This window comes from Neopelma chrysocephalum, unplaced genomic scaffold (genome assembly GCF_003984885.1).
Source record: "Neopelma chrysocephalum unplaced genomic scaffold, ASM398488v2 Primary Assembly neopelma1_42, whole genome shotgun sequence".
Lineage (NCBI taxonomy): Eukaryota > Metazoa > Chordata > Aves > Passeriformes > Pipridae > Neopelma > Neopelma chrysocephalum.
Genome location: NW_020897700.1, coordinates 13987299 through 14059387, shown reverse-complemented (window position 1 = coordinate 14059387; position 72089 = coordinate 13987299). Strand labels below are relative to the sequence as shown.

Genomic DNA, 72089 nt, shown 5'->3' with positions numbered 1-72089 from the left:
ATTGTGTTGCACATCAAAGCAGGTCTCCAGCCTGCCCAGGGAAAACTGAAGAGAAATAGCATAGAGGCAGACCCACTCCAAGGAGCTGGGCTAGTTAGGAGGGCCTGGGTACCTGGTCCTCTTACCTTGCATGTAAGAAGTGCAGAGGTGGCTACAGCAGTTGGAGGCAGATGTATCCATTGCTTGGGGGTGGTACAGGCACCGGTGAGACCAGGCTTCTGACAGCCAGGGCTTCTTGCGCTCAATGTTTCCAGTTTGGAGAAATTGGAAGACAGTGGGGAAGATGCATCTGATGTTGTCAAACTTGGGCAGAGCCAGGTTGGGCAGAGCCAACTGAGGGGATAGGTCAAGGAGTGTGCTTCTTACTCATCCACTTTTCCAGCAAAACATTTTCTTGATGGGAGGAGTTGTTTAGGTCATAGGTTCTTGTTTGCCACTGACTTGTGATTTGTGCTAGCTTGGCTCCACTTACTATGTGCTGGTTTTTCCTTCTAACCATCTTGAAGCACTGGTTTTGAACAGAATCGAGTGGCATTTGTTTATCAGTTAATGATGAAGCAGTTAGAGAGCTGAGTCCCCCAGCCTTACAAACTCCTTTAAGCCAGATAGCACTCTGCTACTCTCTGAGTGCCTGTCAGATCTGTATGTGAGATGAGGTTGAATTTTTGTATTTGGAAAAGTCACATATCTTTCCTTCTGAAAGGGCCTACCCTTTTGGTCTCCTCAGCTTTCGGTGAACATAAGCTTGTGTTGCTGGAGACAGCCACCACATTATTTCCTCTATGTCCATTCCTGGGAGATCACTATCTCCTGTGTTTGGTGTGGCCCATGCTTGTCCTCCCATTCGCTGTAGCTGTTCTAGGGGGTAGCTCAGCTGGGAGATGTAGCCATTTCTTTGTGGACTGCAGGAAGTAGGAAGTAAGCAATTGAAGCAGTGGTTATCCTGCACAACTTCCTTCGTTTCAATGTTTCCTTGATGTCCCTTTTTTCCTTCCCCTTCTCCCACTCTTGCAATCAACATGTTGCCTGAGGAAGACAGCTGAGCTGGAAGGGCAAATTGCCTGTGCACCCATGGCACACAGCCTCTAGCTGACCATAAACTCTTGAAGACTGGCAAGAAACTACCTTCCAGCAGATCAGGCTGCCTTGCCTAGAGCTTGCAATGGCTGATCCTGGACCTTGCTTCCAGCATTAGATATGTAATGTGTGCTGAAACACTGCAAGTTTGGCAAACTTTCTGAACTGCCTGCACCCTGGTGGCTAATCTTGATGTCTTTGGTGCGTAGGAGAAAACAGCTAAGGTGTCTGGGAGAAGAAGAGCTGACTTCAAATTCCTGCTTTATCCAGCCTGGAGCAACATCTGAAATCCCAGTCTGTTATGTGAGTGTGTGGACTTTGTGAGGCCTTTCTCCAGCCTGTTTTCCAATAGTGCTTGCACCAGCTGCATGCAGAGCACTGGCACACTGATTTGAGCAGGGACTAAAACACAGGTCTTCTGGATGTGCAGTCTAGCTCTAGTTAAGCTATATAAACCTCCCTCATTTACCTGAGATTAAATTGTTATATACAGATGAAAGGGCATAAATGAAAAAATTAGTGATGTTGTTATTTTCTTTGACAATGCCTGCTGTAGATAAACTCTGAGATGCTAACCTTAGTGCTACAATGAGCAGGTTCTACTCCTATAAAACCATAGCATCTTTTAATAAGATACGTTCTTTTCTCTTAGAGCTGACAGAACTTTGATATTGCTAATAGTCTTATCTGAACAGCATAATCAGGGAGGCCTTGTAATCATGCTGTTAGAAGTCTAAGATAAGATTAAATTGTACATTTTGTGTAATTACAGTCCCTCCATCCACTAGGTGGAGCGTGATATGGGAATGGCTGAGAAGTTTTTCTGCCACACAATGTAAAGTAACGGCAGAGAAATAAAAGAAAAAAGAAAGTTTTTAAACAGTATTGAGCAAACCAGCTGTATTAATATGCCAGTCAACATAGATACATGAGGGGATATTCCATTTAGAAATTAGCTTGCTATATGTCTCATAAAGTAGAAAGGAAATTTTGATTACAAGAAATATCTTGTTTCAGTATGGTGATGTTACTCTTTTCTTTGTTTTTTAAAATTTCTAGACTCGAGTAGAATTAGATCTTGCCTGAATACTAATGAGAAAATACTAACTTTCTTTATTAGGATACATATCTTTAGCATGCTACACTAACTCAATTAAATCGTTTTCTGAAATACGAGCTGTATTTTAGTTTTAGTTGTATATGTTACCTGAGTTGTTACTTAAGTCACTAATCATATTATTCCCATTTGAAAGACTGCAATTCCAGGCTAGACCAGCACTTTTGAGTAGCATACCGTTTTTTGGGAAAGATGTGGACACCTGAAAGGCTTGCAGCTGATCTTGGTGAAGATGGAGAAATTGTATTGATGCCTTAAGCCCATAATGATTTTTTATTTTTCTACCTTATAAGTTTTATAGGTAATAGAAGTAGATTTTAGAAACAAACCCCTTTCTCCCTCCTCCCTGTAACACCCCTTAGTTTATACATTCCTTAATCCTCTCACCCCATTCCATACTCCCCATATCAACCCTATTCCCATATCCAGTAGAAGATGTTTTGTCTCTTGTCAAGGCAAGCCTGTCTTGTTTGGAGAACGCTTATATCTGGGCCTAAACCGCAGGACAGAGTCAAGGAACTGGGTGACTCTGCTCTCTGTACCCCGAAGATGAGGAAGAATGATGAAGAGGGGGTCCCAAAAAGCCCCCCGACCCAATTCCAGGAGATGGGCCAGGGGGTGGACCAGAGCAAAAGCCACGGGGAGGACACACTTGGGATTGGCCAGATATTGTTATAAATGTAACATCCCAGGCACAGCCTGGGGCACGTGTTGTGTAACATCTATTTGCCTTGGCAAAATTAAACCCTTTCTTATCTCACCCCAGCTAACGGCTCCTGAATTTTTCTTAGCACCAGCAGAGCAGGCATCATATAGTTCTGGGAACTCCTGACCTGCACCAGAGGTGCTAGGCTGCTGTGGGAGGAAGTGTTACAGAAGGGGATGGGCATTCCTACCTTGAAGCAGACAGCTGGGATCTAGTTTAAAGTACTTTATTTATTAATTTACTTTGGCCAGCATACATTCTTGCAGCAAGGAAACACTTCTTTTGGTACCTTGCTTTTTATCAGTCCTTTCAGAAATATCTTACTCTGAATTGTGTCCCAGAGCATTGTGGCTTATGTTTTGCTCTTGTTTCTCCTCCCTACCTTTTGAAATAACTCAAAATAATATAAAAAACATTAGGCATGAAGCTCATGAACTTTTCATGTTTTTTATTTGTACCTCATAATATCATGTAGTGCTAACTATTTCACTTCTGCATTTCCGAATTTGTTACTTTCCAGTTTTCTTGGTGCTTCCTTTTTCATTCCCTCAGGTGAACAGGAATGACCAATTAAATTTTATTTCTCCTTATCTTTTAAGATGTGGGCCTACAAAAGTAACTTATTGTACCTTTACTGTCACTCCTCTCTTTGCTTCTCCCAGAGGAGGAACAATTATCAGCTTGTTTGAGGACGACTTTCTCTGCAGTGATCCATTTTTGTCACTGATTTCTGGGGGAAATTCCTTCCTGAACTGTGTCCTAGGCACAGTCCATAAATGAAAAAAACCCCACTAATTATGTTGTCACTATAACATCATCTTATTTGACTGCATATATGATTCTTCTTGAAATTAACAGCATATCTTTTGTAGTTTCATTTCCTTTTCAAGGTTCTCCTGGCTTTGCAGTATATTCTTTTGTTGTAAAGGTCTCTCTCATGTCCTACATGTGTGTGGACAGTTTCTACATGCACTTGTAGTTGTCTTGAAAGTATGTTGTTCCAGCTCTTCAGTGATGTGTGCTGCAGAAAGTCTAGTTGTTGATGAGCTAAGGCAAGGGCAGATATGTCTGCATAAATTACTGGCAGCTGAGGAGAGGATGAAATCCACACCTCTTGTGGTCTGAAGGGAAAATTCCACAATGAAGTCACAAAAACGGGGTTCAAAAGGTTTGGCACCATTGTTTAAAAACTGCCAAGCTCTTTAGGATATGAAGGAATAAAAGGGCAGGTGTCCCCATCCCACATCCCAGCACAAAACTGTCCATGTGTAAGCTGAGGCTAACTGAGAACACTTCTTACAGATAAAAGAGTTCTGGTTCCTTTCTTTTTCTGCACCTCATACCACTTACCTGTCCCATGATTTCCTATACATTTCCTTCTAGCTACAGAAAACTGGAGACAGAATATTGCTTCAGAGGACACTGATGAGATGAGGCTCAAGGCTGGAAATTAAGTCGCTGAGCCAGACATAGAAGAGTTTCAGCTCTCTGTCAAAACCTAAGAGAGTTTTTGTCTTCAGACGGAAATATTGGATGACAAATGGATTAGTGGGGACACTGAATGAGCCAAAGGCCTAAGAACAGTTACCTTAATAATGTAAAATGCCTCAGACTCTTTAATTCTTTTCCTTTCTTACCAAATAATATTACTTATTTCAACTTTCTATTGTATGAAAGAATGATCATTTCTCTAATTGCCTTTGCTGACCTCGCCTGGCCTATAGCTCTCCAGCTGAATAAACTGAGACAGGGCAATAAAAAACAAATCTTCACCACTAATTAGCTTTTGAAACATCAGTGTGCTGCATGAACTGACTATCAGGCATTGTACCACCATGGAAACAATCTACAACTGCATGTCGTGAGTGTAAAATAGTATGAGCCACAGAATACAGTGCTGAATTGCACCTGAATGAAAAGATACTGGGAATGTTGCATGACCTTCAGCAAGATTCAGTGTTTATGTCAGTGAGAAAGATGAGCCAAATTATTCATGAGGCTGCAAGGGGGAGACAGGACATGTGATCTTGGAGCAGTTAAAGTTATGTTGATCTTGGGGAGAAAAATCAAGATGATTATGTTAATATTACCATTTATGTTACACTCTCACCAGAGTCAGAATTTTAGAAATGTGTCAAGCTTTGTGTGTTTTATACAACTGCAAAAATACAATAGGATTTTAGAGCATCAATCGATACTGGTTTTATTCTTTTTTGGTTTTGTATTTTTTATAAAGCAAATGCTTTCATAAACAAGGTGAATCAATAGGTGTGAATCATCAATAGGGTGGCTATAGGATGGGGGAAGCTTTTAGAGAATATAATTTAATCATGCACTAATATGTGAAAACAACAACAGACAAATTAAAACAAAAAGACAACAAACTATTAAGTATTTTATAAAATAAAAAGAAAAACCCGAAACAGTTTTCAGTGATGTGGTCTGAAGCTATGTTCTTTAGGGACACTGTACACTTATCAGAGGAAGCTGAGTATATTATTGCAGGAAATAATAGGAAATGTGACTTTGAAGATAGTGCTTATCATTAGGAGTGAGAATTCTGTTTTTCAGCGGGGTCTGCAGTTGAGCAGCACTGCTGAGCAGCACTGGTGCAATAAATGTCCTTACACAGAAGGTGTGCCAGGCTGGACCTTTTTAGTTTCAGAAGCCTGGTGTGTTGTGAGCCCATGCATTTTCTTATTAGATACAGATTTTGCTTTCATAAAAGAAAGCATGTAACCTCTTTTTTATGAATAAATATACTATTTCAACTAATGCTCAAAGTCCACAGTAGAACAGTGAAATTAAGTATGTGAGTAATTGTAGTGAGTCAAACCAAACCTGACACGCATCAAATGAGAAGTAGAAGTATTGGATGTCTGAAGTCTGAATATTTTCTGCTAAAGAAAACCATATAAAATGTAGAGTGGTATTTTTTCCTGCAGCCATTTCAGTTTACCTACAGTGTACAGAGGTTTGACATTAGCAGTTGTCCACGATAATCTCAGACAGTGTCGACACAAACAGAATGATCACATTTATATCTACTGCGTGGAAATCCAACTATGCTTCAAGGAGGATACAACCCCGTACAACCTTGGGACACCTACAAGGGAAGGGACTTGAGTCACTGTAAGTGAAAGAGAATGGGGCACATCTTACAGCTCTGGCTGGAAAAGTAGATTCAGAGAACTGTAGTTTTAAGCTGAAACCTCATCCATTGGCAGCCTGTTGTTATTAAGTCATACTGGGCTGAGCAGTTTGGTTCCTGGCAAGTAAAAAAACATTTCTGAGATCCCCAGGTGCACCGGGCTTTCCTCCTGGCTGTTTCTGTTGGGGGTCCCAATCTCAGAAGCTGTTCTCCACCTGCTGAGGTCATGATTTCTCAAATTGACAGAAGTGGTACAGAATTCCCTTTTTAGGCTGGTTATTTTTGCTCAGTCCCTGGAAAAAGGCAAACACTACACTGTCCAGCTGAATTGATTTTGGTCCTGAAAGCCACTTTTTTTGGTCATTTTCAGTAATATTTGCAAGAGATTTTTTGCTTTTCCCGTGACTATATTCTACAGCTGGCAACTCCAGTGGATTCTCACATTACATACTGTGTTTTCTGTTGTGTCAGTTCTGTGGTATAAACTGTTGTCTCAATAAAGCTCATTTTTAACAAAGTTCATTTTTAATACTATGTTGAGCTTTAAGATTTCACTACCTTAAAATTTACATTTCTGGGGTCACATTAGATCAGTTAATCCGACGTGTATTTTTTGCCTTTTCAGATATTTCAGTTCATCCTGCTAATTAAATATACTTGAACACTTGAACTTATACTTGAACCTTTATACAGGAGCCTTTTCAATTCAGACTTTCAGCTTTGCCACAATGTAACCCTGCCATCTACTGGAAAGTATTTAGTAATGATTTTTGTCTGTAAAATTGGGGTGGAGATGTCTACAAATTTTACCTACAGAAAAGGCCACCTCTACTCTGAAACGCACAGGCTGATTCCCTGTTGTTCAGGTTGTGGATCTGAAATGCACAGATGATGAGATACATGGAAAAGGATCAAAAGTAGTAAACGTACTTTTCTTTTCCCTCTCAGACAGTCAACGTTTTCTTCATCAAAAGTTTTCAAATCTCTCATCCTGCAGCTATCTTTTGAGTGGTGTCCCAGGACTGGGGAGGATGGTTGGGAAGTCCCCTGACCTCATGGCTCCCTGCATGGCTGGAAAGCTTGGGAGTTCAGTGGGCAGTCAGGGAGTGCACAGTTCCTTTGATGGCTCAGAGATTTGCACGTGTGCATCTGATTTCTAGTTGAGCGGGTATCTGGACCCTCAAGATCACAAGGTATTCATCTGGAAAGAAGAAAGAAGCAAGCATCTGGATAGAGTAGCTGTAATAGACCAGCTGCGCTGGAGGAGCTGTGCCTGTTCCTGTGTTTCCAAACTCTGCTTGCAGGTAATGTTGTGGAATAGTCTCTGGGGCTACTGCATCCAATTTTGTCCTCTTCTCTGTAAGTTACTAGTAGACTGGTGGCATCTGGAAATACTGGGTCTAGTAAAAGATGAAGGCTCCTCTTGGTTTTCAGGGTTCATGTTTTTCTTGCCTTGTTTATTTGTGTAGCTGAGAGGTGCAAAGGAGTTCTTGTAACCTGGTCAGGCATATACTGATGTCTGTGCCTCTGGGAGCATCTTGCCTCTGATAATAGTATCAGAGCTGATATCATTAATGATCATAGACCCACTCTATGTCGTGCTCTTCCTATACCCTCTTTGTGGATGAGTTTTTCTTAGTTGTTCCATAAGACTTTTTTTTTTCCTCCCAGAATTAAACCTATAGCCTTGTGTAAAAGTCAACCTAAAGATCAAGTGGAATTATCTCCTCTGAAAGAGAGAGAAAGAACCCCAAGCAAAACAGTAAAGCAAAATTTGCCCCATAAAAGAGTTGAAGGGATTCATAAATCATCTGGCATTGGTTTGTAAGGACTGGAAGCTATGTCCCTGTTTAGTGAGCTGCAATGCAGATATTCACAGCTAAAACTGTCCATACAGGGCTCTGTACCCCTTAACGCAATACGAGCAACTTCACCAGCTCAGATACAGCCAATATGTGTTGCACAATGTTCAATCCCAGAAAATAAACCCAACAGCAACTTCAGCTGTGCTGAGCAGGACACAGTGCTTGGTCAGACTCACATACATCTTGTCTGTGTCCCTGGATGCAGCTCCCTGCAGAAGGAGCTAGGTTAGATGTGCCAGCAATGCAGCTATACCTAATGACAACTGGCCTAGCAACCGTGGCAGCTCCCCATTAGCAAGCAGAAGTTTCTCCAGAACAATTTTTCAGTGGGAACAGCTTAGAAAATGAAGTATGTTAAGTATCTGCTTCAGTTTTGTTTTTAAGACTAGATTAAAGAGCAAGATACAACAGGTGAGTAATTTTAAAGATTATTGTATAATGGCAGAGATGTAGTAGAAGTCTCATTAGGGCTCTCTTTCCTGCACATAGTATTTTTCAAAAGAGATGATATTTCTTGATAGGAGACCTTTCTATTATGGAGGAAATTATGTAACTTTCTCTTTGATAGCAGAAAAGACCAAAATTTTTATCTACTTTCCATTAAAATTGTCATTTTACAACTCGCCTCCTCACAGAAAGACCTTGAATAGGGTTGGTTTTACTTCCAGATATCAAAAGAAAAAAGTAATTGGTACCAGTGTATTGTCTGGATGTTAATCATATTTCAGTTTTACCTTTGTTGAAAAAATGATTTACTCCCACCATATATTAGAAGGGAGGAGATTTGGCGCAATCATAGGCTTACTGTGATTCTATGTAATACTTTTAAGCTCAAAACCATTTTAGGTTATTTAGTCTTATGGAGGATTGTCTCCTACACTCTAATAGATGGCAGTTTCAGATGGCAAGATTTTAAACCCCCAGACATGGGATATCATTTATCTAGGAGTGAAGTGAGATGAGGTGCAGAAGGTACTGCGTCACAGATGGAACCGATGGGGTCGGGCTCCAGCCTTTGCAGAAGAATCTTTGCACTAGGCATAAACAGAGGTACTTTTACAGAGAGAGGCACAGGAACTGCTGTAGCTATTCATGACCAGAAGCCAAAAAAGAAGCATATTTTGAGTGACTGCCAGTGAAATAAGTACTAATTTTCTTCTCCAGTACTGAACTAGAACTGCTTGTCCTTAGGATGAAAGATGGGTGGGACAAGGTACTGTGATGTTGCTCTACCCTCCTGTGAACACCATGTCTCTTATGTGCAGTCAACCAAATGATGTCGGTTGGGTTGTTTTTTTCCTCCAGCTACAATACATTCTCTGCATATTACACTGAAGTATTTGTTGACCAAAAGTGGGACAATTTCAGTCGTGGCTAGATCCTAAAGGGAACCAAAAATATTTTGGTTTAGCTTCTCCTGTCACGTTGTGGTAGTGTATGCAGCATAATAGGAAAAATCTCTTCCATCTCCCCTGCATTTCACCTCCTAAAAGAGCAGCCACTGTCTACCCTATGCAGAACATATTATTTTTTTCCATACATACCTTCTTTTTTCTACTAATGGTTTTTAAGAGCTCATTAAAACTGATTCTTCCTTTTCACAGGACTGAGATATTTATGCATTATAAAAATTTTTTCTATAACAGAGGTTGATTTTACTGCCTACATTCATTGTTCCCAAGCCTGCTTTAATGAGACATTCCAGGAGAAATCTTAACAGATACTGACAGATTGCCTAGGAGAAAGTGGTATCATCTACTAGAATAAATGAAATTGCAATATACTGCCAAAATATTAATTTTTGCAGAGTTAAATAGGATAATTCTTGTTTGTGGAAAATTATCTATGTACTTTTCAGAACAGACAGATGTAAGAAATGTATTTGAAAAACAGGAAGAACAGAGCAGTGTCCAGTTGCCCAGCCTTCCACCAGTAACCCTTACTGCTCCAAAGGTGGGAATGGCTGTTGTGAATACATTGAGCATTTTTGGGAAAGGGTAACCACAATAACTCCAACTGGCAGAACAAACAGGGGGTATTTAGTATTTCTTATGCATTTTACAGAATTTTATTCTTTTAATTTCATTCCTGCCAAATACTCATCACCTTTAGCAGTTGTACTGACTGAGTTGTCCCTCCACTTTGAAAAGGAGAATGGTGTCAGTTCTCACTTACTGTGGAGATGCTCTGGAGGGAAGCAATGCAGAGGCAGGGGCAATACACCCTGAGGTGCTCTTTCCCCCATTCTTCATACACTTAAAGCCAGGAGTCATCTTAGATAAACCCAGCTGATGTGAGCTGTGGCCAGGCACCTCACAGGTCCAGTCTGGCACACATATTCAAGCAATCCACATCAGGTACTTGGTGGAAGATGTAGCTGTGCATTTCAAGGACATAGGCAATTTAAGATAATTGAAACATCAACAGGAACACGTGTCTTTCTCTTCACTGCACTTGATTTGTGGATAATTGGTTTCTCTTTGCATGATATATATATAGTTCATGAATTGATGACAAGCAGTTGTTGAAAGCATTTGCAGCTCTGGAAAAATAAAGTGCTTTCACTGTTCTTGTTTATTGTTTGATTAAAAATATGTCATTTTGCTTGAGGAGTTTATTTCTGGAGTCCAGAGAACAGCTTAACCACTTTAGGAGGCTAATTTATGAAACCACTGTAAAATATCATAGTCTATAGAGTAACTTGTGAACAACATGGCTCATAGAATCAAACAGTATTTAAGCATAAAAAGTGAAAGAACTATTTGATATTATACCTGATGTTTAAAAAAATAGATAAGAAATCAAGATGTATTACAAATAAACGGTTTCTTATTTTATTTGGAAAATATAAATTGGCGGTAAAATGAATTAGCTGTAAAATGTATTGATTTTAAAGTCCATGGAGACTTTTAAAATATAAAAATTACATGGTTATTCACTCAAATATCATTCATTCTCATAAAGCAAACTCCGTTCATCTAAGTGGGGATTTCCTATTATTTGTTTGATTTGTAAATAGTTTATGAAGACATTTTCAAAACTAAGCATTTTCTTTTCAAGTCCCTTCTTTGCTGTGAAAGAGATTTGACTTTGGTGACACTTCTTTATGGAATGTAAGGCCAATGCATCAGACTTGCTTAGGTCCTTTGTGGAAGTATGTAGAGGTGCTGCTGGGTGACTGCAGGCTACTCTCAGATTTTACATGGGGAATAAGAATTCATCATTTTGGGTCTACTCTCTCATTTCCAGATCTCAGAGTGCTACAAAATGGATATGAAGCCACTGGGTTTATGCAGCCACTTAAATGGTTACAAACCTTTTGGCTGACATGGTAGCGACACTGCCGAGCAGCCTGTGTTTCTTCTTGGGGTTCTTGGGCTGCTTGTAGATGAACATAAATGCACTTATTAAAAAGGAAACAAAATAACTGTGCTCTTTTGTCATTCTGAGAGCCAACAATAGTCTTAAGTTACTTGTCCAAGGGGCTGGATGCTCTGAACTCCTGGGCTCTCAGTAAGGTGCAGTGTATCCTTGAGCGAATTGCTTGAACTTTTTGCCCTGAACTACAGTTTATACACCTCTAACATGGGAGTAGTATATTCATGAGTAGGTTACAGGGATACTTTCAGGACATCATTGCTGGATGTTCTATTGTTTGCATGTACTGTGCAAAGTATTTTTATTTGGACTTATTGTGCAATTCTTGGTAGTTACTGAAGGTAAGATTGTTACCCTTTTTTCAATGTCCAAGTAAAATTAGAGCCACAGTTTCCATGCATCAATAAATGCAGGTTTCTAAAAGTTCCAGTTCACACAAGGGTTTTGTTTTGATCTCTTCATACAACTTATCTTTTAGTTCCTGATAATGTCCTAAAATCCTGATGTTGAAAATACAGGAAAAAGCAGATAAAACAAGTGTCCTAAAAGAAGAGAAGCTGGAGTTGACTTAATTCAAATACCAGCAACTAACATACTGAATGCTAATATCAAGCTGGAATACTGTGTTAGTAAGAAACTTTAGGCAACAGTGTCATGTCACATGTTAAAAGCCCCAGGCAAACATTCCATCTTGCTCCCCTCCATGCTGTTTCACTTGACTTTGAGCCTTTATTCTCTCAAGTCATTTGATTAGCATGGCATATAGGCTGATGTCTTAGGCTTCAGAATTTATACTGTAATGCAGCAATTTTTCAGTGTCTGAGATGACCCTGCTCTGAAATGAACCCAATAATCAGTCTGAGGGAGCAGGGGAGAAATGGTCAGCACTTCTACTTGCCTGGGACAGTCTCCAACATCTGTAATCAGCAAATACAACAGTATCTGTGAAAGGGGTCTGGTGAGATACACAAATCATATATGAGTGAGAGATAGATGGTTCAGCTCTGGAGAAAGACATATGGAAACACTGAAGTTTATCAGGAAAACTGCACTGATTTGTCATTTTGCATTTGCTCCCTTGTCTTGGGCAGATGCGTGATCTTGCTCAGTACTTTCTGAGCAACAGAGCTTGGTGCTTCAGACACCCAGTACTGGTTCTGTCCTACTCATCTCACCTGCACTGTGTGCTTTGCACTGAGACAGCTCAGAGAACTTTCCAATAATAATCTGTATAGGTCAAAGTTTCGAGGCACTAAAAATTATGAATTTACGACTATGGTAAATATGAATTTGACTGCTTACAAATGATGAGAATAACCATATATTAGTCAGGGGTTAAAGATGTGTGGCTTTCTGATGGGCCCATTTGGTAGAGAGAAAGCTGATTGTGTGCAGTTATCTTGCTTTTTTTGGTACTCAGGCTGATGTTGGTCAGTGTAGACAAATTCGTTGTCTGCCTGAGCTGACTGTGAATGTTGATGAATCCATTGCTACCACAGCTGGAACTGCTGAGATCTCCAGTGCCTTTACTCGGCTGATACTAACCACTTTGTTGTTGAACCTTCCCCACAAGGTGAGGGCCAGTAAATATTTTCAGAGTATTTCTATGACGGATGAAAGGAGGGCCTTGTTCATGTGTGCTGTAACAGCTGCCTGAACAGTCTTGAGATTTCAGTCCTGCCAAGCAGAGCTTCTAGCTTAGCCCTCAGAGATAGAAAGCCTTGCTAGAATGGTACCACTCCTGAGCTAAGGAGCCTTTGTGCACATCAGGACTCTAATGTTAGCTTCTTAATTGCTGCTGTCAAGGCAAACCACCTTTACTAATCGGGGGATGTGCTCCCTGTAGCTGTCATCTACTCAGTCAGGCTGTTTGGGTTCCCAGCATGTGGCTGCAGATCCCTTTGTGCAGCAAAGAGGCCTTGCTCCTAGAAGTGAATAATAATTATGATCTGCTCTGGATTTTGCTCACTAAGCTCCCAACTGTAAAATGAAGATTTTTATCTATGTGGTAGGCAGGTTGTGAAAATACCTACATTGTGTATTATCCAGCATTCCAATACTATACTAGTCTCCAACAAGCAGAAGTAATGCTGTTTATGATTTTTTTCAGGATACCACTTCTTAGGTCTTTGTGACTTCAAGTAGTTGCTGACATTCAGGATCACTTACCAGCTTTAGGCTTTTAAGAGAGTTTTTAATAGCTAGTTCACCACTATCTGGAATCTCTTTCCTCTCTCCTGGAATTACATTGATCCAGGCTCAAAGTGAACAGAATTGGCTATAATGTCATTACAAAGTCCAGTGTGATTATAGACTACCAATAACTAACAAAAAGTTTATCACAAGACCCTCTAGGTTGATAGGCAAAAGAGATCATGGCTAACAGGAGCTGAGAAAGAATATGACTTCTTCATTTAAATGAGTTAAATCCAGAGAGCAAATTTAGATTAAATTAATGCATTTGTGATGGATGTGCAAGCCAACTCCAGTGGGGAAATCAAACCAAAGTTGTTAATTGCATTTCAGTTGCCAGATTATTGCAGATCGGGTGTAAATATTTGACGATGTTGCAGTGCAACTGCTGCTAAGTATCAGTTTATATGCTTGGGCACTCATCAGTTGTTAAAAACAAACTATTTGCATGTGAAGGCAGACAAGTGTGATGAGGATTTGACACGATTCAGCAGGATGGAAATCAAGTATCTCAGTCATAAGTTTTGCTTTCTCTCACAACACTCTTATTTTTTTCCAACAAGGTTAGGTATAAGGGCTATTCCTTCTCCACCATCTGTGGAGATTATGCCTCCTTGTGTCAGAAGCTTAATATGAGCCTTATAGAGCTTCAGATAAGTAACTGCAACTGTTTGGGGCCAGATTCTGACAAATAGCCCATACAACTATTTACAGAAACAACTGAGGGGTTTTCTATTCTGTGGAAGTACCATTCCTGTTCAGCAATGGAGAAAGAGTTAGGCACCACTTTTGTTATTGTATGAATGTCTCTTGCCAATACTCTAGTGAAGGAGGATGTACTGCAGACCCAGAAAACTCCTCCAAAGTCCTTTCTGCTAATTGAAAAGTGTTCCACAGTGACTGTAGGATTGGGAATGTGTGTCTGGTTTTGTTCGGGAAAAAAAGTAAGTCAGTGGCTTGATAATGAGTATAATTGATGTTAGAATAAAAATTGAAGAGGGAAAGAAAACTAAGACCATTGCCAGGGTATTTCTTAGACTTCAGAACATCTGGGTTTTTCTCCACTCTAAGGGGTTGGTTTTTTTAGTTTCCTTTTGGGTTTTTTTGGAACAATGTTTGTAAATTGCATACGGTACACAAATAGTCTTAAAGAAAAAGAATTCAGTAAATTATTGTTGGGATTACAAGAACCAAGAAGCTCACACCATGTAAAAGTCTCTATAGTCTGTGTAAATGCATATTTCATACTTATACCTAAGGTGCAGGCCAGGTTTCACTGGGGCTCAAAGAAACTGGTGGAAATGCTGAGTTGGAGACAGCATTTTTGAATACAAGAGTGTGGTCACTCAGTTCTTTGTGGCTGATGGTGTTCTTATAATATTTTATTCATGCTTCTTCTAGCGTTTTACATTTTTTGGTATAGAAACTGTAAAACTCCTAAAAGTTGAAACCCTAGTCTTGCTAATCTTGCAATTGGTACCAGTCTTCAGATTGGTACAAAGGTTCATCCATCCTAGGCATTTATACATTCTGGGGAGACAAGTATTTCTCTTTGTGGACATTTGCTGTGTCCATCTCATTTAAGAGAATTGTATTATATTACATTCCCAGAGGAAACAGTGTGCAAATAATAGATCAGATCCAAATCATCATAGTAGCCCTGTGATTTCGTCTTCACAGCCCTTGAAATTTGTCTTCTGAAAGAAAACATCAATTGACTCACAGCATATTCAAACCATCAAAAATTCACAACATAGGCAAAACTACTTGCAGAATATTTTTTTCCCCTGAGTGGATAGTTTATACTCACCCCTCTCTCCATGGTTTCTTCCATGATCAGCTGTTGTATTTTGAAGGTTTCCTTAATTGTAATCCACAAAACCATTGCAGTGAAAGGGCAGTTCTTCTCTGCCAAGCCTGGCAAAAGAAAAGATATAAAATCAATGTTTTATTGACCCTGCAACTCTCTAACACTGTCAAAGTAGCTTCAAGATGGGCAAGATTTCATCTACAATACTGTGGGAAATTTACTTTTTTTTACAATATTTTTTTACAACCATGTTTTATGTGATGACCAAGCAATTCTCTCTTCTTCTAGGCCATGGGCTAGGTATCCTCTGTCAGTCAATCATAGTTCCAAATCAGTGATGTACACAGTTCAGCATAACTTAATCAATGCTTGTTTTAAATAAAATATTTTAAAATAATTTAAAAAGCTTACTTATCCTCCATTACTACCAGATGTGTACTGGCAGAAAAGATAGAGAAATGCAGGAATGCCGTCTTCATTTGCACTGGTAATGATCACACTAATTTGATCCTTTTTGGTGCAGTGTGGTACATTGCCTCTTTCCATCATTTCATTACATGATCAGCGCCTTTGTAGGCACATGATCGGTAGCAGTTTGCTTTGTATTTCACTGTGAAAGCTGTAGTTCTCTTGAAAAAATGCTCCTTGCAGACAGCCTATTTGTAGGTAGCATCTTTCAGTGGGAGGCCCACTAACTTCATCTGCTTTTCTCTGTTTTTACACAAGTGGTGGGCTGTAGGCTCATTGACAGTCAATTTTTTCATTATCAGCATATGCAGCTGTTTGAATACTAATTATTCCCTCATTCTTGTCCATTTTCTACTCATTGTCAAAGAAGCTAAAGTTTTTTGTGGAAAGTCCAAATTAGAGGTCAGTTTTGCATGATGATTATTGTTTAAATAAAACAGAAAGTATAACAAAACAACTTCCTGGGAACATACATGTCTTGTATAATTACCTTTGGGCAAAATTAGGCTGTGAAAGTAAATCTGAACTGCAGAGTTGTTTGATGCAGTTAGAAATCTTTTTAAAGTGTTTTAATATTTATAGTAGTTCTTAAAAAAGAAAGTCCAGCAGTTTTAGCAACACTTGCCTTGCATAGCTTATTTACCCCACAGTCAGAGGCTACCTTTACAATTTATCAGGTGAAAAAATATTTCCCTAAAGGAAACGCACCCACTGTAGTCTTTACTGTGCAGCTTGTATGAAAGCTTATAGGCTGCAAACCAGAAGACTATTACCTTAGCTGTGCGTTTGAGGCACTGCTTATCACACAATCCAACTCTAAGGCAAGCAGCTCTTGGCTCCAAGGCAGCAGAACAGGCACAAAACTTATTTCCCACACAAGCTGCAGGGAGTTGCGAGTTAATGGTGATTTTCTCTGCCCAAAACAGTAATCTGGATTTACAAAATAAAAAAAATCTAATTGTTTTATGCTTTATGCTTTATCTAAAGCCAAGACTTACCTAGGTAGAGGTGAATGTAGCAGAATGCAGTCACTTCCCATCACCAGTGACTCCAAAGTTTGGTTCCTTCAGCTGCTGCTCTCTCTGTGAGGCTCTCACTCTTGGCAGTGCTTAGAATATCTTTTACATCCTCACTAAGAAAGAGATTTCACCGCAACTGCCTCCAGTTGCTGGCCTCTGACAGACAGCAGGACAACCCTTGGCAGAGCTGAGGGTGATTTGCCTTCAGATCCCCGTGATGTTCCTGCAGCAGATGAATCGCCAGCTTTGTGAGCACTGCAGACTGATGGGTTCACATGCCTGGCTCTTGCCTGCACGCTGCTCTGAGCGCTTCTGGTACAACTGCAGGTATCACTTACAATCTTTGACAGCCTGAGTGATTTAGGCTCTCTGATCTTTGCCTCTCACCAGCTCACATTTTTCTGTGAGGAGCTCACTGAAGATGCACGTCAGGGTGTCCCTTTCAGGATGGGCTCCCAGCTGAAATTTCCCTAACTCCCATGTTCAGAAAGGTGTGAAAATTGTCCTGGAGTTCACCTGTGTGTAACCCTTAGTGTCTGCCTCTTCTTCAATGTCACTCTGTGCTTCTGTGCGGGAGTGAGTTTGTGCTCTAGGTGAAGAGGGGCTTCTCTGCCAGGCTAACTTCTGGTAGCCTGATGAGGTGTTACAGTGAGTGTGACCAGCAAGTTTAAATCCAGAGATGATTATGCTAATTTAAATCTTTTCTACGCAGTTTGACTCCATGTGTATGTAAGTGTACACATGCAGATTCTCATTTCCAAAGACAGGCAGAGGCTGCGTCACCTCTTTCCCTCATTTGATTATGTGGCTTGCTGCTGTTGCTAATGGATTACATTTGCAGCTATTACGAATTGCTCTTAGATATAATCTAGTCTTGTTAGATATAGAAAGAAAATAAAACAAAAGGCAATTTGTTATCAAATCATAATACTCTTGCCACATAAAACCTTTCTGATTATTACTTTTAAGTTAGTCAATAATGTGTTCTGATGCTATAATGTAAGTGGAAATGTGGCATCCAGAGTAATATGAGACAGTACACATGCATGGCAGACATTGTCTCATCTCTGTATCCCTACTGCAAGAAAAATAAGTTAATTTTCATAGTAATTCAAAGAAAAACTCTGATTCTTGTCAAGCTCTGAGCATTTTAACATGTTTGAAGTTCTCTTGGCACTGCTTCTGCCTTAATAAAAGACACAGTTTTCTGCAAGATAGGCAGATATGTAAGGCTGGTCCTCATAGCTCTATATTTGCTTCCAAGCTAGAGTTATGTGTCCTTCTGACAGTAAACAGATTTTGCATGGAATTAGAGTTTGTTTATATAAATTTAAAAAGTCATATAATAACTAACAGAGCCTGTTAAACTAAACTGAGAGTTGGTGTAAGCCACTGTCACTGGGAGATGAGCTCCAAGATGGGAGGGTGGATAGCATGGTAGGTAGAGGGTTTGACCTCCGGTGATAAAAGAAAAAAAGCAAAGCTTGAGTTCATAGCAGGTTACTGGAGAAGCTTTTCAGAGTTCAGGCATAAAGCACTGAGCTGTATTTATGTTGGGATCCTAAAGCAGTCTTTAGGTTATGATTAGCTTTGGCTGGGATGAAGGTTAGGAGTTAGACTCAGTAAAACTGATTTATGCAAATCTAAAAAGTTACCTGAACTCCACCATAATCCTACTTGTAATTTCTCTCTGGCCTACAAAAGATATGGGGCAAAACCATATTTGGGGAAAAGAAAGGGGAATGGCAAAGACAAAAGGAAAAGCAATGGCTGGACCTCGAGTTGGGGCTTGAATTCACAGAGCTCCAGGGCAAAGGAGAGTGTCTGCAACGGGAAAGAGGGCTGCTGGCCTGTGTTTTGGCTGACAAGTTGGGGGCAGTGTGAAAGGACGGAGGTTATATTGCGATATATGTTGAATTAATGCTAAGGTGATGACTTGTTTCAGATTGACTTAAGAAATTATGCCAAACTTGGTTTCTGAGCCACCTTTTGCTCTGGTGCTTAATTGCAAGGCTGGGGAAAAGATCAGTCTTAGTGTTGCGATTCAAGCTGGGATTTGCCTTTGCTAGGGCCAGTAAGTCTTGCTGACAAGTTGGCTGGCCAGCCAACAGAGCTGGCCAGACTATGTTGGGTGTCAGTGCCAGTTTGTGGTACTGTGATGTTTGTACATGTGGATCTGGATGGTGTCACTAGGTTAGGGGAAGCTTTTTCTAGGCTTGTGCTTAGAATTAGATTTTGCAAAACCAAGTGTGGAAAAACTCAGATGCAAGCCTGTTTTAACTCGTGAACTTTCTCTGCACAAATGTATAATTAAAAGTTAGCAATTATGGGTATTTTTCACGAGGCTGAAAAATTTCAGGTAAAATGCTCTTCAAATATAATTTTCTTCTTTGAATTTGCTTGGATCTGGACAAATATAACAGCAGCACAGATACTACCAATGTGCACTGAACACACTGACCTTTCAGCTATTTGCCTTTGTGTCAAGCATTGTATCCTTCTGGGCCACGGGGAATCCCAGGACGCTGGAAGCAAAAGTAAAAAAAAATCAATGCTCTTGATTTCAAAAAACAGCAGAGATATAAGTCAGTCACAGAGACGTCATTCCTTACTACCCTCCCTGTCATGTTCAGCCATAATTTAATTGGAAATCGATTTTAAGTGCTGTCCTAGATGGGGCTTCTTCTGACTATGTTTTTCCAAAGTCCTTTGATTTTTTTTTCATGGAAGCTTTAAAAAAAGAACAAAGTTGGTGGCTGACTAGTGGTAACTGATGAGTTAATTGAATGCCTGGTATTGGGGGGAAGCAAAAAAATGCAGCTAACTATTGCCCAGTCACTGGAGAAACTGTCCAGCCTGCTGGCATCTGGTGATAGAGCTGCACAACCCCTGGGCAATAGCTGTTTCTAATAGTGTTATCTAAAATTAAAATAAAAGACCATGTAAAATTCTGTTGTAAAATACACACATGTGTTTTATAAGTGTAAGTTATGGTAGACTTTGCTCTGTAAACAGCACTCTGATTACATGGCAAAGGAGGGTCTCATGGCTGAATCAGAGAACTGGAAGTCAAAAGGTCTAGGTTTCCACTTTTACCACAGACTTGCTCAGGAACTTTGGATGAGTTGTTATTTTTGTGTCTCAATGTTCCAAACTATAGAGTAAAAATATTGACAATTTGAGATAAATTTATTATTTTTTGTAAAGAGGATCTTAGAATAAAATGCTTTTCCTGAGTCTGCCAACATCCATCTGGGCTGGTGAGCTCTGGCACAGGATAGTTCACTTTCTTACCAGAAAACAGGTACTTTTCTCTACTTTTGCCCTGATGTTGTGCAGAAATATAAGGAAAAAGCATGGAAAACCAAAATGTATAATCTGAAGCAGTTTATAACCTGCTGTAGTTTTGTTTCTGTTAGATAGATAGAATCTGTTAGATAGATTTCATCATGTTTTGGGAAGTCAATAAGTCACTGCACTTGTAATGAGTGGATCTTTGTGCATTAAATTATTGTCTCCTATTATGTCATATGCACATCATGTGAAGGAGCTCTGCCTTAATTTGCTTTATCATTAATCATTACAAGTAAAAATTAAGGAAGAAGTTAAGGAAGATTTATCATGCACATGGAGTGTAAGGCTTTATTGATAAACTGCGGGATGATGCCTGTTAAATGTTTGCCTTTGCTAAGTCATATAAAGCCAGCTTGCCAAGGACAAGCTCCAAAGGAATCACAAATCTACAGATTTGTTTTTTTAAAGTGTAATCAGTCAGAGGCCACTCTGTGGTCACTCATAGGTGAATCGACAAAGAACAGCACTTGATTCCTCAAGGACTTGTAAAAGAGAAGAACTATCAAAATCAGCCACACTACTTTGAAGCACTGCAAAGAGCATAATGCTCAAGGAGAGAAGGAAGGTGTTCTCAGATCTGTGTGATGAAGCCCTGCTTCTCCACTGATCTCAATTATGGAACTAGAGGCTTGGTTTATACAGCACGTGAGATTCTGGCTTTAAAACAAATTTTCATCAAAGACTATTGAAGACTTGAGACTCTTTGCTTGTTTGAATACTACAGAAATCATGAATATCTTCTGGAAGTTGGTAATATGAGAATACATTTTTGAGTTGTGCTTGTCCTGCAGAGATGATTTTGAAAAAAATTAAACCTGACCACTTACCATCAGTGTTCATAGAGAGAAAAGATAGTTTCTTAGGCTTTTAATATTCTTTTCAAAATTGCCTACATGGCACAAAAATGGCTTGAATGGCTTTTCTGGGATAGTTTAAGGAGGCAACCTTCTTGACTTTGCATCTTTGTGGAGGGTCAGGTGAAGCATTGAAGAACCTCACTATGCTGAGCTAATGTTTGTGGGAACAGAGCTCCAGGGAAAATGAGTTTTAAGGCATGTTCAGTAATGAGTATATGGAAATTCTTCTTCTCCAGCTACCTTGGCCAACTTTACCTTCTAGCATCTTTGAAAAAGGGCATGGTGCATTCACCATCCCTTATGGTACTGTCAAGTGCACTGCTGGAGCTACAGGAAACCCTCAAGGTGACCACTGTGTTAACCAGCAGAATTGTCAAGCCAGCCTGATAATCAACACCCACTACTTTTCTCTGCACAGGTCCATGCAGCAGTTGTACTTTCCAGACATGAGCACTAGTGAGTTTAATCAGCTCTTGAGTTTGAAGACCAGTGACAAGTGGTGTTCCTCAAGGGTTGGTGTTGCAAGTGGTGCTGTTTACATCTTTGTTAGTGACATGGACAGTGGGATTGAGTGCACCCTTGGAAAGTTTGATGACACCAAGCTGAGTGGTGCAGCTGACACAGTGGAGGGAAGGGATGTCATCCAGAGGGACTGTTGCATCCAGGTCTAGGGCCCACGACATAAGAAGGATGTGGACAGGATGGAGCAAGTCCAGAGGAGGGCCACAAAGCTGATCAGAGGTTGGAGCACCTCTCCTATGGAGACAAGTTGAGAGAGTTTTGGCTGTTCAAAACTGGAGAAGAGAGAGCTCTGGAGAGAACCTATAGCAGCTTTCCAGCTGCTATAGCAGCTCCTGAGGAGGGATGAAGAGGGGTTTTTTACAAGGACATGGAATGATAAGCCAAGGGATAACAGCTTTAAATTGAAAGAGAGTAGATTTATATTACATATTAGGAAGAAATTCTTTACTGTAAGGGTGGTGAGTTGCTGGCACAGGTTGTTCAGAGATGTTGTGGCTGCCCCATCCCAGGAAATGTTGAAGACCAGGTTGGATGGGGCTCTAAGTAACCTGGTCTAGTGGACCGTGTTCCTGCCCATGGCAGGGGGTGGAACTAGACGGTCTTGAGGATCTCCTCAAACCCAAACCATTCAATGATATTGTTGCCTTAAGAGACTGCTGAAAAAGAGACTCCAGGCCAAATTAGGGTATAAGATAAGAAAGCAGAAAGCTTTAATGAGCCACCGGGCTCCAGGAATAGAACCATTGCGCGCGCGCGCTTTCGACTCGGATGTTACAATTTTATAATGATGTCCATCCAATCCCTGTTCGTCCACCCCCTGGCTCTGCCCCGTTCTGCCCCCCGGCACACCCCTTTGGGAATTGAGTCTGGGGGAGTTTGGGACCCCTCTTTCTTCATCTTCCTCTTCATCAAAGCATGTGCAGCCCTTGGAGGCCTTCCAAAGTTCTGGGTCTGAAGGCTGTTGTCCGTGTTTACAATGCTTGGGGCAGGCATTAAGGTGCTTTTTGCAAATCTACATTGAAAAGAAGACTAAACAACTAATGGACTTAATGGAATTTTGAGGGACTGACAGGAAATGGGGAACAGTGTTGGGTAAATGTGTAAACTACTGTGCTAAAAGGTGAGGGATATAATGTAGCTACTTTAAAAATCTATAAAAATTAAAAAATCAAAAACTCTAAGGCAACAATATATATGATTGTATATGTTTCACTCTTGCATTGGCATAAGTGGGTTTTGTGGGCTCAAATTTGACCAGTGGTGAATGACAGCCTGGGTGGCCTCTAAGTGCCAAAATATATTTAAAGCAAAGGATTCTGTCAATATGTATTACTATTTGCATGTTTAACTGGGGCAGATGAAAATACATTGTTCATTGTGGAAGAAAAATAGTTCATGACAAGAATACTAAAAACCAGAAGCAAGTACTTACCTATTCCTACTGAAGAATATAATTTGGGTCACCCTCCATAAGGAAATCAAAGCCTTACAATCAAAAAAGAAAATGTGTTTAAAAAGTAGCTATATTCTACATTTTCTTTATTTCACTGAAGCATACTGACAGTATGTGATCGTAACAGTGCAACAAGAACCAGTGGAATTAAATTATATTTCTCCTGGAGCTGTTTTGTTCCTCTTACCACACAGTCACTAGGGAAACTGAGGAATTGTTATGAGCCAGGCAAACTGGAAGGTTTTCAAATGGCTTGACATGCAGAAGCAATATTTTTCTCTCTGAGTTATATTCAGGTTATATTCCCCTGTAGGAGGGACAGAAAATAAACTGAAGTCTGGTCAAAAGTACATTACAAATTTGTCATTGACAAAAGGTGCCTTTCATTTACACAAACTTATCACTGTAAGTTTTCTGTGACTCAGCAAACTGCGGGGTTTGGCTCTCAGAATTAAATAGTCTCTTGTGGCACAATGCCAGAGTCCAGTGTGCTTACACTTAGTATTATCAGAAACTGAAAGTCAATAAAATTTATAGAAGCAGAATTTTCCAGGCTGACCATGACCTTGCTGTAGAAAGTTGTACATTCAGCAGTGCCAGCTACAGCCTCTTATTGTTCAGAGGTTGAGTCTTCACTGTGGTTTGTATCTAGACTACTTTTTGTACAGGAGGAAAGACATGGATTTTCATGTCTTATGATATGGTGCAATTTAAACTAGATTATACATTATAAAACCACTGTGTACTGAATTGGTCTCTCCATCTTGCTTTATCAAGAAATGCAAGGCAACAGCTCTCCATAAGAACTGCAAAAAGGGATAATTTTCAGTTCTGCTGAGGAAGTAAGAAAAAACTTTAGGGTGCAGAAATCTGGCTTATTTTTCTGGACATCCTGTACATTGCTTTCTAACTAATGGAATAAGTTCCAGTACTTTATTATGAGTCCAGTCCTTAAGTTCATGAAGTCATTTGTTAAATTTTCTGAAAATATTTTTGAGAATTGAAACTGGAATTTAAATTCATATTCATTTGTTACACAGCTTAGAGAGTATATATCTTTTCACTTCAGTCTAATGAAACAGACCCTGCATGGCCTCACTTTGGGCTTTATGTCATTGACTATGGCTCACTGATGAGGTTTCCAAAGCTTCCCACCACCTGGATGCTCTGTGCTCTCACTGTTCTGTTCTTTTTCTTTCTCAATAGGATGATTCCTCTCTTGTTAATAGGATGATTGCTCCTTTGTTTTCAATAAACCCGATATGTTGCTCACAAATCAATTGGCAAAAAACATCATATCTGTTTCTGCTGTAGAAACACTGCTGGTGTTTCTGGTCTATGGGTGCTAGTGTTCTCCTCTATGTTTTGGAACCTTCCCCATAAGGAATTTAATTATGTTTTCTTTTTCCCTGATTACCTTCACTCTTATCTCAATCATTTTTTCTGGCTGCTTCACCTGTCTGTATAAACTAGATAGCAACATAATCCTTGGGCTGGCAACAGTGATATATGCTGATAAAGGATGACTTATTTTGTAAATATTGAACTTGGGTCCTGAAATGCATTGTGGTTAAAAACCGTGCTGTTAGATATTGACAGATGATACTTGCCATCAAAAATCAGACAAAGATGAGAATTAAAAAAAGCGGCACCTGCTTGTAAGTTCACTTGAAAAGGCCCTGAAATAAAGTGGTCCTTCAAGTAGGTCAGTGCATAATTTCAGTGAATAATAAAACCAATTAATACACATGTGCAAAGCTGCCTTCCTGAAGTCATAGCTGTTGCAGCAATTGGCTTATTACCCCTCAAACCAAAGCAAACCAGACCTGGTTTGATACTGTCTGGTGGAGAAAATAAATCTTATTTTGCTGATAAGATTGAGTAGAAAAATAGGGCCCCAGAACACAAAATAAATATAAACACCTTCTACTGAAAAACATTATCAGATGCACCAGTTCACTCAGGGCAGATCATATTCAGCAGCACTATGCCATGTTTATTCTTACTTTGTCTTTTATGTACCTATGCTGGGTTCAGCAATGGAAAATCAAAATTCTATATAGAAATACAAACCCATCATTTACGTGCATGCTTCAGGAAGCCTCAATTTCATGTCTGAAGATTTGGGATAATGGTACCCAGCAAAGCAGCATCATTATTACTGCTTAATAATTTGAATGCTGCTTTCTCAGTTAGTGATCTTGTCTACATTTTGAGAGGCAGGACAGTAGTTCTATGGGGTAAGCTCTACATAAATATTATCACCTGGAGACTTGTAAAATATTGTACCTTTCTGCTTCTTCACTGGACTGATGAATGACACCCTAGTTTGAGACCACTCATTGCTTTCTACCCCATTTTATCTTTTTATATGAACACCCCAAGGTTCTACATATTCATGCTCTTCTAACACAGGTGGTGTGGACCTTAATGCTGATAAGACAACATAAAAAGCTTTTCTCCATTAAAATTTGCCTTTACTGGCAAAATATTGTTTCCACATGCCCTGCTTTTGACAGCACTGTAACCTTGCTCCTGTTTAATCTCATGCAAGAAAGCAGAGCTGGAATGCATGAAAAGGAAAAGCACATTGATACTTATCTGTGTGAAAGTGCCAAGATATACTCTGAGATCTGCATTCATGGAACTGTGCTAATAATCAGAGCATTGGGATCAGTTAAAAGGCCTGATTTTATTTTTAATAAATATCAGCTAAGTAGAAAAGTGAACTCTTTAGGCTTGCTATAAAAAGGTACCTTTAGTTGCAAAGATGACTGGTTGAGCGTATGAGCTTAACAATGTGACTGGAATACAGTTGCACCTGAGAGAAGGATATTACGGACTGCTGGGAACCACAGCTGTCTGCACACTGTGGAGTTATTTCCTCATCACTATTCTGGAGCACTGCTTATCCAGGAGGAAAAGTAGCAGATATATCAGGCCCTCAGCATCCACTAACAGAAATATTGGTGCATAAGATATGAAGGGAAAAATAAAGTTATAAACGAGTTAGTCATATGGACACCAAACCTACCATTATTATCTGTTTTCATTAATGAAGAAAACAAAAAAAATTTCATTAATTTCTAAAAACTTCCATTAGGCTGTCACTAACACAGAACTCTAACAGGAGCTCCAGCATGACATGAAACAATAAGAATGTAATGTCATCAAAAGAACATTGGAAGACAAGATTCTTCTTACAGAGATTTTGGTAGCTAAAATATAACCCTCTGTACTGAAGTGAGCCAGTGGCTACAGAAGGAAAAAATAAACTTTAGAAATACAATTTATATGGCCCAATTTTAGACATCAGCTATAGAGAAGATTAATTGTATTGACTAATGTGAATAATTCAGATGAAGATATGTACCTTGTGGCCTTCATAAATTGGCATTTGTGTAGATGAGTTTCCAGAGCCACGTTTTGTAAATAAGTCACTTTAAAAAGCTTTGTAAATATTAAAAACCCCTCATAATTATAGTTATGAGGGTACTATATTGATGGTTTTTCCTGATTTCCTGCCCTATGCTTCAAAAAGAATTGAAATGAAAACACCATAGGACCAGTTCTTGCAACAGCTCTAATCAGGGAAGCTTGAGCTCCTTTAGCTCCTAGTGTTGAGCTGCTGATGGTAAACTAGAGGCCTGTGAGAGAGGAATGCTGTTGATGCCATTCCTTGTAGAACAGTGAGGGGGAGGGTGTGTGAAGTGAGAACAGGAGTATTGTTTGCGTGTGGCCTAGTGTGCCTTTGGCACCTTTGAGGGGCTTGAAAGAGAAAAGAGCTTTGTTAAAGAGAGAAGTGAAGCAGAGTATTGGCTGTGGCAGGTGTGGGTATGCACAGGCTGTGCTGGAGTGGTTTAAAAGGGAGAGGAGTGGGACTGATGATTGTGCAGTGTCCAGTAGGTGATGTCGAGAAGGGAAGGGAAGGGAAGGGAAGGGAAGGGAAGGGAAGGGAAGGGAGAAGGGAAGGTTTTTTAGGAGGTGCTTATGAGGGGATCTACAAATGACAGGCACTGTGATTCAGTGACAATGCTGATGCTCTGCCATGGCCATGGCAAGACTTTTAGAGCAAATGCCACATCAAAATCAGTCTGCTTAAGAACATGAGAACCACTGTGGCAAATTAGAAGGCATGTAGTATCCAGCTGCCTTATTTAACACAGGATGACCTCAAATGCATCTCACTTTCTGCATTCATAAATGTGCAGCAAGGGAGGCTGTTCAGGAGACTGTCTTCTCTGTGTCCTTGGTGGAAGGAGATGGGGCAATTGCCTTCAGTGTAGCTAGAGTGACTCAGAGCAATGGAGCCTAAAGAAAGGCTTATGACCTAAAAAGCTTGAACTTACCTAGCAGTGAACTGACTCAATGCCTCTGTATGAATTGAGGATTGCTCTACACTTTGACCCTAGAATTTAATTCTCACTGTCATTAACTTCCTATGCAATAATATGTCTTAACTGAACAGGCCTTGCTGAAAACAGAGACAAGCTAACATAAACATCTAATATTGCCATATTAGCTTAGAACAATTTTTTTTGTCCAGTATAGTGTCTCTGCCAGTGGCCAAGGCAAGAGCATAAAAAATGACGAAATATTTAGTGATTCTTTGAGCTCCTTTCCCATTCAGGCAATCACTGGATTAGGAACTCCTGGTATGGAGCACACAGATAATTGTGTTTAATAGTCTTTTATGGATCTGTTTCCAATCATTGTGTTTAATCCCTTTTTCAGATCCAATTGTATATTTGGACAAAGTCCTGTGTAATGTTATGGTGCATGTAACAGTTTTCCTTTTCCATCAGCATCTGCTGGTTAAATCCCTCTACTTTTTCTGCTATGACAACAGTGCACAACTACTCCCTGTGACTTTTGCCTGTGCTGTTGCTGGTTTTATAAATCTGTCTTGCATACCTTCAACCTCTTTTCAAGCTGCAGCATCTGGTCCATTTTGTACATCCTTTAGGGAAACTGTTTCATATCCTTGTATGCTTTTGAATGCTGTGATGTGGGGTGCATATATGAAAGAGTTCTGATTTTCTGAATTAAGAGTGCTGTGTAAGAGCAAGAGAACAGGTTTTGTTGCAGGTTGTGCAGCTCATTCATCACAGTGCATTGTATCTTCTGTGGTCTGCGAAGCTGTTACTGGTAGCAAGCTGTGACAACTATTAAATGCCAAGTTTGGAGGCAGAGACGTTAGCGAATCTGTTAGAAGAATTGTATTATAGCCTGAGTAACAAACAGAATAAGCAGTATTTTCTATGAGATTCTTCAAAGTATCAGTAGTTACATAGTAAAATATGATTGTTTTAGCCTGATGTTTATCATTCTTAATATACAATTTTATACAAATTTTAGAGAAATATTTTTGTCCCTTGATAAAGAAGCCCATTTCACAATCAGAAAATGTGGTTAGAACTGTGAATGAGTATTAGAACCATGTCTAACAGAGCAAGTCTCTCTCGACAATTTGTGTGGCTTTGGGGAAGATTTCTTCTTGTCTGTCGTATCTAGACTTTTCTTATATGCTTTGTCCTACTCTCCTTCTCTGCTGTAGGACTTTTTTCCAGTGTTATCCTTCTCACTTCGTCTTGAGTATCACCAGTACTTTAAACAGTGGAAGTCAGAGCTAGCTATTAAACTGTTTGTAAATATCTTTTCAACTGTTATTAGACCTCAGAGGCAACATGAGGGTGTACATGTGCATTGCAACATTTTGTTTAGGAAGCTCACAAGAACATTGCAAACATTTTCTCTTGTCCTTATAATTCTAAATCATGAAACTTTTTATGTGGGATTTACCAACAGCATGTAATGGTGTTAGGAATTTTAGTTCCATTTTAAAAACTAACTTGGTCACTCAGGAGTCTAATATACAAAAATAATCAGTAGGACTTCACCTTCCTAAATGCTTTACTCACTCTGAAAATCAGTTTTACTTTTAGAACGAGTTAGGGGATTGAACAAACTTTACTCCATCCCACGTTCATGGTTTTGGTACTACAGCTAAGGAATTCCAAATCAGTTTTCTGAATGCCACTTTTACAAAATGGCCCACGGCCTAAACTGTCAGGATGCAAAACAGATGGATCCAATGGCCTTTTAAAATAAAATGCTCCTGACATCAGATGTCTATGTTGTTTATGATAATATGATAATTGAAAAAGGCTAAAATGTGAGTTCCTTATTTTTGACACCAGACAGCAAAGGTTGATGTGCCAGTACAGAAGCTATTTCCATTGGTGTGTTTCCCACGCGCTATTTTACCTACTTTACAAAATCTTCTTGTCTAAAAGGGAAATGTCTTTTCCTTGATTAGGATAGGTTTTGAGGAGACTTCCAGAGTCTTTTGAAAACTCATTAATTAGGAGTGCAGCTCCAGACTTTTGAAACATCCTTTTTATCCCTTACTTTTTGGCTTTAGGGAAATAGCTGAATTAATACAAGTGACATAACTGGAGAGAATGCCACGTAATGAAGGGCTCTTTAATCAATAGATTATTCTAGTGGGTTTTCCATCATTGCAAGCCTTAAAACCAAGATAGGATATCTTTCTCAGAGGTAATGAAAATGTATGTCCTTCCTTATAAAGCTGATGATTATTTCCTCTGGCTTTGAAACTCACGAGTCCCTGGGATTCTTGTTCATAGTAAACAGCACTTGCAAACATGACTGATATTCAGAGAGTTCAGTCCCTGAGTCATCTGTGCATGTTGCTTTCTAAAAGCCCTCTCTGCACATCTGTTGTGTGGGAACTTACATCTGTGGGTTATTGCAGAATTGCTAGGGAGGAAAATAAATGTTGCCATAAAAGATTGCTATTGTAATATGCTTGATAAAAGTACCATTGCTGAATAACCTAATTCATCTTGAGAGTAAAAGTAAGGAGTTCCTAAAGGTATCCAGAAGGAAAGTTTAAACAGAATAACACAAATTAGTCAGTTTTCTGATAAATACAACTAGTTCCTAATTTATATGACCTTTATAAGTAAGAATAACAGGAAAAATTATTATGCCAGTTAGGAAGCAGAAAGAAACAACATGTTTTTTCCCTTGGTCTGTTCAGCCTGGAGGAGACTGAGGGGAGACCTCGTTGCAGTCTACAATTTCCTTGTGAGGGGAAGAAGAGGGGCAGACACTGATCTCTATTGAGCCACACAGACGCTCCACTGGTGACAGGCTGTTGGTGATGTGCACAGAAAAGATTGAATTTCCTATTTGCTAGCACATCAGGACACCAGGAGGATTTTATGTCTGGCCTCTCAAGCTGGATCTGCCTTTTAATTTAGTCACACATCCAAGCCATCTCTGCACTTTGCAGCTTCTTGAGCAGCATATCTAAGATCAATTCTTTGCTTACTTCCCAGATTACTGCAGGTTTCAGGCAAATCCACAGGAGAGGGGCTGCCACAGGCAGACAAGGTATTTCAGTGGATGAGCTTGGCCCCTCCACGGAGTCAGGCTGGGTTTGGGCAGCCAGGACCCATGGAATGACAAAGTGTGGGGAGAGCCCACAGTCCCAAATCTGCTCTCAGGGTGCCAACACTGTCTTTGCAGACAAACTTTTCCCATTTTACGCTGTTTGATGGTGCTAACGTGCAGAGCCTCTTGTGCAGTGCTGTTTAACAGGAAGTTTTCACATCTCAACTCAATTTCTTAATCACGTGTAGAAATTTTGAAAGCTCTGATGTTGCTATCAGTAAGGCAATTTTTATCTGGGGCTCAGTTTAGAAAATCATTTTATGCAACAATTAATGGATGTGTCTGTTTAGTTAAAATAATATATTTTTATAGAGGAAAAGTGTAAACATCATTTAAGATTGATTTTAGTTCTCACATTAATGCTATTTTCATTGTCAAATACTTTCGTCATATTGTCATTCAGCCAAACCTGAATTAGAAAAACATAATCAAAATATTATTAAGCAAGATTTATACTGGTGATGTGTTGAATAATATACCTCTTAATTTTCAGAGATCTAAATGTTAATTTAGTTAAATGTAAACAAAATGCCATTCCATTTGCAGCACATTAGGTGGTTTTGCTATCAGCTAATTTAATTTAGAGAGAGTTTGTTTTCCCCCCTGATTGTGATGAAGCATCTACAATTAAATTAATATTTTGAACAATGCAAATTGAACAATGGCAGTGAAATCCTATATGCACGTGCTGTTTCCCTGAACCTCTTAACGCACAGTTTCTGGTCTCCTGGGAGAGAGAATTCGCTGTGATTAAATGTTCCTGGAGGAAGCCATTCAGAGACAAAAGGAAGAGTGGGCAACAGGTTCAGATACAAAGAAATGATGTGGCAAATGAAAGTTTTGGCTTTGCCTTTCTGTTTCATCCATCCAAGACCAAGAAACCTCTCTCATTCATAGCTGGGTTTAAGCCATCTGATGCAAGTGACACCATTTACCTTTGGGGAAGAGAGGATACAGAGCAGTGAAAGGGCTTGGTGCAGTAAGCACATCCTCTGATGTCCCAGTAATGGGCAGTTGTGGAAGAGGCTGCAGCAGTGCTGTAGAGCTGTCTGACATGGGCAGTTTCCCACAGGTTGGGTCTCCAGACTTATTTCTGAGTTGTCATTTAGCTGCCCCTTGTCTTGTACCTACACTTTGGTTCCACGGGATTTTCACACTTTTGGCAGACAAAAAACACGTAGAAATTCTGGGCGAATAGCTACTGTGCATGAGCCAAACAATTCTGCTGTACAAGGGACATAAATCTCAACCCATGCTACGCACATCATGTGCACGTGTTGTTCCACACATCGAGACTCACACAACACTTCTGCTTTGTGAATTTTACAGGTGCATCAAGGGGGAACAGTTTTTCCATAGGTTTATGGAATTATTAATGGTAGCAACTTCAACATAATTCTATTTATTATGCATAAAACACATTTACAAATTCTAGGTTCACACAGGTCAATGATCTGAAGGAAAATATCCCCCTTTACTTTCAAACAAGTGCCCTTCAGCACAGCTGTGATTAATGAATAATTGAGGAAAAAAAGATTTTTATGTGGAATTCACTAGAAGAGAGAACGTATGTGTGTATTCAAACAGACAGTTTTTATGTTGAACTGTGAGCATGTAGAGAATTATTTCATCTAACTGAATGTCAGTCCTTGAGCATCAGTGGTGGTGTCTAAGAATTTGTAGAGTTATTGTTGAAAACAGTTGGTTTAGTTTTGGGGCACTGTCCCCTAAATTATGAATGCAAGTTCCATTTTAAGCTTCATCCTTTAAAAATTGTTTCTGTATGGAACCTTGTATTTTAAAATCTTGTAACCTACAGATCCACAGTACTTTCAGTCCTGCTGTTGCAATCTGGATTTTGGTCCACTGGGGCAAATATGTAAAAGAACTCCATTGAGTTGTACTGGTGCATGTCCTAATCCATCTTGTTTTCTTTATTATTCAATAACAGTTCTGAACAGCCCACTCTAGGCTGTGTGTTACACAGGAACAGAACAATTGCAGCGTTCGAACTGTAATAATTCTGAATGAAAAATGCAAAGAAGGATACGTTTTCATTCTTCTAACATTGCTCCCAGGAATGCAATGCTGTACCTCACTTTTCTCATAGTGATTATGGAAGCTATTGTGTAACCCTGCAAAGCTCAGATGTTACCATGGGAGAAGAATAAGGGTCTTGCTGACTCGTTTTTGTGAATGAGTATCCCAGAAATACATTAACAAATCTGACTACAGCTAGAAGATTCCCTATAGCTGAACAGAATTTGGAGAATACCTTCAAAATTATATTTTCTTTTTATTTTCAACTTATATTAAATCAGATCTGGATTGATATAACAAGTGAATATACTGTGAAATGTTCTGGAAAAAATTAACATGCAGGTATTTCTGTTCCTTGATTTACATGGAACTTTGAACTTTCTCTGCATTTGGTTAATAATGAACTTAAAATATTTTCTTGCAGTTTCACCCAAGCATTAACAGAGGTAAAATACCATTGGCCTGTCCCAGGATTTTGGGTCATGTTTATTGTATGCTGGAATTTCTATGCCCCCTACTCAGTTACTTACGCTCTCTGTTTAGAAACACATCTGACCGATTAACCAAGAGCTGTTCTATTAGCACATCTACATGCCTTTGCAAACAAGAGATTTTCTAACACAGGTACAGAGTAATTATTCACAGACTGAGGTAAAAGCCAGCAATCAGAAAACCTTTTACAAACTAGAGAATGAGCTGCAAAGCCCATGCAAACTGCAAGGGACCTCAGGCCATACAGTTTTATTTGTAATCATAACCTAATTTTGCTGGATCAGTTTCTTTTTTTTTTAACATCCTTATATCTGTCAAAAGTTTTATCTGTCAAAACTTTAGTAAAATTAAATACCAAATCTCAAATCCTCAAAACCAGATGCCATACAGTAGGACAAGAAGGAAAGTGACACACAAAACAATTTCAATGTAAGATGTTGGAGGAATGTATCAGTTGAGATTAAGTAACAGTGGCTAAGACCACCTCAAGTGCAACTTCCTAAGTAACTGATTTCTCTGTTTCCCAACCCAAATGGAATATAAAAGTCAGAACAAAAATTTATTCAAATCTAACAAAACCATAGATTTGACAGGAAATAGAACAATTTGGTTTTGAGTATTTTAAATTTTTCTGAATTGTAATATATTTAGTAATGAAATGCCTTGTCAAAATAAATTAGGCAAATTGTTTTTCACTTCCATTTTTTGTCTTTTTTTTAGCTGAAGATATCTAAGGAAACATCTACAGTATTGTGCTTGCTTATAAAGTGTTCTGATGAAATCCAAATGTTAATAAATATTTTCTGGAGATGATTTTAATTGCTGCAAGAGCTCTAGTTAGCTTTTTCACAAAGATTCTTTTATAAGGTCAGCCAGTCTCTTGAAGGCCTGCAATGACAAAAATGTGTTTCATATTTACATTTAGCATTACATAAACAGACAACACATCAAACCTGTAAAGCTACTAAAACTGCCCTAACAATACACAAACAATAAAAAGGCAATAGAAATGCTTATCTTTACAAAACTTCACAACTGAATGAAATTATAACTACAAATATTGAACTGTTTCAAGCATCTGAATTAAATGAGTATTAAATCTGCACCAATAGATGTCTCCTATCTTTCTTCCCACTGATTTTACAGATAGAGCCAATAACATAAAAAATGCTCCTAAAACACATACAAAAGTAATTAATGAGAAATAAAATAAAACATATATGTAAACTGTATGAAAGAAAAACAATATTCTTTCTTACAAAAGATTGACAACACCCACATAAAAGAAAACAGGTAATTCAGTCTCAGAATCTTGGGAATGGACAGTCTGGAAAATAAAAGATACGTGATGCCTGCTAATGCTTAAGGAAACAGCAGTACTTACTACTTACTCTGACTTCAGTAAAGCATTTATAAATAATGTCTGGGACATTTAAGTGTGAGACTCTGCATGTATAAGACACACAGAGAAATTTTAAGTGGTCCTAAAAATTTGGTACCTTTAATGTCATCTGGATGAGTATCTTGCTTAAGAAACAGCTAATACTGCTTCAGAAGCACTGCTTAATCACCTAAGGACTAAAAACCTACAGTAACATTCAAGAAAACATATAAGAAGTATGTAAAAATAAGGGAGCATTATTGTGTGAGAAACTGTCTTGCTAAGAATGTAAAAAAAAAAAAATATAAATCTCACTTACCAGATCCATCTGAGTAGGAGAAGACAGAGAGAAGGAGGCTCTGACATAAGAACTCGGCTCTGAACTATTGATATTAAATGCTCCTCCAGGAACCAGTAATACCTAAGAAAAATTGATTAGCCACACAGTTATTACCACTTCTGCATTTTTAAAACACTACATTAAATTAAATTTGAGAAGGCCCAGTGCTTGAACATTCATATCAGATCATGGCATAATATATTTCTTCTCTTCAAAATGAGGAGACAAAAATATGCAACCTGTGATCAGACTTTTCACAACAAAATCAAAGGGTCTTGGGTTTTGGTTACCAAGGCTGGTGGGTTACTGGGTCAGACATATCATCACAATTGTTTAGAAGCACCAGTGAGGTAGGGTGTAGTTTACTCAGTACACAGTGGTTATAAATTGTAGAAATAAAACCATAATTAATTTCTCTTATTAAAATGATTTAGTAAACAGCCATCATACATGTAGCTACATATATATGGGCAACAAAGATGGTGAAGGGCCTTGAGGGGAAGCCGTATGAGGAGTGGCTGAGGTCACTTGGTCTGTTCAGCCTGGAGAAGAGGAGAATGAGGGGAGACCTCACTCCAGTTACAACTTCTTGTGAGGGGAAGAGGAGGGGCAGGCACTGATCTCTTCTCTGTCGTGACCAGTGACAGGACCCAAGGGAATGGCCTGAAGTGGTGTCAGGGGAGGTTTAAGTTGGATATTAGAAAAAGGGTCTTCACCCAGAAGGTGGTTGGGTGCTGGAACAGGCTCCCCAGGGAAGTGGTCGCAGCACCAAGCCTGACAGAGATTAAGAAGCATTTGGACAATACTCTCAGGGACATGATGTGACTCCTGGGGATGGTCCTGTGCAGGGCCAAAAGTTGGACTCAATGATCCTTGTGGGTCTCTTTCAACTTAGAATATTCTATGATTCTGTCACTAATATTATATATACATATATATATATCTGTTGTATACAGGACTTATTGTACTAAATGTTATAACAGTTTAAATTTAAGTAAATGGATTCAATATCAACATCTGAAAACAGACATGAATGTATTTTGTTAATAAGTAACTATGCCACAATGCCTGACTTGCAAACTCAATAGTGATGCATTACAAGTTCCCCTGCTTTTTTATGTGTGCATGTATGTGTGGATAGACATAGATATTTTATCTTTCCCACTTTTCATTTTAAGATCATAAGCCATTAAATCTTAGGTCATACTTCTTTCTGCAAAGCTTTTTCCATTATCAGCTGCTGTGTATCAGAAATACCCTTAATTTTGATCCATAAGAACATGCCAGCAGAAGGAGGGTACCATTCAGCCAAGCCTGGAGAGAGAAAGAGAGAGAGAGAGAGAGAATGGAATCAAGGAAGAAACTTATGCCCCAACTTTAACAGATACATAGTTTCAGTGATATTGGGGATTTTTTGTTCCAATGAACTCAAAGGGAATGCAGGCCACCGAGCCAGGCTGCCACTTGCCAAATTTAAAGTACTCCTACCCGTAAGGGCCTACTGCACTTGTTCTGGTAACCTCAATACATTTTGTGAAAGTGATTCCTCTGAATTATAGATATCCCAAACATTAGCAAACTATATTTGTTGATTACTTTCAGATCAAGTGAACAATCTAAAATAATTTTTCTGTTGCAGTTTCTCTTAATATGGCACAAAAGTGTTTTAAGTTACAATTAATATTGATTTTGTCCCAAAGAAAAGGAGAGCCTAGGAGTTATGAGGAGATGGGAGGCCTAGAGAGGATTTATCTGCAGACTTACTGTATACCTTTTGTTTACTTAGAATGCTTTATGTGGTTTTGGACATATTTTTTAAAGAACTATTTATTTGACTTAACATCTTCTTCTCCAGTTCTTCCTCAATGTATTTTACCATTACATATCTACAAAATAAAGGTCTGTCTTCCATAATATTACAGCTTCTATTATTAGAAAACATGAAGACCCTGCAGTCTTTTACAAGAGTGTATTCTCACAATATACTTTACAGTATCCTGTGCTGTTAGCCAAGTTTTGGAACTTGGGGAATTGAGACAAAGGGAGCCTATGTAGGCCAACAACCCATGGTTGTTCAGAGCAATGTAGAAAAATATATAAATCACCCAGAATTAGCAGGAGTAAATACATTAATGACTGTGTGGTGCCCAAGTACCCATGTCCCATGGAAGTACCACCTAGGGTAGGTGGGCAGTTCTTAAGCAGTTATCACTGATTCCACTTAGACTGACTAAAGGCAGTGAGCGACTAACCGGGACTGTATTGTTGTTGATCAAATTCTTTCTGTGCTCTATGGTTAACCACAAAAGGGGACACCTGAAATTGACTGATGTTAAAAAAAATATCATCACTGCTGCCATAGCAATTGTTTGTATCTTCTTTTAAATTAAGGTCTTTATTTCAGCGATTTTTTAAAGACAGAGATTTTAAATAGAAAAAGTATAAGAACATAATGAAGTGAAATACATGCTCTTTTAAAAACTGCTTTACACCGTAATGTGGTGAGCTTTTTTCCCATCTCCTTGTCACACTAGAAAAGCATAAAAACAACAGCAATAAATAATTTGTCCTAAGCTTAATATTTAATGTCATTGATTTCCTTATAGTGCTTATCTGTCACTTCAGTCAAGAGATGAACTTAAGTGATTTTTCTTGAGCACAAAGATGATAAATAGTTGAAAAAAAATTTAAGTAATTATCTCTGTTGCACTCTGACCTTTTAACCACTTGTCAGCAGCAACGAGCATTGCATCCCGCTGGGTCCTGTAGAAATCCACCACTCTGAAAGCAAATTATCAATTGAAAGTCAGAACACACAGTGTTTCAGAGTCCATTTGTTTCCAAAGGCAAAACCAAAACTTTTCTACTTGAACAACCTAAGTGCACATTTAATAGAAATATAAGCATATCCTAGATGGGCACAACACAGTATACTGTGTGTATAAAACTTTGTATATGTATGAGAGAAGCCTTCAATGCTACAGCACACCTCCAACAAAGAACTGATCAACCAGACAGAAGCAGCCCTGTGTGGCTGCTTCTTAAGCTTTACATATATATCATGGAAAGGTGTTATATATTATACTATTCTATCTATTATAACAGTAGATACGAGTCCTGCTAGCAATATTTACTGCACAAAACACAGATACTGAAGAAAATTAAGGACTTAAACATATGCATAAGCACAGTCTCAATGTTTGTGCATTTGTGTTGAATTTGTGTAACAGCTACATGTGGAAATGGCATTTGACAAGGTAAAAAGCAAATCATATGATAAACCTGCCATAATTATTTGACAACTTTCCCATTTCTAAACTTTTGAACCTATTTGACAGCTTCCCCTATTCTAGACTTTTGAACCTATGTCCTTTACACTTCAAATACAACTTTCAAGTAATTCAATCATTTACTGGAGAAAATGACCTTAACCCAAATTTCAACATGGATAAGTCATGTGCAGTGGCTTTTGTTGATATAAAATAATGCAGCTGTGCAACGGAAGACACAAGAGAAATGCCTGATACAGAGTTCATAAATCAGATGCAAATGTGTTCCCATCTCTGAAAACATCCTTAGAAATTTGCATAATTTCACATTTGTATTTTTAAAATAAAATACAAATTTTATTTGCATAATTTTACATTTTGTTTTTAGATAAAATACAGATTTTTCTCTGAACCAATAGCTTTGATTTCTGGCTGTATTTTATTACACCTGAAAGACAAACTCCAGTATCAATAGCTTTGGAACTCAACTATACCTATTGCTACATTATGTATGAAATGGTAAATCTCCCTTGTGCAGTTTTTACCAAAATCGCAAATTCCATTGAAAGCTTTTTACCTTTGTGTTACTATTTTACTTCCATGTTGGAATGAAATGATAAGAATTAGTAAGACAATGCTGCCCCAAAAATGTAGCTGCTCCATACAACAGGCCAGCTCCTACTCAAAAGCATGATCTAACAACTCAGCTTTGTACTAATGAAATCACCTGGAGGAGACTCCAGTCAGCTGTCAGGCCTCATCAATATCACCTGACAACTGCCTTTAAAAGGTTTTAAAGCATTGAAGCTACCTTACTGCAATCCTATTTTCCTTAGTTCAAGAGGAAGAACAACCTTCTGGCCTGAGAAAGGCTGCTTTTTGGCCCACAAGAAGGTAAGTGCAGAGATGTATTTGGGATTTATTTTTTTTTGGAACTGCTGAAAGTTGAGCTAAAGTGTGATTTAAGTTTCACTGTGAAACTTACCTTTATGTTCCTAATTCTTAAAGCAAGGCAATGCTAGGGCTGGTGTGACAGTTTTTGTTTGTTTTTTTTTAAGTACTGGTGTTTACAGTATGAACATCAAGCAGGTGCTCAGAGGACAGAAGTGGCTGTTACAGTGATATATAAGAACTTTCTGCATGCTTTGCACACATTCCTGTTGCAGGCCTTTACAGAGTATAGCACACTCCCACTGAAGTAGGAAGGTTGTGGTTCTAATGATATCTAAGTATAGCACCTAAAATGAGGTACTGATATTCAAAAGAAACTATGCTCCTCCTGCATAATAAATGAAAAAAAAAGCTTATCAGTCAGTATTTAGGAAATGCCTTGCTGAGTTAAACTGTAGCCCAGTACTCTGTCTCCAAGAGTGGTGAAGAAGGCAATGTTTGGTGTGTGTAGATGAACTTCACTGCTCTCTGGAGGTTTTTCGAACAGTATCCACAATTGTGAGATCAAGGATGTTAGAAGGTGAATCCCTGCTGCCATAGTGAGGCAAGAGCTCCCTTTATAGAAGCTGATTCTTTCTCAATAAATTCTGTGCTCAGTGATCTTAGCATTTACTTTAGCAGGGATGAAAACTTTATTCACTGACTTGAAGCTTCCAGGATCCTTTCAAGTTCTCTTCAGATGGGAGCTGCATAATGCCTGTGCCAGTGGACTGGCAGATCATTTGCCTGTAGTGGGAGGAGACATGCCCTGACCTGCATGTCTGCAACTTCACACTGAGTTTCTTCAGGGCTCTAGTGTGAACTTGACAGTCTTGGTGATCTGCCTTATCTATTTGGCCTAATACTGATATACGTCCTTTGACTTGTTTACTGCAAAAAATGTTTGTTGTAGGTAACAAGTAGCAGAATAACAGATGATGGCATTCAGCATGACATGACCCTACCTGTCAATATGCTCCAAGAAACCCTTTTGTCCCCATTGCTGAAGCAGCTGTGATACCATAATCTAAAGAAATAAAACATATCATCAATACCATGTTTTAAACAGGACTCTTCCACAATCATCAAAAAATACATAGCCAGATGCACTATTCAAAATTCCTCAGGCATGACATTGCATGTGGTGTCTCTTAGAGCCCTTTATAGACAGAGGTGCCAACAGCAACAAGTCATTACAGTTCATGACTGGTGTCTCCAAGGATCACGGTTGCATTTGGAAGTTGGGGTGGGAGGAGGGAAAAATGGATGGAAAGCTAAATATGGTAATCAGGGAGAAAGAGGAGGGCAATGTATATTGCTTTACCTTCCTGTCCATATCAGCCTCTCCACTTAAATAGTGCCTCTGTGATGAAATAATGGAGCTGGAAGATGGAAGCCATATTTAGTTGTGTTCAATGTCTCCTTTCCTTATCACTAACCATAAGGGGCTGTAGTTGGCAGCCTGCTTTGTAATGTCTTTGTGGGCTGCCAGTATTGTTCTAATTGCAAAGCAGAATGAAAAAAAAATGAGTGCTTCTTCCAAGGTATGCTTTACACTGAGGTTTTCCAAATGAAGCTACTAGGAAGAGATATAAAGTATTTCAAATTTAGATTCTTGCAATCTGAGGGTTAAGGGATATTAGCTGTGCTATCCATGCACTGAGACAACCTTCTGCCTCTGGTTCTAAGTTCTATGGTGGTCTCTCTTCCTTTAGCAGAATTCACAATGAATGTGCATAAAGAAAACTGCAAAAGTGCAGAGCAACTGTGAAAGTGCAAAGGTATTCACTAATGGAATATATACTTGGAATGTATTGTCTTTTCTAAATATAATGCAGTTGGCAGTTTGGTACTTGCCTGTGTGAAAGTGCTGGTGTGCATTGTTGAAACCTGAATATGTAGAACAACTCTGTCGATAAGAGGCTTGGGACCTGTCAGAAAGCCTATTCTTAACCTAGAAAACAAAATAGAAAAAAGTTACTACAGAAACGCAATGTGCTAATACTTTGTGTGAGTCTGTCATGGTTTGAAAGCCTCCAAAAATCCGATTTCTAAGCTCCCCCACAATTTCCCTCAAAGTGAAAGAGAAGTTTTCAGACAGGCACAGCTCAGCATGGGGAATTATATCAAAATTTATTATTAACAGAATAAAAACTATAGAAACTAAAAAGCAAATAAATGCACCATATTAATACAATTCCTACCAGGCCTGAGGGCCCTCCCACATCAGTTCAGAAGAAAAACCTTCAGGGCGGTAGCTAAAGTCTCTGTCATTGGGGTATCGGGGAAGGGGTCTTTTGCACCCCCACCAGGTCCTTGGCCTCTGCTGAGGTCTCCTCCTGGACTGCAAGGGAACACTTGCTGCATCAGGTCTTCATCATGAGTTACAGGGAGTCAGCTTTTGAGTCCTTTCTCCCTGGTTCATGAAGGTTCCTCCCAGGAAGTAATATTCAGGGACTTCTCCACTTTGAGTCCACTCTTCCACCCCAGGTTGCAGAGTTTCTGGGTTTTTGCTCAGTCTTTTATACCCCAAATAGTTTCACCAAAGTCCTTACCCAGAAAAAGCCTGCTTGGTTTGGCTTCTCTCTGTTTCAGCTGCAGCATCAGCTCGACTTGCCACATAGCAAGGGGGGGCATCCCCCGCATTCCCCGTCCTTCGGTTTCAGCTGCCCTCGTCCAAACCTAATGTAGGGCACCTCCGAGCCCCTCAGCCCGTCTCTCTGTTTTTATTTCAGTCTCAGCTTAGGGTCACCTCCTCCCCTGCCATGGAGGGGGAAAGGTGGTAGCAAGACTGCTTCAGGCTCTCTCCTCTGCCTGGAATTCTTCCAGCTCTGCATGATTGCAGCTGCTTCTTCAGCTCCGGGCCACCCCTTGACCTGTCTCTGGCTTGGCTCCAATGCCATGCCTGCCTGCCAGGGGGGCTAGCTCCAACCCCCTGGCTGGCCTCTAAAGTCCACGCCACCGCCTCTCCTGGGTAGTGGGGGGAAAAAACCCCTAGCCTTTGGCCACAGGCACCCAGTCCAGTTATAATACTGTTCTGGGCTCCTCGCAGCCCAGCTGGGGGGGGAAGAGCGCCTGGCCCCCCACAAGGGGCCCGTAGGCCTCTCTCCTCTGCCTCACCTCATGGCTTCGATTCTCTCTCTCTACCAACAACTTCCTCCCAGCTGTTGTAATATGCTAATTTCACAGGGGCAAAAAACAGCTCCAATTGGCCCCTCATCAGAAACTCACCTGGGACCAACCACTTCCAGCCCCGCCCCCGGGGGAGGGGGAGCAGGTCAAACCATGACAGAGTTGTATGTAGGAAACCATGTAACCATTTCTTTGATACTGTAAGGATCTCTTACGCATTTAAGTTTCTCTGTATCTTAATACTGCCCTAAGCCCCAGGCTTATGCAATTTAGAAGCTGAGTATCAAAGTTATGGAATAAAAACAAATAAGGGGTTTTGATGCTTACAGTAGCTTCTTAAATATGAGACTTCTGGACATATTCTGTGTTTGTAAGCTTTCCTCTGCAACCATAAAGATTACATAAATCAAAGGGAAGGAAAGAGGTTCTCACACATTGAAAAATCATGAATGCTCAGGCTTTATGACAACAGATGAGAAGTGGCAAATGGCTTTACTCTTTCACTCCCTTTCAGTACTGCAGAAGAAATGAAATTTAGATTGATAAACTAGATTATTATTTACGCTTCAATTCTTACTACCCATCTTTACAGACTGGCTGAAGTTTTTCTTTGAAGAAAAATCGAACCAGTAAGTTCATATGTGTCTTTGGCAAAGATAAAATTGCATCATGCCATTTTATAGTGTCACTTCTGAAAGTGTAATCACACTTAGCATCATGTTGTCTCCTCACGTTCTCAAGGATGAGGTTAAGAAAGTTAAAAATCAAATATTTCAACTAGTGTGAAATGGAAAACAGCCAATTTAGTTTTTTCAGGCAGGTGGAAACAACCTGAAAGAACTGTAGGGCTAGATATAAGTATAACCCTATGAATAGCTTGTGAAGAATGATGCCATCGTTTCTTTTTCCTATTGCAAGTTCAGTGAGTCTAGAGGAATGGTAAGAGATAGAAAGAGAAATGGAAAAAGAAGAGAGAAAAGCTCCTAGGAGTTCCGGGAACATAGCTGGAATCCAGCATCTGTCTTTCTGCCTAGATGGTCTGCAAGAATGGGTTGCCTGGGGACCGGGGCTTAAGTATCAGTATCAGAAGAGAAACAGAACCTGGAGTTAAATGACTGCCAAGAGATTACATGAAAAGTGAGCAGACTGTGAAAAGCTGTGGATTTAGAAGTTAATTCCACAAGTGGATAGTTATTAGATGAAAAACCACTATGACATGTCTGATCATCTTGTATAAAGACTTGTGCCTTAACTGAATAGGCAATGCTATAAGCAGTCTGCAGTTGGCCTTACCCAGATGAGAGAATTTTAGAGAAAGAGTCGGTCCTGATAACTCGGCCATCCACATCCATTGAGAGAAAAGTTGGAGCCCATGGCTTGGAATAAAAATAAAAAATAAAATTCAAGGTGCTAGTAAGGACTAAGATGGAATTATTTTCCTTACCATGAAGACACAGTTCATTTCTAAAAGAAATATTTTGATAATAAATATTTTACAGATGTGTATTCCAAGGAAAATATTACAGTAACTTGCTGACAAGTGATTGTTTAGGCTAGCTGTCTGAGATGTGATTTCAATATTCTACGAAAGTCTTCAAGAAATCAGCCTTGTTATTTTTTGATGCTTACTTAGCCCACTGTTCAGCATACAAGTGCTCAGTTCAAGTTTTGGTATGATGCAATAAGGAGTGAGAAATAATGATTTTTCTGCCAAGATTTCTTTGTGGAGTAAACAGGTACTGTGACTTCTAAAATGGAGCCCTGTAGCTTTTTGCTTTGCTTTATTAAAAACTGAAATCAGAAGATATGACCAAATTGTGATGATCTGAGTTCAGCATACTTTTTACTTATCAAGAATTCTGCTTTTACACCTTCTCCCCTACACTTTCTAACAAAGCTACACAATAGTATTCAATGAATACTATTCAGTGAAACTGTTTTATTGCCTCATCCCATAAAAATGTATTTCAAAATAGAAAATACTGAACTTTAGCTTCTATCAATGTTTTACTGCTTTATAAGTTCACTTCAGAAGTTAGGTACTTTTGCAGACTGTGCAACTGCAGATTCACATGTGAAATCTGGGGAAAATTTACATGAAGAAGGGAAGCTACCTATCCAGTACCACTTTCTCTGGTACCTGGGAGAACTCTCTTGGGTTTTCCAAAAGGCAAAGGGGTAGAAATAGGGTACAGCAGATGGGAGTTGGAAGTCTTCTGCTGAATGAAAGAAGAGACTGGTCTGAAAGGACCACTAAGAGGCTGCAATTTTCAGTGCTGCTTCAGTGACACACTTGCTTTTTTTCTGACTTCTGAAGGAAATTCTATCCTGTATGAGGCTTGAGGAATTTGAACCGCTGATTAACAGGACATAAAATGTCACAAAGGGGACAATGACTGAAAGGGGAAATGACTGTGAGGCCTACAACTACCTTGGTAGGACATGAAGAAGGAGCGTCCATGGCTCAAACCTTAGTTCTCTCCTGGACCAGAAAATAAGGTGTTACTAAGGATTATGGAAGACAAATTACCTTCTCAAACTGAAGAAAGTAGTAAGGATCATCTTCTATTATGAGGAAATCATATTTTCTTGCAAGCTACAGAAACGAATAAAAAGTAAAGATCTGTTATAAGATAAAGACACTGTAAATTCATTCTGGTTTTGGTTTGGTTTTTGTTCCTTTTTTTTTTTTTTTTTTTACCAGGATCATATTATGCTCCTATTGATTGGTCATTCATTATATACAAGGCCCCATCATGAGAAGCTTTCAAGTGCCGACTTTAGACATGAAGCAATTATAAGAGTAAACACAGTATCTGTAGTACAAGGACCCATGTAAGTAACTGGAGCTCTGTTCCATGTAGCAAATTGTGCAGGCAGCTTGCAGGAAGTCCAGTTAGAAGCCCACATCAAAAGGGTAACAGCCATCAATGAGCTACTATTGAAAAACAATGTATCTAATGCATAGTCCACCTCTGGAGAGTTGTCATGAAAGAGCTTCTTCTAGAAACAAGTTCTAGGAGGAATGTCTACTGGACCAATAATGGGCCCAAATACCACATGAGTATCCTCAACTGAAATGAGACTGACATTTATCCATTTCTACCTACAAGGTTCACAAGGCCCCAGCTACATACCTGGTAAATCTCCTTCTTGCGCTCTGTGCTCAGAGAGTTGCCGGTTGGGTTGCACCCATTTGGAATAGTGTACAGGAATTTGGGAAGGTGATGGCTATGATTTTTTACATCTTCTGAGCTCCAAGTAGACAGAATTTCTTTTAAAGCTTTTGGAATAATGCCATGTTGGTCACTAGGAACGTTAATTATATTACAACCCAAGGGTCTCAGCTGTTGATAGAAGGAACAAAACTGTCACAATCATGTAATGCAAAGGTCTTCCTTTTGTCATTGGTGTTGTAAAATATCATCAATACAAAGACTGTCTTTCTGATTTTAGAGCTACCTCAAACTCCATTTGCTCATGAGTCAAAAGAAAGTTTGCCTGAATTTCCTGTAAAGCTTGTCAAACTTTCCACATTACTCTTTATTTGCCCTATTAAGCAAACTGAGAAGAAATGGGTAACTCTGATGTTCAATTGCAGCTTTTCTCTAGGAAATCACATGTGGTTTTTCAAGCAGAAAGGGATTTTGTGAATTTGAACTGTGTCCTCATGCTCTCACTGCAGACAGTTAAGTTCATAGTACCTTGCTTCCTACTGACAACTTATGCTCTACTTCAGTGGAAGTGCCAGAACTATAAGCTATCCTTCACTGACAAAGGGCAAACAATATGTTCTCAGTAGATATATTCAGCAATACAAAGGAGAAAGAAATGATGCTACTGCAATGACATATTGACAGCAGCATGAAAAAATATAGGTAAAATACCAATGAAAAAGCTTGCTGTCTATCCTCTGTGGAATTTCAATTTGTACCATGTAGTGCTCTGCATTTTTAAGTAAAAATGCAAGCTGCTGCATTGTCAAAATACATTTCTAACAAAGTACAGCTGATTAGACAACATATAGTTAAATTTAGCACAGCAAACAATAACAGAATTTCTTTTAATGCAAGGGGAGACTACACTGAAATTGTGGTGTATTATTTATTCTAAGCCTTCTTACAGCTTTTAAATGTTTTGAGCTGACATTTAATTTTATACTGATTAAGTTACTTGTCAGAAGGAAACTTAGTTACTTTTGTATAGTTCTGACTAATTCACTTCTTCATAGTCATATATGGATGTTTCAGGCCTATTCCAATCTTACACTAGTTATAGTTATGGTATAATCTGACAATGAAATACTTCTGGTGAACGTGCTAATATGTTAAAACACCCACTTGTTACAAATTTGCTTCAATTCAACTAGGTCCTGATGTCATTTCTTTCCAACCCAATCAAATGTGACCTTGAATGAACCTTGAATGAACTCAGATTTGGAAGAGGAATTTGGAATAGTTTTTATAGAACTTTCAGTAGAAAACCCTCTATGAATTAATATTTATAAATATTTAGAGTTGAACTCTAAAATCTTGATTCTTAGATACTTTTTCTATGGTAAATGTGAACAATCTGTATAAGACTGCAGATCAGGTACTAAATTGCAGTTTAGTTCAAATGTAACATTTACAGTGTTTTGTAGCTAATGAATACTTACAGCTGCTAGTGTCCCAGGGTATGTGGGTGCATCCAAAAGGATGTTGTCTCCAGGATTAATGAGCATTTCAAATACCTGCAAAAGAAAAGTCTATTTTAGAAATATTGCTACATTCTTGTACACGTGCTTATACTTCTGACTACTTAGTGGGACTAAAAATCTTGATTAGATATTAGTAATTCTCTAACCATTTAATTATCCTGTCTGTGAGAAAAGCAATGAACAGATGAAAAATCTGCTTTACAGCCAAATTAAGCTAGGTAATCAGCTAGAGAATACCAATTTGACATGGAAAGACAGTGCTCTGAAGCACTGTTTCTATTGTATAAGTTACAGAAAGGATCAAATAAACAGTGAGAGTGGACTATAAAGGGTAATTATTTCAGGAAGTTAAAAAAAACCAGGAAGTAAAAAGAAAACATATTTAGAACAGAATATAGTAAAGCAAATAACGCATCTATGTATTTATTACTGCACCACTTGAATAACATGGAATGTTACATATTTTCTGACAGGCTCTTTGGTTACTGGAACATTTATGCAGTCCCAACAGACTTGAATGCCACACCAATTTCATTTCAGTTACGTTATCTTGTATTGATAATACTGTCAGACATTCATTTAACAAAGTACCCTGCATATAGTTACAGAGTGGCACTTAATGCTGAATACAAATGAACTGATGCGGGAATAAACATCTCTCTGAATGAAATGCTTTTAATATATGAAGCTTTTGGTCATACTTTACACAAGCCTTCCTGGCTGCCAGTTGTGACACACACTTCCATTTGTCCTTGCTCAGGACTGTAATCGGCTGTGGGGGGATTATGTAGGCTCCGCTGGAAATCTTTTAGCCAAGACAACAGCTCTGGAATCCTGAAACATGAATAAGAAGGTGCATCTAACATCTTATACAGGCCAAAGCTAGGCTACTCCTCTAAATCACTGCCAAATCTAGCACACAGTCCCGAATCTGACCTCAACTGTCACACAGATACACTTAGATGTGATTTTTATAACTGCTTTATCAAATTATGCAAATGAGATGGGCATCTGTGGTCCATACACCAAATTATCATACTGAAGTCTTGGCAGAAATTATTTGCCAAGGATGAAACAAGGTGGAGGTTGAACAGTATCCACTCCTAGAAGTGATCATTCTGTACTCAAATTTGGCAATTTCACAAAGCTCTCAATGCTGCAGATTAAAAGAATTTCTGAAACAGATTTTTTTTAAAAGTCTTTAAAACCCGTAGGATCTTCACAAATGGTTGGGTTCATTTAAATATTAAGAAAAGTCTTAACTGATTAATGCCCTGTGTGACTCTGTAGGTACTCAAGTATTTTTTCAAACCTGTCCCAAGCCTGACTTAGTGCTGTCTGCTGGGGAGTTCATGTGAGCACTAAGTAATGTAGCAGTATGCAATTTTTTTACCAAAGTTTTGTACCAAAAATGACACAACTACAAATACCTCCACTACCAGAAGTTGTACATACTGACTTTAATATATGGTGCCAAATGAAAAGAACATAAATACTCCAGAATATGGAAACTACATATTGTAATGCAGTATCTTTTAATTAATATCTGATTTGGGAGTCTAGATTCTCAAATAATAACAGCCAGGAAATGCTCTGTCTTGAGAATTACTAGGATTCGAGTTTTAGAGTGAGGCAAATTGAAAGATGCCTGTTTTTTGAAAGAATCTGTTTTTGGAAAAAAGGGGTTTATGAACAGGTTTTAAAAACACGGGTGAATTAATGCAATAACAAACGATATTATGATCCTTTGATTCTGGCATCTTGAAGTGCAACTAGCTGTGACAGATACCCTGCTGAGGCTGAGTACTGAAGAGCTCTCTTCATCAGATCTTCCCCAATCTCAATAGGAGTTCCATGTCCAATGTCAACAGTTGCCCTCTTAAATGGAAAAAGGTTAGGATTTGGTGCCCCTCCAGCCAGAGAGATGAGAGATGGAGGAGATTTCTGCATCAATTCAGCTAGATTAAAAGGAAAACACCGTGGTTACAATTTGATTATTGCAACGCTGATCCTATCCTTTAGTCAATATATAATAATGGTCCAGAGGAATTTGTTCCATATTTCACTTTTTAAACTATCTTGAATTAAAAAGGATAATTCTTCTTAAACTCTTCTTTCTGTTTGGATTAAAAAGGTGTTTGGGGAGGCAGAGAGGGAGATACTGGCAGGACAGAATAAGAGAAAAAATCATCTGAAGTTAAAAAACTATAATTTCTTTTAAAACAATCTGGACTATTCTATCATTAAAACTTCTGTGCCTGTGATCTTTTGAGCTTCAAGAATTTAAAATCTTAATGATCTTCTGTTTAGACTGATTTGAAATGACTGACTTTGTTTTTTGTTCAGTCTCACTTCAGCTGATGTGGCAGTAGCGCAGGTATGCTGACAGATGATGATAGCTTTTCTATAAGGGAGTGGAAACATTTCTGTCAGCCTTGTTTTAGTCGCAGAGGCCACTAAATAATGCCACTGTATAAGTAATTCACCATGAAGAAAATCTTAACTCTTGCTTTAAAAGTCAGAGTTTCACAATCACTCAGATCCAATCTATGCAGTGCAGACTGGACTTTAATCCAGCAAGGGCATTTGACTACATTAAATCTAAGAGCTCAGAAGATGGCATTCATACTGGCTTGACAGTTTTACATCAGATATGAGAGGAGAGATGACACCAGATCTGGCTTAAAGCCTCCTGTTCTCAAATTTATTCTCCACTACTTATTAGCAAACTAGAACACGGGGAATTAATTCTTATCAGTTAGTACAACAATATGGGCTATGCCTGTAACATTTGGCCTGGTAAAGAGAGATTTACTTTGTCATCAAAACTGCAGTGTGAATGTGCCTTTCTGCAGGAACTGTGCTACTTAATATTTGCGCTATGACGTGTATCAATGTATCACTTGAAAAATAGACTACCTAGAGTGAATTACTTGACTTAGTTGTACCTGTATGAAGCATTTTAAGCAGCACAGCAAATGCCAGCCCCTTACCAAGAGAGGAAATTGACCCCTGAAGGCTTAACTGCTGATATATGTCTCAAGCTCCCGTTCTGGCAGGTCTCCATAGGTTTCAACTGAGTAAACAAGTAGGCAGTTAACCTTTTCTATCTGTCACACAGAAGACTGTAATGTGGTAGCCTCAAGACAGTGTAATATGGAAAAGGAAATTGTAGTAATACAGAGGGGGTGATGGTGGTGAGGAATTTATGGACATAAACAGGATACAGGAAAGCTAGGTGGAAAGAAATATTATGCTGGGACTGAATTTCAAATCATTAGGAGTTGCTTGTTTCTGGACAACCACTGTAAACTCAGTAGCAAATTGTGCTCAAAGCCCTGGTTCAGAGACAGTAGCAGAGATTTTTCAGACACTTGTTGAAATGATAATACCAATTCTTATCTCTGGATGGGTTTCCGAAATGGTTCAAGGCTATTCACTTTGTTTTTCTTTATACTTGTTTGTTGTCTCAACTTGGCAAAGTCAAAGCAGTTATCTGGCCTTGCTTGTCTGCTTACAGCATGGTTTTCTTTCAAACCTTTTGAAGTCTTTAAGCCATGATACCTTAGCAAAGACCAGAACATAGAATGATACTCTTTCTGAGAAACTGGGAAGAATGGACATATACTCACTCAGGAGTCTTATCGGAGATGCTTTTCTTGCTGCACTCACAGCAGTGATGAACCGAGAATAATTCATAGCTATATGGAAAGAGTAATTAGTTGGACATGAAGCTAGAAAAGTGAATAGGAACTGCAGTGTGCTTTTGGTACGTGCGTTTCCCACAAGTAATGCTTCTAATTCCTCATCTTCATAGATGTGCTCCATCATAAACTAAATGTGGACGTAATGAGGTTAAAATTAGCGCTGGAATAAATTGAAGGAAAAGGTTTCAACTTCATACTCAGTTTCTGTCACTGCCTTCCAATGACAACTGCACAGAGAGATTGGGTCAGAGATATGCTCCTGTTCTGATAAACACAAACAGCAGTACAGCTTTGACCCAAGGAATTTGTTGGTATGCCAGTGAAGAGCATAAAAACACTCTCCCCCTTCCTTTACTGCCAGCTGTGGAGTTTTAAAGGCAGATGACAAATTTGAAGATTTGACGGATCTTAAACAACCATCAGCTCTTTTTTATTTAATAAGGATTCAGCTTTATTTAGTTGTATTAAGCATTGCATTTGAAATGCTTTTACAATTGCAAGCCATCATTATAAGTCACAACACTTGTCAAGTTAGAGGTGGATTTTTTTTTTTTTTAGAAAAGTTCATTCAGAATATCTTTCAAATGTATCTGATGAGTGTTTCCCCCCCTTTACGCTGGTGCCCACAGAGATTCAGTGGATAGTGAACTACAGTCCAGCGGGAACTCTAAAGGCCTGGAAAGGCCACGGGAATCTCCGAAGGGAACGGAAGCACAGGAATGAAATGGACAGGCAAACAGCAACCACAGCAACACGCATGTGCTGGCACTTACTAGAAGTGATCTACCGAGCAAGGCCCCTTTCAAAAAAAACACCTCATGCTTTCTAAAAATATCTCAACTTCGCTCACCCCCTAGCCCGTTCCCCCCGCAGAGGCGCGGTGTTGATGGTACACACGGGCTGGCTCCGGCTGTGATTTAAGGGATAACTGAGGAGGTGCCTCGCCGCCCTCCCCGAGGTGGTCGCCGAGACACCCCGGATACCCAAGTGCTGCCCAGCCCCTCCCCGGAGCGAGGACGGAGCCCCCAGGGCCACCCCGAGCTCAGACCCGCCGCCCCCGCTGTCCCGAGGGGACGGTGGCGGCCGCAGGCACCTACCGGCGGGAGGGCGCGGAGCTGCCAGGCCGTGAGCAGCGGCGGCCCCGCGGTAGGAATGGGCGGGCCCGCCCGGGCGGTCGCTGGGCCGGCCCCGGGGCGGGGAGCGGGACGGGGCCCCGTCCGGCGCAGCCGCCCGAGCGCCGCAGGCGGAGCGGGGCCCGCGGGCGGAGCGGCCGCAGCAGCGGCTTGGGCGGCGAGTGGCGGAGCGGGTCCGAACGCCGATGCCCTGTGGATCCCTGCGAAAGCCGTAAAACACGCGGCTCCCCCGCCGGTTCCTTCTGTGTAGTGCCCCTGAAGGAGGGCTGTAGCCGGGTGGTGCAGGGAGAGGCGGGTGCCGAGCTTTGGCACCGCCACGGGGTGCGGCCAGGGCCAGGCACCAGCGCCGGGGCGAAGCAGGGGCTGGCCATGAGGGAAAACGGAGGAGAATCACGGAATGGTTTGAGTTGGAAGGGACCTTAAAGATCTGTTTCCAACCCTCCTGCCGTGGGCAGGGACACCTCCCACTAGAGCAGGTTGCTTAGAGTCCCATCCAGCCTTGTCTTGAACACTAACAGGGATGGGGCATCCACAGTTTCTCTGGGAAACCTGTGGCAGTGTATCATCGCCCTCGCAGTAAAGAATTTCTTCCTAATATCCAGTCTAAACCTACCCTCTCTAAGTTTGAAGCCATTCCCCCTTGTTCTATCACTATATGCACTTGTAAAAAGTCCGTGTCAAACTCTCTTGTAGGGTCCCTTTAGCTGCTGGAAAGCTGCTCTAAGGTCTCCCCAGAGCCTTCTTTCTCCCAGGCTGAACAACCCTGAGTCTCAGCCTGTCTCCACAGGAGAGGTGCTCCAGCTCTCTGATCAGCCTTATGACCTCCTCTGCACTTGCTCCAGCAGGTTGATGTTCTTGCTATGTTGGGGACCCCAGAGCTGGATGCAGCACTCCAGATGGGATCTCACAAGAGCAAAGTAGAGGGGCAAAATCACCTCCCTCAATCTTCTGGTCACTTATCCTCTAATCCATTTTATCATATTTCCACTAAAGGTTCTACTCATAAAAGGAAACAGTATTAAAATTAAAATTTGAAGTGAGACATCTGAAAGTAATTTTTTTGCCCCCAGATGAGTAGGATCAGTGCAAACAAAAGCAGGATGTGGTGTAATATGTCCCCTCCTTGCTGGGTGTCCCGTGCTGTTTGTTCAACACGTGGCTGTAGCTGGTGCTACTTAGAAAGACATGAGAGACACAATGTCATTTTCTAGTCATGGCTTTTGACTTCAGCATTTTGTGGCTGTCATGGCCCTTGCTCCTGAGTGCAAGTTGGAAGAGAGAGATCTAGGTATAAAGTAGTCTGAAAAAACAGTGCAAGGACATGCAAAATCGGGTGTGATTTGAAGTCTTAGTAGATAGCTTGGAGGCAGGAGCATTTCTAGGCTTTAAATTAGTAAATCATCAGGCTTTAAGGTGGCCAGTGCTCAAAGCACGTTTTAACTGGCACATTCCAAAACTTGCTGAAGGCAAAGCTGAGGTTTGAAAAAAAAGATGAGGTGTCTTAACAAGATGCCTTTTTTCCCTCTTTAATTTGGATGACTTTATGCAGTGTTTGGATCTGCTGAAAGGCTCCATAATTAGATGTAGTAGATTGAAATAGAAATGGAGTTCCTACCCTGTTTGTGGTGTAGTGAGGAAGGATTGTTTGCTTAGTTGGCATGTGAATGCTCTTACACTGAAAATCAAATTTTATTAGCTTTAATGACCTGAAGAATTTCTAATTTAGGTAATTGCCTTCTAATAGTAAGATGTACAGACAAAAGAAAAGGTGGGTATATAAATGTGAAATAACACGTGGAGAGATACTGAACTTCTGTGGGGTTCTGGCTGTGAAAGATTGATTGAATCTGAGCTGCTTTTCATGTAATGATTTTTTCACTTCCAGGTTGTCAGTGTGGCACCGATCAATGCCTGGAGAAGTCAAAAGAAGGTTTTCCATTTATTTTTGTGGGCGTTGTCTGGTTCCTTAGCCAATTATGGTGTCACCCTATTGAAATAAAAGGTGGTATGCAATTGTTTGGATGCATATCCCAGCTGGATTCGTATGGCAGATATCTGCATCACTGTTTATACTCCTTAGCAACCACAAGTTGAGTGCTCTGTTTTCCTACTATGTAAGTTATACCTTTGCTGTCTTTGTTTATTACATGCAAACTTAGAACAATGATGATTTGCTGCAAGTCTTGCATGATTCATGAAGCATCAGTAAGGCCTACATATGGCTGTTCTTAATGAGAAATGTCTCCTGTCATGTGAAACTATACCACCACTTTCTAAAATCTCTACACACTGGGGCTAAGCTATGTCCAGTTATATGTTAAAAAGCCAACAAAGAGAACAAAAAAACCTAAAGCAATTTGATTTAAGAAGAATAAGGAGATTAGGGAAAAATTATTACTACACTGTTTCCTTCTCCCATAAGGACTTCAGAAATACCTAAATGGTATTTGTTTTTTTAAGAGGATGAAGAGTTGGACAAGGAATTGAGACAGTAAATACCAAAATTTAACCAAGTTGCTGTTTTTGCAACTGTATCAAATCCAGTCTAAAGTGTAAATCTCTCTAAGAAGCTGTGCTAAAGCCTGGGACACTACAAATTTTTTATTGTTTTATAGCATGTTTATTCTGTAAGATTTGAGTGCCTTATTTGAAGGGATCATTTCACATCAATTAAATGTGAGTGTATGAAAAATATGGTACTGTCTGCAGAGGACCTAGTGGGGAGCAAAGCTGCTCTCGAAGGGTTAAAAACTCGGCGGTGGTGGTCCAAGCGGTCCTCGGCTGCCTTGGCAAAGCCGGACTCGCACCGGCGCTCGGTGGCCGCAGGATGGCGCGTACGCACCGCTAGTCCGGGCAGCGAGCTCGGGATGAATAGGGATTCCAGGTAAAATCATATTGCCTTGTTGTATTTGACTGTAATTGCTTCACTGCAGGCAGCTGCTGAACCTGGAAATTAAGGAGTCCTGCCTGAACAGGTTGGCTGCCTGCTTTTCAGTGAATGGGTTAAATATCGTCCAGTAATGCTTCTTGCTGGTTGGGGACAACAGAGCTGGAAAGTGAAGCTGTCAAAATAGCCTTACAGTGTGAAGGTGGGAATTTTAACATGACGAATTGGAATGGCTGCCCATGAGAAAATCGCATAAGACCGGAAAATGGAGAAGTGTGAGATCAGCCATTTTAACCATCAGAAGCAAATTGTTTCTGCCAAAGTCTGATTTCCCCAGGAAAAATGCTGACTTTGGCAGTACCTTTCTGTTTGCAGAACAGCCCCTGTATGCAGCAAGCCATCACTGGCGTGCAGCAGCCACCGAGATCAGGAAGATCTCAGCAGTGCAGAACAGTTTGAATCTAGGATATGAACATCCACTGACACAGTTACTGCAGAGATCAGAGGTATCTCGTTTTCCTGTGGGAAGCTAAAACTGGTAGGAGAGTGTTGGCTCTGGAGAGAATTAGTGGAAGAGATGTGATGTTAGTTGTCCTTTGGCTTGTGAAATACTTGAGTGATTTCCTGACGTTTTGTCTCTCTTCATTGTAAGCTCTTGGGAAAGTAACACTTCTATTCTTCCTTTATGTAATGCCTTTTTCAGTGGACCCTGATCTTGCTGGACCCTAATCAGATGAAACAAGTGGAATGCTGCCATTTGCTCCTCTCCCTGTCTTTTGAGGCGATTGCATAGTAAAACCTGTTTATAGTATCTTGGTCCAGGGTTTTAAAACTTGACGAATTCCAAAAAGGGGGGAGGGCTTAGGTAACAGTGAAGATTGATTCTCACACAATTACAAATCCTACTGTTTATCCAAATAAAATTGAACAGCAGCCTAGTCTCACCTGTATGCTTTTCATGCCTGTTGACCATCTCGGATTTAGGAGGACATCCTGATGTTGTGCTTTCTGCTGCTGCTCATGTTATTACATCCCCCATCCTTTCTGTTTTATTTTCAATATTTTTTTTTCTATAATAACTGGCTCTGTATTATGATTCAGAGACTGTCAGATGAAAGTAACAGGACATCCATGATATTCATAATATTTGTAGCAGCTGTCAAATGATACTGTCTCAGAGTGGAAGATCTGCAGTTCTGCAGAGTGACAGCTGTGATTTGTATGTTTGAAGCAGCTCTCTACTTGAACGATGGTTTCACCCAGACTTGTAGCAGTCTTACTCTGATTGGCAACCTTTTTCTTCCCCCCCCCCCCCTTTTTTTTAGTGTACCAGGACTGTCATCATTGCTTCCATCTTTGCCTTTTTATCCAATCAAGCAGAGGGGAGAGCACAGTATCTAGAAAAACACACTTTTCTAGATTCTAGTAGAATCCTCTAGAAAAGCTGACTTTCACAGTAACATATTTCTGAATAGCAGTTGCTTGTTCCAGAATGTGTTCCTTTGATAGAGTGTCTAATACTGTGAGATGTTTTCCTCAAACACGCATCAAACACTCCTGTGCTTCAGGAAAAAAAAAAAAAAAAGAAGAAAAGCCAGGAGTGATATTTCTCAGATCACTTTGTCCATGCCATAGAAGCTGAAATTGGATGGAGCAAAGATCAATAATGTATCCAGTTAATACACTAACGTATAAATGAAATGAATCATAAGAAATGAAATGACTTCTCTTGACAATCTCAAGATAAATACTGTTCCATAGTACCTCACTCTTGTCAATTTGAATTTATATTATAGGCAAACAGTTGCTGACGTGTGAACTCTATGGTGTAAATCTCCCAGGAAGTGGGTACTCACTATTATTTGCAACATATGTTATTCCCTGGGCTCAGCCTTTGTTATCCATTTTCATTTAGTGCAGACAAAAGAGTTTTTCTCTCCTGGCCTTGCATATTCTTTTGTTCCTAGCAAGGTCACATGTTTGTCTGGTGGAAGAGTGGCCTGGAAAAAGAAATGATCCTAAAGGCAGAACGAGATAATGAAAAAGTGAAAATGTTGCTTCATTCCTGTCATCACCTGGAGAAAATATGCTTCTCAGGTGTGGTGACAACTTGTACTAGAGATGTGTTGTCTTTCTCTCTATATTTTGAATTTTTTCTATTCAACATGAAAGAATTTACTGGTTTTGCATCTAGTTGTCTTCAAACTGATGAATATACTTTTTTGTTGTTAATTCTTGATTAGAATTTGGCTTTTTGTCATGACAGTAAGTTGGGCATTTATCTATTAAATTTTAATTTCTGTGCCTTGCTTCTGTAAATGTAAGAAATAATTCAGACAATTCTTCTGTATCCTACTGTAAGCCTCCAGCACTTTCAATATAATTATGCTTCTTTTCCTTTAGGTTTTTTCTTCTCAAGAACTAGATTTCTTCATGTTCAAATCGCATCTGTAGTAAAAGGAAAATTATGTAACTTCTGAGAACAGTTGTCTGCATGTATTATCAGAGCAGGTGTGGATAAGCAAGATCCTGATATCAATCAGTCTTACAGTGCTTATCTGCCTGCAGTCATTACATGGCTCCAGAGATGATACAGAATTCCTAAAGCAGCCTGAAGGTGCTTCTGTCACTTGGAATAGACAGGGCATCTGGGGAAATTGCGTGATGTATCCTTTGCCTCTGAAGCATGAAAATTCTCTCCTGTGTTATGTATCCCATAATATCCAGCCTCAGCTTGTTATACTTCACAATTGTTACATGTAACTATGACTCTAAAAATTTAGGAAAAACTGTGAAAAAAACATGTTTTATATTTTAGAGACTTATTAAACGGACCGACTCCATCTCCTGCCTAATTTCACTAGTGACTACTGTTCTAGTGTGTTTGTTTTGACATATTGTATTGTTGTATTTGGCATATCCTACTCACTTTGTTGTTGGCCAATGCCTTTGGGATTCCAACCTAAAATAGATGGGAAGCTCCAGAAGCTGCGTAGCCTGTTCTTTGATGTAAAGAGATTGTAGTGTTATGAACAAGTTAATCTGTAACAAAAGTTTAATGTTCTGCAACATACTTGAAGAAAGAAAACAGGAACAGGAACAGGGAGAACTGACACCCTGAGTGTCACCCATTTATGGGGTGCTCTGTGTATTATTAATTTTTTCCTCAGACCATCTCTCATTATTTCCTCCTTTTCTCTCTCCTAAATGAGAACATTTTCAGAAGATGCTCAAAGCACTGAGTTTCCCTTCTGTGGACAATTGCTACATGTGGCTGCTCTTTCCTAATGAAATTTCTAAATGCGCTCTTGTTCTAATAATGCTCATCTGTTAATTCAGGTTGAAGTAAAGTCTGTTTTAATTATGCACCTTTTTCTACACTGTAATCCTTATTCAAATAAATGCTGAGCCCTGCAATTCGAAGGGTGAAAAATATGCATTGTTGCTCTCATTCCTCGGCTTCTGTCCTTGCAGGTGGTCAAGGTGATCCTTTTTCATGAAGTATATTCATGTCTGCCTGAATTCTTAAGAGATGCAGAATCTTTGGGCATAATCTCAATTTTTTTCTTCCTTCCCTTTCAGACTCTTTGTTCCTCAGTCCCGTTTCTCTATCCTGCTTTCCTCTTGTACCAGCTCTGTCATCAGTTCCTTGAACTTATGTCTCATTTTGCTTCCTTTTGTGTTGTATTCTTTCATATTACATGGAACAACCACCTAGTTAAAGGGAATCCAATTTCTCCTCTCGTTTCAGAGGAGATCCTTAACCAAACTATTTGGATTATAACCAGGGTATATTTTGTTGTGTACATGTGGCTTGGTACCAAATGTCATGAGTGAGGGGTTTTTTTTAAACTGAACTGTTAGGCAGTGACAGTGTTTTGCTGCAGCTATGTCTAATGCTGTAATACAAAATGTAACTTCCTTAGGGCTATCAGGATGATGTATTATCTGTTGGGATAACAGGACAGATGAAAACAAAATCAAGAGTTCTACAGGTTTGGTAATCTTGGAAATGCTCCTTTAGTGATGACAGATTACAATTGAATAAGGTTATATTACTTTATCATCAAATAATAAAAGTTCTAGGAGGGATAGTTTTATATTGTTTTTAAATAGTACAACCAGTTTCTTCTGATGTTTAACTCTTCACTTTCACTTTGTAAACACCTTTATTCCTGTGTCAAGTGAGTCTTGATTGCTGTCTTTGTTTAATGTATTTTGTAGTTCAGTCTTGGTATCCCAGGCAAGTTCCTCGTCCTTTTTTCTTCTGGCTTATATGGAGCATGATTCAAAATCCTCAAAAAGACAGCCTCAGCCAAGTTCATATTTAGGACCTTGATTTGTAAAGCACACTAGCTTTCTGTGTTTTTTCATACACCACTAAATTTAAAAATGATAAACAGTTCTGCAAGCACCAACAATCCATGGACTTGTACCTCTTTGTCAGCATATTCAGAGGAAGCAATTGCATTCACAGAAAGAGTGATAAAATTGACTGTATCATATAGACTATGAACAGCATTTTAATGGCCTTTTAGCATTCATCAAAAGCTCTTAGCTCTGCAATTGCTTTTGTTTTGCTCCCTGTTTGCATTCATGCTATAAATCACTGCTTTTAAAATGGGTTTAGAAAGTGCTTTTCTAAAGCTGTCAGCTCAGCAATTAAACTGTGAAAGTTAACTCCACAGGAATTATTAAGTTATATAAATTAGTCTGATTAATTACTAAAAGTGAGGCAGAGACTGGTACAAGTAAGACGAACTCTAAAGTAATGGAATTAAATGTAGAAAAGAAGAATATTCAAAAGGCAAATTCAATAGATGGCATAATAATACCGGTTAGCTTCATCTGTAGAATGTCTGAATTTCCTTAATTTCTCTGAAGCACTGGAAATAAGTAACTGTTTATACAACTAGACCATGATTTTAGAGTAATTCAGGCTAATGCTACATCTGTTGCGTCATGAGCTGGGGAGAAAGGCAGAGTTAATAGTCTGTTGCCCATGCTTACATGTAGAAGATCTTGTAGTCCAATATTACCTATTAGTGCAGGAGTTCCTAGGAGTGATTATCACATGAGCATGAGACTTGTAGCTGTTTGGAAAGGTTAATGCATGTTCTGTGCTTCCCTGAAGGAGTTGGGATTGGGATTTGAATGGATGTGCTTTTGCTTTTAGGATGGCTGCATATTGGCCATGCAGGTAGTTCCAGCTGAAACTGGACTTGTATTGGCCTGCTTGCCTTCTGCCTAACTGCAGCAGATACCAGTTCTCCTCTGGGTACACCTACCGTAGGCAGAGAGGTAGGGATGATACAAACATATAAAAGTATTATTTAGAAAACTCATCACATTATTGAGTGTCCTTGGAATTTGCCCATGTGTTCTTGACGTCTATCATGTTCTACATAATAGTATAGTATCCATGAGTCTTAGGGATTTATGGGTTTTTTTCAAGTCACTAGAAGACTAAACTGCCATACTGAAGGAACTTTGAAATTTTCTCTACTTCATGCTGCAAAACCCCCATGATTCCAAGAGGGAAGCATGTGTCCAGTTTCTGGCTACCTGTTTGTGAAAGACTGTTGAGGTGCTGTGCTGGATATTTGCTGTTGGACCTTAGACTTGTCAAGCTTGGTAAGATATCAGGATTTTGAATCTCTTCATTGTTTTGATGGATGGTGTTGGAGCTTCTGAGGCTACGAGGGCTGTGGTGTGTTCTGAGGATTTCCATTGGATGGCATGCTTGAGCTTCTCCAGCTGTTAGTCACCTTCTGACTTCTATGATGTGAGTCTCTTGACACTAAAGCATCTAGAGGTGGTGAAATACTCTTGACAAAATTCTGTACCTGAGCTTCACTTTGAGGGCGAAGATGAATACTGCGTATGCCAGGCTGTGGGTCTATTAAGAGTGGAAAGACTGAGTCTAAAATGGCAGACTGAGACAGTTATAGGTGATGAGCTGTAAACATCTCCTTTTAGACATCTGGGTTGTGGGCAACAGTGAGTGGAAATAAATGTGGGTGCTGGAGGTGAGAGGAATATATGTGAGATATTTTTACATTTGTTTCTTAAATGATTTCCACTGTCAAATGCTTTGAAATGTTTGTCACACTCAAAAAGAAAATTAACAACAGTTTCAAAAGAGAAATATCACAGAATCACAGAATATGCTGAGTTGGAAGAGACCAACAAGGATCATTGAGTCCAACTCCTGTCCTTGCACAGGACCATCCCCGAGAGTCACACCATGTGCCTGAGAGCAAATGCTTTTTGAGCTCTGTCAGGCTTGGTGCTGTGACCACTTCCCTGGGGAGCCCATTCCACCATCCAATGATCCTCTATATGTTGATCTGTTTATGATAATACATCCTATACCCTGTCTTCGTGCTTATTTAGTTTTCTAAAGGTTTTTTAAATTACCTTCATGAAACATAATTTTTACCAAACCCTCTCTGTAGTCTGGCAGTACCACGTCAAATGAAGTCTTTGATTTGGATAAAGCTGCATGAAGATTTTGAACTTAGTTTAATATGAAACTTACAATTTTAACATCCTCCACTCCAGCTACCAAATCCCACCTTGTGGTTTGGTGGCTGTCTGTATTTTGTCTAGTATTAAATGGCAACAGATTTTGATATATTTTGGGTTTACTTGTTCTTAATAGATAAATGAAAGGGAGGGATTTTGTCACATAATATTTCAGCATGATTCACCATGACATTTACAGATATGCTTGGATATCATTGAGACAACCTGAAAGCCTGACTAGTTCTCCTAATTATTCTTTGTCTCTTCCAGGAGCAGTGAGCATACTGTGTAATTCTGGGACTGAATATTAAATGAATCTTGCAGAAAGTAGCAGAAAGGTCTTAAAATTCATGGGGTATCAAAGTCGGTATGGACTTAATGAGAGATTTTAAAGCCTGAAAGTGTTCTGTGGAGTGCTGGACGGTTCAGAGGGAAGCAGTCCAGCTGAGTGCACCTGCTTACTTAGCAAAAGCTATTATATTGAAGCAGAAGTGGGACAAGTCTTAAATTCACTGACGTATTCCTCAATCCCCTTGCATCTTTGGTTATTTCCCAATTTACAAAATATCTCGATGAATGCAGTATTACATAATAATTTGTTCTTTTAAAAGCTCTTTTTGCATAACTGGTCACTTAAAAAGTTTTTCTTCAGCTTCAAAGGATACCTTTTGAAGATTTGAAAGGCATAAGCCAACTAATAGGATTTTCATTCCTGCTCTAAGGAACTGATAGGGCTAGCCTTGGTGGAAGCAGTTTTTTTAGACACAGCTGCCCTTACTTAAGGGAATCTTCTAAAGCTTAAGGCAGAAGCTTCTTTCTCCAACCTGCAAATAATAGTTTCAAGGCAGAGAACATTGTAGTGCTAAATATTCAGAGACCTGAGGCCTAATCTAGTAATTTTCTCCCTGTAATTTTTATTTGTGTTTCATCCATGAGAAAAAATTGCAGAAAATGCAAATTCAAGCCTCTTGCCTAACCGTATTTTTCCATATGAGTGCATAGATTGAAAAGGGTGCTGAGATTTGCATTGGAAACCAAATTTCAAGTAAAAAAATCAAATGTTACTGGAAGAAGGTGCTTTGAAAATTTGGTCTAATAGCTCATGAAGATTTTTGGTTGTTAAGTAGCATGTGTATGGACCTCTATTAATATATTTTTCTGGGTTTGAGAATCATTTGTAAACTGATTACAGATCTGTGAAGGCACTTGCGTCAGGCTGAATGAATTTAGAAGCTGATTGTATATTGAGCATTTTAGACAAGACTTGTACAACAGTACAGAAAGTGTTTTTCCACTCTTGTGCTATCTGTTGATAATTCTCTATTTTTCAGTGTCCCAAGAAGATGGGCCAACTATAGTTCTATAGCATCTCTGCTTTCCACAGAGAAATTCCACTTTGCCTGATTGTCAATTGACTTTTCTCTATCCAGGTATAATCTTGGTTTTACAATTTTACAACTTCCTGCAAAAATGGCAGTAAGGTTTCAATAAATATAGTTGTTAAAATGCTGGCTTACTTAACGTCTGTTTCTATGTGGAGAATCCAATGTTATATCAAAGAATTTGAGATTTGAGTGAAGTATAAGATTATTTTGAAAACTTCCAAATGAAAAGACGATAAACTCCCTCATCATAATTGAAATGCTGTTTTGCAAACTCTTCTCCTGCTGCTCTGGAGCTATTTCGTACTTTTCCCCTCAAAAATGCACCATTCACAAAACTGATGTTTCTTTTTGAAACTTTGGCTTTGATATAACTGCCTCTCCTGACCGAGATGCTTTCAAAATTTTGCCATTTATCTCTATTGCATTTGTCTATTTTGTGTACTGACTTTCCTAGCAATGTCTTGGTTTAGGAAAAGTCACCTAAGAAGCTTCTGTTGTGACATTTTTGAATTTTCTGAACAGTTTGTCCTCCTTTTTTTAAGCTTATACAAACTTTATCTGATAATTTAAATTTAACACAGCTTGAGTAACATTTCTTTTCATACCTCTGAACTTGTTTGTTTCTTTCATTCACCAGACAGTTGTTGGCTATACTGTGATCATAGACGTATTTGTCAGCTCCCAGACTAGACTGAACTGGAAATGCTGAGTTTTCAGGTTTGAAATGCTCTCGCTGTTTTATAAATTGTACTGTAGTACACGTAGGAATAGCTTTTAAAGATCCTGTAAGCCTCAGAAATTGTACCCTTTCCTGTATCTTCATAACTTGTCAAAGATGGGAGATGGTGGCCTTATGTCACTTCTCTGCCTAGGAGATAACGGTGTCTGCAGTGGCTGGAACAACAGTGTACACAGTACAAAACTGTACTTGGAGTGCATACATTAACTTCTTGTTTTGCATTTGTCATGGTATGTGGAGTACCAAGCACTAATTACTATCGATGGCAGCATGCCAGAGGCTAGATATCAGTTCTTGTGTTCAAGGTATGCTTTGTAGTTCATTTTCTGTCTAAATTCTTGAGATCTCCTCCTGTATTTGAGATCTTTTGTATAAGACACGAGTAATAATTGTATGAGAATAATTAGAGTATGCCTAAGCTGCAAAGGCTGAATTTCATAGCTGTTTGAACTCCAGTGTTTTCTTCCAATTATAAAGCATAAAATGAGAAGGCTCAGTTTTTAGACTCATGAAATCAGAGTGATTTAACATTGAGTTCTCTCATTCCTGACTTCAGTGAAGCAGTGTGGTTTGGTGAACGGAAAACAACTCATTTTTTAGGTAATCTTTGAAACAGGTTAACATAGGCTTTAGATGCACAAAAAAACTTCCTCCCTAGCACCTTATTTTCCTTTCTATCTTTTGTGAAGTGCTTTTTTTTTTAGTTTCGGGGTAGAGCTTGAAGAAAAATAATGGAGGATCAAACATTCTTTTATTGTAGTTTGCATCCAGATCACGCTTTTCTTCATGTCATCTGAAGATGCAGCTGTTCTTTCACACAGTTGATTCATGTCATCCACAATTAAAATGTCCTTGCTATTTAAAAAAATGCTTCTCAGCATGTCTAAAAAGGTTGTCAAAACAATGGCTCATTCACAGTGAGAGAAAAGCTCTTGATGCTTCATAGAAGACTGATGCAATGAATTGACTAGAAAAATGGTTTTATCTGATTTCTGATGAAGTCATATATTTTCTTGTATCTTGATGGTCAGTTTAAAACCAGATCTTCTTAATTTGGGGCCAGGGATGGTAAGTTGCACTGTATTCAGGATTTGGGGGTTATACAACTTATTTACAACTACTTTATTCTGATCTCATTCAATATTGTCATTTCTGTCAAACACTGTGTTTCTTCCACCAAATGCATTACTTTACTTGTTATAGGTGCTGTGGGATATGCAGTCCAAACTTTCTAAACTCCAGACATTTGATTATGGATGAAGTTTTATTTTTTCTGCTATTACTGAGTCCTTTGAAGAAAGCAACACCATGAGGCTTGTTCTTGATTACTTAGTGATGTTTGGGCATTTCTAAAATATTGAAAAAAAAATAGTACTTCTTGTATTATTACCTATTGTAGGGCTGCCTACAGGGTTTTTTGGCTGTTGTTCAGAACTCACCCTTCTCACTGTAAAGCTTCCTAGCAAGCAGTGGTTAGACCACTTTCTGGAATACTGGAGGACAGAAGACCGTTCCCTTTCTCAGTGAAAGTTCATGACTGCAATGTTACAGATGTTTTGTGACTTGACAGTGTTTGTTTGTGTTTCTTTCCCCAGTTTGAAAGTGTTCCTCTCTAAATAATATAGTTTGTTGTGCACAGACTGGATATTTGTTATTGTTTGCGGATGGAGGGTTATATAGATCCTTGTTAGGGAAACACAAGCATGGACTGAAGCAGGGTCTGGAACGCAGCTTGCTGTCTTGATCACTGGTGCTTGGGTGTGTACTTCTAGGTTTAGTCTTGCAGAAGCTGCTATTTCCTTCTGAACTGAGACAGCTTCAGCTTCAGAGTTTTGCATTTTATAGCAATTGGTGGGTAAGAAAGATCCCTGCAAGCTGTATTGTTGTAGCAGTTGAGTAGCAAGACCACCTGCCAGCTGTGCTTCAAATGAAGAGAGTGACAGGGTTTTTTTGTTTGAACTTTCTCAAAGCATAATTCACAATTAAAGACTGTGGATTTCAAGTGAGGGAGGCTGCTTTTGTTTTTAGCAGTGTGAAAACAAGATGCCTGAATTGCACTACTAAGTGGGTTTAGGGTACAGGCATCTATTTTACTTTTTTGACAATCTGGTCTGTGTGAGGAGATTTGTTAATGCTTCCTATATATTTGTAATTGCCACCTGTGCTATTAAGGGAGGAACATAAAAAGCCCTCGGGGCTTGTGTGATTTATTGCAGTTGCAAGCTGCTTAAAAATTGAGTACCACAGTTGTAAGCATTGCTATGTCTAGGTCCTTTGAAAAGACCGAAGTACCTAAATTCAATTAATATTTGATCTGGTGCACCTGTGCCTCTTAAGCCTGAAGATTTTTTTCTACTTCTAAAGGGCTAAACCATTCATCCCTCTCCCATTATCTATTCTGTACACAGATGTGCTCAGTGTGATTGTCATCATATTCCTTGGAGATGGCTGCAAGTCAGTGTGGCAAAGGGTTTATGACATTGATGTGAGTTTTACATGAGGACATTGAACAGTTGAGTGCTCTTGCTTCTCTTTGAATCCCAATGACTCTACCATTTTCATGTTGCACGTGGATGGAAGTTCATTGCTACAAACACTGATAAATGGTCACTATCTTTTCCTTCTCTGTCTTCTGCTTATTGATAAATACGTGATGTACATGTAGCTTGCCCATTTTTGAGTCAGGCATCATGATGACAAAATACCTACCCCAATGAAACTGATAGGAATTGGCTTCAGACGTCCCATTTAACCCTGGATATGTCCTGAATAATATCTGTTACCTTTAGAAGAATATGCATCTCATGTAGGAAAACCTGTTTACATGCCAGTCACATTTTCCACATTTTTTCACCTCATTTCAAGCCAAGATACTCAGTCTCATTATATTAAATGTCTAAATTGGTCAGCTGTGATAAGTTACACTAAGTTGTAATGTGAAATAACAAAACAAAAAAACTTGTTAATGTAAGCAATACTTTGAGGCATAGTACAGGTTGCTGCAGTTAAAAGGAATTTGCACTGTAGAGGTGTAAATATGGTATTGTCAAGAAAACAATGGAAATGCTTCTCCTCCTTCAGGGAGTGCTTTCTATAACATAAAATAAACCAGTATGAATTTAGTCAGAGTTGTCTCACCATATCTTAGGATATCAGTTTCCTGGTCTCCTGTGCTTCACATCTGTCAAAAGATTAAGGAAGGCATGAAGAATCACAGGAGAAACATAAAATCAACATCTAGCAGGACAATTAACGATCCATTCAGAGCTCATCACTGTACAAATTAAGATCGATTACTTTTTGCTACTGTCTTTAATTTAATGAGGGTAGCAGCTGCTCAGCTGCTTATAGGAGTCACAATATTACAACACTATGCAGAGGGGCTTTATTTATTTTTACCAGCACAGAAGAAGGCAGTATATTCAGCAAGTAGTATTTCAGGGGAAAAACCTGCCTGTACTGAGACTCTTCAATTAATCCCTGTGACTTCCTCCCTTATGTCTTCACTAGTCTTCATCATTAAAAAACTCGTTTTCCCATTAAGTTGTAAGAAAACATTTTTCCACAGATAATGGAATTAAAGAGAAGTCAGGGACAAGTCAATAAACTATTATGAGAATCACAAACATAACAGTTTCACAAAAATGGTACCTGGCCTGCTCAGAACTACAGTTGTGTTGTGGTTTGTGAGGATAATGATTTAGCAGTTGTCTTCTTTTTTTGTTTTAAAGGACAATAACATAACACTTCCAGTTGATTTTTAGGTGTTGCAAAAGAGAGGTTCACTTTGGTTAGATTGAATCTGAGGTGGCTTGACTTGGTTAAGTCTCAATTGCTAGAAAAGCAGCAAGCTCCTTCTGATGATGAGTTAATGTGCTTAAATGGAAATTTTGTTTTGAATTGACTCCTATGGAAGGACACTGTCTCTCCATATACAGAAGCATGTGAGCATTTGTAGATGTTCCACAAGTGGGTTTTGGAACCTTAAGGCTCATTAGCTTAGTGCTGAGAACAGGGGAATAACACCAATACAGTATAACTGGGTTTTAGGGTTCTGATAAAGTTGAAAATTTTCCCCCACAGTTTGAGTAAGTCAGAATGGAAACAAATTACTGTGTTTAATTAACATGAAGTTTAAGGATATTTTTTTGGTGTCAGATGTTTCTCAATGTGTATTTTTTATGTACTAAAATATTCTACATATATATACACACATTTTAAAAGATAAAATTAGGTAAATGGTTATAAAATTTGTGACAAAATTCACATCACTGTGTGAAGATGGGACTGAAAGACATGTTTATATGCAGTGACTATGTTCTTTGAAATACTGATGCTCCAAGAAGGACTTACCTATTTTAGGTGACCACACGAAAGTTTTGTGGTTTTGAGCAGCTTTAATGAGCAGCTGACATTTGTTATTCCTCAGAGTGACTACTCAGGAAATTCTGTATTGTGTGCTTTAAACCAGAAATCTATCATGTGACTTGTTGTCAAAGACTTGCAGCAAAAATGGTTTGTCATTTAATTTTATTTCTTAACATTAAGGAGTTTGAGTAGTTAAGTGTTAGTGAAATCTGCAGTTTATTTCCAGTTACAGGAAATAAGAGCAATAATCTCAATGGAAAGTAGTTGAACAGATGAAGCAAAGTTTTTGAAACAAGAATTGCAATTGGCTGAAATACCAGTGGGAGATATATTTGGTTCTTCGCCTTGGACTTATTAACACTTTCCTGACTTTAGATGAATGAGGAAAACAGATGCTGGAAAAAAAATTATGTTATATTGCGTTGGTATAATTGACTCATCTAGTGAAGAAGTTTTAACCAAAAAAGAAGTCATCAGTGTAAGATCTTTGGGTAAGTGGTTCTGTTCAATAACATTAATTACTCATGTAAGTAAGTCTCACTTAGCAGATGAATCTTACTTGTAGTGAAACTGAGTAGAAGAGCTGTGCTTTCAAAAAAAATTAGTTTATTAGATGACATTAAAAATGGCGTTCCTGTTATGACTATGATTTCAGTGATGACACTGTGACACTAGTGATTCCCTAGGTATTTTTGAGTAATGCTCTTAACACAAAAGTTGGCTTAACCTTTGACTATGATGTGAAAAGTGCTGTACCTTATATGGGGAAACTGTGTATATCCATTATTTGATTTATTGCTCATCTCCCATGCATTGGTAACTTTGTCCCTGGAAGGAAAAGTCTGATTGGCAAGGAGTGTGGAAGATCCTCAGTTTCCCTGTATAACCTTGGAAAACCATGTTTAGGCTCTTGTGACATAACTGTTAATGCTTAATGTTGAATTACATGTGAATGTTACTTAGTTTTCAGATACCTGACATTCAAGGTAGATTTTAAAACTTGTCTGCTATATTTCAATAAACCTTCCGACCTGCTGCTCTCTAACCATTAGATTTACCCAAGGGCATGCTTTCTACTGCTATTCTTCTGTGTCTCTTGCATGAACAGATTGGCACAATGTATGAATGACCCCAGTCATGCAGAAATAAAAATAGATACCTGCTTTGCTCTTCACTTTCTTCCCTGGGGCAAATCAGATACCGAGATGCTCCCCATAATTTTTATATACCCATAGGGAAAATGTATGAAGAAATTCTACTAGCAGAACAATTCAAGCATGATAAACCACTGAAAACCAAACAGTCCTCTTCCAGTGACACCTGTTTCCTCTCCCATTTTAATTTCTGAAGAAGTTAAATGATGAAAGGATTAAGTTCTCATCCTTCCCATACCACATTAACACTGGGGAAGACAGTGTCTGTGTTTTGCCTTTCAGTGTTCTTTCAGTGTAAAGCTACCATGAAAAAAAAGCCCATCAGGAAAGAAAGTAACACACATTTTTCATGGTCTGTTCTTTATAGTTGCTTGTTATAGGAGGTTTTGAGGAAAGTGTCTTTACTAATAATAACTAATTTAGTTGTGTGGTTCTTATAATGCAGTTCATTAGGAAAAAGGCATGGATTTCCCAAGAAGTTTTTGATCTGAAGCTTAAAGCATTTTATCTAATAGTTCTTGTAATTTCTATAAACTGTGATTAGAGATTCTTATTTTTGGGCCAAATACGTTGTCCTTTCAGAAGTTTTGTAAGGGGTTTCTGTACACATTGAATCATATTCATATCCATTTTTCTTGATGTTTATGGAATTATTTACTTCACTGAACTCCTGTGACAGTAAGTCTCATGAATTTATTTTGCATGAATTTATTTGCATAAAAATACAGTTCCCTTTTATATATCTAATATATATCGTAATTTGTTTCGCTAGTTGAGTTTATACAACACCCTTGCTGACCACCCTTTATACAGTGGGGGCAGTAAGTTTACAAGTATTTTCTATCTGTTGTAGTTGTAGAGTCATTTTTTGGCATCACTATGGAGCTTAAAGATTTTGAAGTAGACGCATCTCTTCAGAATTAAGTTTGGGTTTTTTCCCGTTTGGTAGGCCAAAATTTTACATTGTAGCATGGTTTCTTTTGTGTGTGTGTTTTTGTTTGTTTGTTTTCTTAGAGCTACTTTCTAAAATATCTATATTCCATAAACCTTCATAGGTAATCTATGCATGTTACTGAAATATATACTAGGATAATACACATTAATCACACAGTAAAAAAAATCCTAACACAATTTTTGTGTCTATTTTGTAAGCTTACAGAGCTGGAAACACCATGATATCTACTTGATATGTGCATGAGGAGTGATAAGAATAAACTAGAAAACCCCACAGCACAGGGAATTGTCTTGATTTCAGAGGCTTACATCTCAATATAATAAATATAATAAATATATAATAAATATAATATAAATCTCAATATAATAAAATGAGTGTATTCCAGTATTTCTGTAGTTTTATCAAGGTTTACGTATTAGTGTATATGAAGGTAGCTATATGAGAAAACACATATTGGGTTTAAAATGTTGGTTTTGAGGAAATAGTCACCAACCAGAGTTGAGTTCAACAGCAGTGTCATATCTCTGGTTGCTCTAATTGCCTTTTATATTGCTCATTTTTTTAGCTGTATGACCACTCACTTAGATAACATATGTTGGGAGTGGGGAAAAAACCAAACAAATATTTTGTACATAGATTAGGGAAGGCAGGCATTTAAGAGGGCAACCTTGGATAAGTCATGGGGTTTTTGGGGGGGAAAAAGCAGGCATACTTCAATATTGATTATAGGTCATCCCTTATTTTTCTGTTCATTAATAGCAGTCACTAGGACTGATGTGGAACACAACTTGAAAGATGTTTCTCTTAAGAGTCTCTGTGCAACCAGGATGTTTTTAGAAGCCTTACTATATATCATTATCCTGACATTGCACAAATCCGGAGTGACAAGTCCACCCATGTTGTTTGAACAAATAATCTTATTTGACAGAGAACTTCTATCTTTCTCAAGAGCTTCGTTTTCCCAACAAAGATTTCAGTGTACACTTGCCTAAGAATTACGAGGGTTCCGATAGTCACAACTGGGGTAAAAAGCCTATGATGCTATAAAGGTATATCTATGAACACCAGCTGTAGTATCTGCTATTTACCTGTACTTGCCTTGTGACATACCCATTACTACCAATGACGTCCATCATTAGGGATACAAGTATCAAGAGCCATGCAAGTTCTGTTCCACTTTTGGAATCCAAACATGCAGAAATGCACATGGAAGCATCAAAAGCCTAGTAAAGGTGCATTAATGTGGCACTGGTAGTCCTGCTGATATGCTTATGGCTCACAGTCATTGTATGTAGATTTTTTTTTTCTGCTCCTTCTCAATTTACAAGCTTTTGTCACTGCTAGTAAGTGATTTAATACGTGTGCATTTATTTGTTTCGGAGGTGGACACACACGTGCTGCTGTTCTATATATCAGTACCAGTGTCTCTGTCCATTGTTTATAGATCAGGGGTAGAAGCAGCAGCTGTGTATGTGCATGTAAAGGGAGTAGGCAAGAACAGCAACTGAGGTAGTTGGACATATGTGAAGGGAATGGCAAGAAGACAGCAGAATAGGTCATGGCACAATTGCCTTTGACCCATCAGCTGTTTCTTGTCCCTTCAAACTTAGGCAGAGTTATCCGGGGGCCTAGGAGAAATAACCATATTAGCCAACCTGTATCCCTGACAAAGTGAAAATGCTCACTGCAGCACACTTTTGAAAGTTAACTATGATAGCCTGAAATGGTTTCACAACATAATTATTTAACTGAGGGAAGACCTCAATAAGGAAGCTCTTACAAAAATTTCTCTTTCCTGATCTTCATCATTCTAATTCTTATGCGTCACACTAGATAGATCTTCTCCTTAGAAGTTGTATCTATCAAATATTCATGGATATTCATACTTTCTCTTCACTGTTAGCAAAAATCCATGTGTTTGACTCCTAATCTTTCCCCATAAATCAGTTTCTCAGTGTTATCGTTACCAGAGCTGCACACAGCGTTTCAAAGGGGATCACAGCTAAAAGAAATAATGATTATTGCTTTTCTGCAGTGTGGTTTCACCTTCTGTAGTCACCAGGAAGGCTATATAAACCACCAGTAGTACATCCTCGGGTGTTTCTTCCTTCTTTGTCAAGTTGGATTATTCAGGTTTGTTTCTATTTCACCTAAGTTTAACCCCTTGCGTCTTAGCAAGATGCGTAAGTGATTTAGCTGATAGTGATCCCCGGCCTACGGCTCTGAGGTGACACAGTGACTGCAAGATCCCAATGTGTTCCTTAGAGCAACAAAGAACTATCACTTTTAATGTTAAAAATGGCATTAAATACCCTCAAATCAAAGTATTTCGTATATATTTTCGAGAGAATGCTATTTTTATTAGCTGAGAAAGCTTTCCTGTAGATTTTGCAGCTTATGAATGAAAAATACTTTATTATTGCTTGTCCATTTTATTATAATCATGAATTGGTGTGATTTATGGTTAGAAGAAACTCACTTAGGCTTTTAGTGTGCTG

The 72089-nt window shown here is 39.0% G+C and overlaps 1 protein-coding gene across 3 annotated transcripts; it reads right to left on the bottom strand.

The window, feature by feature from the left end:
* Positions 1-31838: 31838 nt before the first annotated feature.
* Positions 31839-51589, bottom strand: AADAT (aminoadipate aminotransferase). Of its 3 annotated transcripts, XM_027676726.1 has the most exons (15): positions 51540-51570; positions 50368-50436; positions 49729-49811; positions 48525-48693; positions 47437-47569; positions 46694-46768; positions 45174-45383; positions 44567-44632; positions 43330-43412; positions 40762-40858; positions 39870-39931; positions 37422-37486; positions 35913-36019; positions 34685-34786; positions 31839-33872 (listed from the first exon to the last, which is right to left on the bottom strand). In XM_027676726.1, exons 4-15 carry the CDS (start codon positions 48683-48685, stop codon positions 33831-33833), a joined length of 1203 nt encoding a protein of 400 aa, XP_027532527.1. In that variant the 5' UTR covers positions 48686-48693; positions 49729-49811; positions 50368-50436; positions 51540-51570; the 3' UTR covers positions 31839-33830. The 3 variants fall into 3 exon arrangements, with proteins under 3 accessions (XP_027532527.1, XP_027532526.1, XP_027532528.1); XM_027676725.1 differs by lacking the exon at positions 49729-49811 and having other exon boundaries at positions 51540-51589; XM_027676727.1 differs by lacking the exons at positions 39870-39931; positions 40762-40858; positions 49729-49811 and having other exon boundaries at positions 51540-51589.
* Between the last annotated feature and the right edge of the window lie 20500 nt (positions 51590-72089).

Bases quoted from the DNA above. Each gene is read 5' to 3' on its own strand.
- AADAT (XM_027676725.1), bottom strand. From the start codon at position 50,434: ATGAATTATTCTCGGTTCATCACTGCTGTGAGTGCAGCAAGAAAAGCA. The intron at 40,859-43,329 runs GTAAGGCCAACT...TTTGTTTTCTAG, and splicing joins TCTAAAATTCTCTCATCTGG to GTTAAGAATAGGCTTTCTGA. The intron at 37,487-39,869 runs GTAGGGTCATGT...ATTTGCTTTCAG, and splicing joins TTCTTGGAGCATATTGACAG to AGTGGTGGATTTCTACAGGA.